A 60948-nucleotide genomic window follows, 5' to 3' on the forward strand; every position below is an offset into this window, starting at 1 on the left:
CTCCCCAGATGCCCCCCCACGCCAGACACCCAGATCTGGGCCAATAAACGGTTCAATTTTTCTTTCTGGTGCTGTTGTGTCTTTGGTGACCATTCCCTCATTAGCGCCCCTTGGCTGGGCCAGTTGAGTCAGGGAAGGGCGGCTGCCCGTCCTTTCCCAACCTTCCCTTTTCTTTCTTACTGCCCACCCCAACCCTGACAAGCTGTGAGAGCAGTGGCTTCTGGGAAAACACTGTCCTGCCACTCCCAGTGATTCATGAAGGCTGGGGCCTCCTTGCTTTTTTCCTAAGAGACAGCCTGGCTGGTGATGGGGGCCCCTCCTCCATCCCAAGTACGTTTGCTTTCCTGTGAGGGAGGTGTCAAGATCTTAAGGACATGTGGATTCAGAGAGGTTAAGCAAACTGAGGGTCACACAGCACTCATCAGGGAATTCCTGGCTGGATTGGAACCAAGCAGGCTGATTCTGGCTTCAACACTGGGCTGGAGAAAGGCACTGAAACCTGCTTTTTGATATGGAAGGGGAGGCTACAAGCCTTTCCCAGGACCAGAAGAAACCCAAAGGGTCTTGCACCTGTGGGGGTTGAGAGGCCGCTAACTGGGCTCTTCTCCATTGTCTGGAGGCAGGGAGCCCAGCAGCCCTTTTGAAGACAGGTCTAGAGTTTTGATGGGGGATTCCAGGCCCCCAAGCTAGAGCCTCACCCAGTGATACCAGCTGTCCAGGACAGCAGACAGAAGCAACCCCCATAGGAATTCCCCTCTTTATTTAGAAACCTGAACCCTAGCTGGGACTCAGGGTAGGAGGTGGTGGGGTTGCAGAAGTGCCAGAAGCCAGCCCAGAGTCAATGAGTTTTCTCCAAATATCTATGCTTCCTCCAGCTCCTCCTTTAGTCCTGGGTCAAATGCCACCTCCTCAGAGAGTCCTTCTCCCCACATCTCATTCCCTCTTTAGCCCCTTATCTGCTTACCACCTGGCAGTAAATTATATCAATTATGTGTCTGTCCCATTAAAATGTGAGCACCTTAAAGACAGGACTGTGTTATTCACCAGTGTGTCTCTAGCATCTTAAATAGTACTTAGGGGACTGGGGTATAGCTCAGCGGTAGAGCATTTGCTTAGCATGCATGAAGCCCTCGGTTTGATTCCTAGCACCACAAAATACAAAACAAAACAAAAAAAAGTACTTGGCATGTTCTGACTCTAAGACCTTTGTACGTCCCATCCTCTCTGCCTGGAGTATGTGCTTTTTTTTTTCCCCTTTTCTTTTTTAGTTGTAGATGGACACAATACCTTAATTTTATTTATTTGTTTTTATGTGGTGAGGAGGATCAAACCCAGTGCCTCACATATGCCAGGCGAGCACTCTGCCACTGAGCCACAACCCCAGCAAGCCTCATTAGTGTTTGTAGGATGAGTGGAGGCTAGGGTAGGCTAGCCCAGTGGCAGAGAGCTTGCTTAGCTTATGGGGAGCTAGATTCAATCCTCAACATTGAAAAAACAAAACAAAATTATTAGCTATGAAGAAAAGAAAATAAAGTGTCACTTTTGGGGTACAGGGTTTTTTTTGGTACTGGGGATCAAATCCAGGGGTGTTCTATCTCTGAGCTACATTCCAACCCTTTCTATTTTATCTTGAGTCAGGGTCTCACTAAATTGCCCAGGCTGGCCTTGAACTTGTGACCCACCTGCCTCAGCCTCTAGAGTCACTGGGATTACAGGTGTGTACCATCTTGCCTGGCCACAGGTGATATTTTAGATGGCAAGCCCAGAGTCATACCCCACATTGGTTGGATAGCCCTTTGGAGATAAGGCTAATCATAATAGGAAAACCGTCAGTGCTAGGAGGTGATGGAGTACTTGACATCTGCAAACTCATGAAATCCTCAAAATAGCCCTTTGGAGTAGTATTAGTGCTGGCTCTTAGATAGGTAAAGAAACTGAGGCACAGAGAGGTCAAAGTGAGGAGTGAAGTGAGACCTTTCCACTGGGATCACATCTCAATATTCTAGTCTGAAGATCTGATTTACTGATAGCTCCCAAACTTTGGAGCCTAGAATGAAACGGACCAAGTTGCAGGATGATTTCTATTTTCTTTTTTGCTAGGGAGGCTGGTAGCTATCAGGGAACATTAGAATCTCCTGAAAGAACTTGCTAAAATGCAGATCCTCAGGCTCTACAGGCAGAAATTTAGATCTAATAGGTCTTACCTGATGCCAGGAATGTGCATTTTTCACCAAGCAACCCTCATAATTGAAAAATGTCTGGTCAGGAAAAAAAAAAAGGTTTTGATTATTATTGTCATTATTGCAACTCATCTTAGACTGGAGCTTGTAGCTCTGTGGTAGAGCACTTGTCTAGCATGCATAAGGCCCTGAGTTCCAACCACAGCACTATGAGGGGAACAAAAGTGATTCATAAACCATACTCTGAGAAACATTCTAGACCCCATAATCCAGAACATGAACATAATCCACATCCATGGGTACATTTTTTCTGTTGTTGGTACTGGATTGCTTTGCCACTGAGCTACATCCCCAGCCCTTTTAATTTTTTTTTTTGGGGGGGGTACAGGGATTGAACTCAGGGGCACTTGACCACAGAGCCATATTCCTAGTCCTATTTTGTATTTGTTTATTTAGAGACAGGGTCTCACTAAGTTGCTTGGTATATCTCGCTTTTGCTGAGGCTGGCTTTGAACCTGCTATCCTCCTGCCTCAGCCTCCTGAGCCGCTGTGATTACAGCCACCTTTTTATTTTTTTATTTTGTGACAGGGTCTCAATAAGTTGCCGAGGGTCTCGCTATATTGCTGAGGCTGAACTCAGACTTTCCTATCTCAACTTTTTGAGTCACTAGCATTACAGGTGTGTGTCACCCATACCCGGAAGATCTATGGACACTTGAAATGTGGTTAACATAAAGCAGAGACTGAATTCTAAATTTTAATAGCCATGCATGGTCATTGGTTACAGTATTAGAAATCAAAATTCTAGACTCTTTCAGCATCATAACAAAGACCCACAGGAGGTACCACTATTATGAACGACATCGTAACTTCCATCTATTTCTTTTAACAATGATGTCAAGATGAGACTCAGTTGCAAATGATAAACAAAATATTAGTGACTTAAATGAGAAAGAAATTGATTTCTCTCATGTGAAAGAGCTTCAGAGGAAATAGGTCCAGGTCAAGAAGGAGGGATGGCCACTTACTAGTAGCTTAGGCTCCCATTGTCTGTCCGTTCATGTATCCATCCACCCATCCATCTAAATACTTCACGAAGTTTCCTAGGAACAAAGCATTCTTTTACATAACCTCAAAAAGCCTCAAAAGCAGGAAATCAGCAAACCTGAATCAGATTTCACCAGTTGTCTCATTATTGACCTGAACAGCAGAAAAAAATCCTAGATCACTCATTGCACTCAGTTGCCTCTTAGTCTCTTTCAACTGGGACACTTTTTGATCGTGTCTTTCATGATCTTGACATTTTTGAGAAATAGAAGTCAGGATTATGCCCTTCTTCTGATATCTCCTTACCTCTAGATAAAGACTATGAATGTCTGGCAGGAAGATCTCAGAAGAAGTGAGGCTGTATCCCTCTCCCTGCATCCTGTCAGGAGGAACCTGCTGATAGGTATCATTACCGATGCTGATTAGTCCCATCAGTGGTAATGTTAATATTGATCACTTGCAATCCTCAGCATCAGGAAAAAAAAATTTGTTTGATCACTTGGCTAAAGCAATATCCTCCAGATTTCTCTGCTTTAAATTTACTATTTTCCTTTTTACAATTATTAAGTATCTTATGGGAAGATACTTGGAAACTGTTAACTATGCTCTTTTTCATTAGGCTTTCACTTCCATCTAGTTTTGCTTGAATCAGTTATTACTCACCGGATATTCTGAAGCAAACCTGAGAGGTCAAATCTTTTCATTTGTAAATACTCTTCTTTTTATCTTTAAAAGATAGCAATACTTAAAAAACTTAACCACAGGTTTGGGTTTGTGGCTCAGTGGTAGAGCGCTCGCCTAGCACGTGTGAGGCCCTGGGTTCAATCCTCAACACCACATAAAAATAAATAAATAAAATAAAATCATTGTGTCCATCTACCACTAAAGAAAAATATTTTTAAAAAAACTTAACCACAATACCATCATTATACTTATTAAAAGTATCAATTAGAAGTTAGGTGCAGGGCTGGGGTTGTGGTTCAGTGATAGAGCACTCACCTGTGTGAGGCACTGGGTTCAGTTCTCATCAGGACATAAAAATAAATAAATAAGTAAAATGTACTGTGTCCATCTACAACTAAAAATATTAAAAGAAAAGAAGCCAAGTGCAGTGGCGAACACCTGTAATCCTAGTGACTCAGAAGGCTGAAGCAGGAGAATCACAAATTCAAGGCCAGCCTCAACAACTTAGGGAGGCCCTATCTTAAAAAAAAAAAAAAAAATGATAAAAAGGGCTGTGGGTACCAAAATAATAAAGTTCCCCATTTATCAGTTTTATTTGTGTGTGTGGGGGTATTTCTGAGGATTGAACTCAGGGGCACTTGACCACTGAGCCACATCCCAAGCCCAATTTTGTATTTTATTTAGAGATGGGATCTCACTGAGTTGCTTAGTGCCTTGCTTTTGCTGAGGCTGGCTTTGAATTTGCGATCCTTAGGCCTCAGCCTCCAGAGCCGCTGGGATTAAGGCATGCACCCCATGCCCAGCTGGTTTTATCTTTAGCATATAATACATTTGAATTAGAATCCAAATAAGATTTATTTATGCCTGTATTTACCACTGCCTCAGCAATTTCATTTCCAGAACTTGTTTGCAGAACTAAATACTCCTTTTGGTATCAAAAACACCCAAACAATGTAAACTTGAATACTCTTATCAAAAAGGTTAATAAATTATGTGTGTCACTTGGTGGAACATTACACAACTAATAAAATATGATTTTAAGGAACAAAAAAAAAAGATTTATTTATGGAATTTAATTAAGGAAAGGTGTTGTAAGGAATCTCTGAAATATTATATTTTGAATTTTTTTAGTTGTTGATGGACCTTTGTTTTATTAATTTATTTATATGTAATGCTGAGAGTCGAACCCAGTGTCTCACACATGCATAGCAAGTGCTCTATCACTGAGCCACAACCTTAGCCCCTGAAATATTGTTTAACATATAGATTTTCTTTTCCTTTCCTATTTACTTACTTTTTGTAAATCATTTGTTGAAGAAACCAGGTGATTTTCCTTGGAGAGCTTCCCACAATAACATTGATTGATGTTATTTAATGTGCTCCTTTGCCCTAAATCAGACTCAGGATGCACAAATATTTTGGGAGTCTGGGGCTTCAGTTCTTTATAAATGGTGGAGAAAATGTCTATCAGAAGGCCAGAGTCGGGTTATCTCTCCTTTTTACTGATAACTAAGACTGATCTGTGGTTTCAGATGCCATCAACCTGGTCCTCCCTTTGTCAATTCCTCGAATTCCCTAATGGTTTATCTATGGGCAACACATCGTTTTGTTAGCAGTCTTTAAAGGGTTTCTAACGCATCTCCCTAACCTCAGATCCTGGTCATTTTCCCCATTTGTCTACGAAACTGACATACTTTCCTCAAATTCAGACCGCCACTACCTATTCCTTTCCCTAAATGTCTTATCCTGGAATAGTTGCCTCTACCGGAGAGGGAAATGATACTGGTCAGATGTGATTCATTTTTAGTGGCCATTGTGGTGTAAGTGTTAACAGTGCCTACCATGAAGTTAGAAAAACTAGATTTGAATCTCAAATGCAACCCTTGACAGCTCAAGTAGACTTTGGGCAGGGCACCTGACAACTCTCACCTGGTTTCATCATCTGTAAAAATGGGCATGTTAATAATCCCCACCTCCAATGCAAAATGATACAGCCACTTTGGAAGTTGGTTTAGCAGCTTTGTACAAAGGCAAACAAACTCACACAAGACCCAGCAACCTGACTCCAGGTATCCACCTCCCCAAGAGAAATGAAAACACATGTCTTCCAGAGACTGTATGTGAACATTCATAGCAGCATTTTTAATGGCCTGAAAGGGGAAACAACCCAAATGTCCATCAATTGGTGAATGGATAAACAAGTTACAGTACATCCCTACAGTGGAATAACATTCAGCAATAAAAAGGGACAGAATACTGACACACACAATAACCTCCTTGTAATGAAACTTCCTAACATTATTTTAAAATGTCCACAAGCAGGCAGCTTGTGAAAAAAAATACAGGTTCCTGGGTCCTACCAGGGCCTGGAGAGTCTGATTCCAGGGCCCAGGACTCTTCCTGGTTACATTGCCCTGTTCCTAATGTGAACCATCCATGACTTATAATTTTCCCAAAGGCTGTTTTGGGGCTGATTTTAGGCTTAGGCATCTAAGAGGTGTCCAGAAGGCAAATGGTTAGGACAAGGCTCGGGTGCTTTATATAATGTCATTTCTACATGGTTAAATCAGTGGTTGTCACTCAGGGTGATTCTCCCCTGACAGGAGACATCTGACCATTTATGGAGGCGTTTGGTGGTTCTGCCTGGCTGGAGGCAGGTCAGCAAGGAGGGTGCTGCTATGGCACCTTGTGAGCAGGGATCAGAGATGTTGCTCATTGTCTTACATGCATAGGACACAGCCTATGTGACAAAGGATAATTCAGCCCCTTAATTAAGGGAAGGTGTTGTTAAGGAATCTCTGAAATATTGTTTAACATATAGGTCTCCTTTTCCTTTACTATTTATTTATTTTTCTATTTATTATTTATTCCACAGTGCCCAGATTGTGGAATCCTGGGCTAAAGGAATTGTGTGTGTGTGTGTGCCTTTCTGTTTTTTTTTTTAGTTGTAGTTGACACAATACCTTTATTTTATTTATTTTTATTGGTGCTGAGGACCGAACCCAGCGCCTCACATGTGCTAGGCGAGCGCTCTACCGCTGAGCCACGACCCCAGTCCCATGTGTGACTTTCTCATTCCCTCTATTTGCTCAGATGAGTTGTGGCTGGGAAACTTCTAGAAACATCCCCAATACTCTGACTGGAGAGCTTAACTCCCTCTCTTTTCCAGGTAGTTTTAATAACTTGGCAATTGCCTTCGGAGAATCAATTGTGGTTAATTGATGGTCATTTTGGGGACGGAAGCTCCTCAGGTGAAACTCGTCAGGTTTATTGGTGTGGGCAGGCCCAGCCCTTATTTCCACCCCTGTCGCCAGGCGAGGGAGACTTTCTTGGGGTTCGAGAGCGGACGCTGTGTATTCACATTATTCTCCAGAAGGTAGGCACCTCTCGGCTCTGACCACTGTTCTTCTCCAGTGCTGTGAAGGGCAGAGGCTCTGGGATCCAGGCTGGCCAGAGAGGCCTGAGCAGAGCTAAAGGAGGGGGACACGGTGTAAGTGGCCTGGAGGGGAGAAAGCCGTGGCCAGAGTGGGAGAAGTGGGTGGGAACTGTGGAGAGAAGAACTGGCGCCTCCTATAACCAGAACCGTCAGTAGGTATGTCCCGGCTGGCTTCTCTGATGCACCACCACGTTTGAGATGCGTTTGTAGTTCTAAATGGGATTGGCAGGTCCTGGTTCTCCAAACTATGTGGCAGGATTTGGCAAAATCTACCCGTAAGGCTAGTGGGCCGAATGTAACCACAGCCAGTTTTCATGCAGACTCTGGGTGTCTTTTCTATTTTTAAAGGGTTGAGGTGGAAGGAAAAAAAAGAAAAAGAACCTTTTGTGACACGCGAGAATGCTGTGGAAATTGATTTTCAGTGGCTATGCATGGTCTTACCGGCTCACCACAATGCTGACTCACTGATGTATTGTCCGTGACTGCTTTGAGGCCACAAGGGCAGAGTTGGTAGTTGTGGCAGACTGTAGAGCCCACAAATCCTAAAAAAAAAACTTACTATGTGACCCTTTATAGAAAAAGCTTCTGACCCCCCTAGGTTTAGTATTCTCTATCTGTCCCTTGTGGCTGATGCTGTCTTCAGTTTGGGGCTATTGAGAATAAACTCAACCATTTTGTTCTTGTCATTGGATTGCTGGGTCCTGGGGCAAGAATACATCTAGCCTTAGCAGGTGTTCCCAAACCAGTTTCCAAAGTGGCTGTACCATTTTTGGACTCGCCCCAACAGCATCAAAGAGTTCTGCTCTCTCTCGCTAACACTTGAACATTGTCTTTCATTTCAGCCGTCCTGGGGTGTGTGTGTGTAAGATATGGTATTGAGGTTTTATTTTACATTTCCCTGATGACTAATGAACTTGAGCAGCTTTCCAGATGAGCCTTGTCCACTTGGATATCCTCTTTTGTAAAGTGCCTGTTCAGATGCTTTTGTTCACTTCATAAAAAAGGGATTGTCTCTTACTAATTTGAAGGCGCTCCATGTGTGATAGATTGGCGTTTTTGTCAGGCTTTGCTAGTGAAGCCTGTGAAGGGCTGCGTTTCCCCTAAGGACTGGGAAGTCTTTCAGGTGTGCTCAGTGAGGTAGGAAGGAAGTGTCCTAATCAGATTTGGCTTCTAATAAGTTTCTCCTGAACACTTGGGGAGGGGGCAGAGGGGCAACCTGGGCTGGAATCTAGGAGAAAGCTGCGGGAGCTTTGAGCCAGGAGGGGCAGATAGGTTAAGAGACTCGAGGGTTCTTTGAGGCAAAGCTTGCAGGGGGTGGCAGCTGGCCTCCTGTGATCCCCCAACAGTCATCAATCAGTTTGCTCAAGGGGCCTCACAAGGAGGAGGCAGCTGGGTCCAGCACTCTCCAGAGGCCATGGGTTTTCCTGGATTTGATTCCTGGCTTGGGCAAGTCACTCAAGTCTGGAGAGTTTCTGAGGACCATGGGGTTGAGACTGGTGAAGTGTCCCTGTTGAGTCACTGAGTGCTACAGCTGCCGCTAAGGGCCTCTGTGGGGGCCTGGCGCTGAGCACGCGCTCAGTTGCTGTGACAATTTCCCTGGCATCTGCGGTGACTCAGCTTTGGCCTTCTGACTGGGGCTTGGGACACGTGGCTATTCCTCCACCAGCCTTGCCAAATTTGGGCAGCCTGGCCCCTGCCCAGGCTGATATGTGGGCCTCTGCGGAGCGTAGCCCTTCAGGTGGAGCTGGAATATGACTGGGAAGCAGGGGCTTGGGCCTGGGAAGCCTTTCGTGGGTGCTGTGGTTAGTGAGGACTTCAGAGTTGTAGAGATGAGGCAGACAGAATACCCACAAGCTGGTCCCGGTTTTTTCTGGTGGTTTCAGTAGCTTCTCTCAAAGGAGGCCTGTCTTCTAGGCTGTGGGTGGGGGGTCTCTCTGTTGGTCCAACTACTCATTCCAGGAGATTCTGGAAAGCCCTCAGTATCTTCTCCCACCACCCCCATGGCTTTGTGTGGCATTTCTACCGGACAAATGATGGAGAGAGCCAACAAGGTAGGCCCTGGAGATGGAGTAGATTTGCAGCCTGGTCTAGTTTGGGCCTCAGTTTCCCCTTGTGAAATGGAAGTTACAACGTTGTAGGACAGAAAACTGCTTCATTACACTCCCGTATAGTCTTGTCTCTTTCGGGTACCTTCCATGCCCTATATATTAATTCAACTGATAACTGCATTTCTTCGGAGAATGTAGTCTATGTAGGATTCCACACATGAGGCCTGAGAGCCAAAATCTGACCCACCCCATACTGGGGATTGAACTGGATTTGAACCCAGGAGTACTCTATTCCTGAGCTTTAAGCCTTTTTTTTTTAATTTTGAGATGGGGCCTTGCTAAGTTGCTAAGGCTGTTCTTGGACTATCACAGCAGACTTGAGCAATTTGATCAGGGAATGTGTGACTCACAAAACCAAAAATATTATCTGGTCTTTTACAGAAAGGTTTCCAACCTCTGCTCTAGAGGGATAGATAGTATTTACCATGGTCAGATTTTTTTTATTATGAAGAAACGGTGTAATAAGATGGCGTGAGGAGAGGGCAAACTATTGCTTACAGGAGGTCTGGAGAAAGCCTTTAAGCACAAGCAAACTGTGAGCTGTGCAAATTTTCCAGAAGAATGGTCTGGGCAGAAATTACAGTAAAAACAAAGGCCCTGGGGCACATGAGCCTGAAAGGATAAAAATGGGTCAGTTAAGTTGGTGATCAACGAGGTGGAGTAGAATCGGATGAATCTAGGCTGGGTGCTGAAGATGGAATAATTTTTTGTTTTTCTTAGCTACAGTGTGGAGGGGAAAGAACTCTGTGCAGCAGATAGAATTTGAGTTGTAGAAAAATTTGGATTGTAGTTCCAAAGAACAGCCAAGAGGTTGTATTCAACTTGTAGGGAGCCTGTGGGCAAACTTTGTCTGAGCCTTGGTCCCATCCATAAAATGACCAGACTCATTCCTTCCTAGCAAGGTTGACACAAGTATTATAAAGAATCTGCCTGTGTGGAAGTCCCCAGTAAATACAGCTGCTGTGGCCAGGGATGTAGCTTGGTGGTAGAGCACTTGCCTAGCAGTGCAAGGCCCTGGGTCTGATTCCCCGGCTCTAGAAAAACAAAAGCCCAGCTCCGCTCCCTTGTATTGTCTCCTTTTGCCCTAGAGCGCCTCTTTCCCCAAGGTACATGAGGCCCACGTGCTAGGTGCTGACAGTTCTATGAGCCCCAGTTGCACTCTGTTGAAACTTTCTTGTGACTGTTACCCTGTTTCTGACTTTGTCAAGTTTCCCAGTCCTGTCTCTTTTGGCCATCTGTGGGATGGCCAAGTGGCCAACACTGGGGTCACCATTTTGTATTCAGGCTCTGGACTAAAGACATCTGGTTGCTGATTGAATCTATGATCTTGTATAAACAAGTAGCTTTGGAGTCAAGAGTCCATGTAACTAATCTCCTAGGCCATAGGAAATGCAGTCCTAATACATAATCATAAAACCCTAATCATAAAACCCAAAATCTAGGGGGCTGTGTGTGAGGCTTCTACTTAATTCCCAGCAAGTACACATAAGTAAAAATCCCTAAACCCGATTCCAAAATCCAAAACTTTGAGTATGAATATGTTGTCACTAATGGAAAATTCCATGCCATGAAACTTTCTTGCCCCAAATTGTAACTTGTATAAAATTATATTCTGGGGGCTGGGGTTGTGGCTCAGTGGTAGATTGCTCACATAGCATGTGCAAGGCCCTGGGTTTGATCCTCAGCACCACATATAAATAATTAAAGGTATTGTGTCCAGCTACTTCTAAAAAATAAATATTAAAAAATAGGGGCTGGGGTTATGGCTCAGTGGTAGAGCACTTGCCTAGCATGTGTGAGGCACTGGGTTTGATTCTCAGCACTGCATATAAATAAATGAATAAACTAAAGGTACATCAACATTAGAAAAAAAGCTAAAAAAATATTAAAAAATTATATTCAGGATGTGTATGAGACTTATATATGAAACATAATTTCATGTTTAGACTTTCATCCCCTCCCTAAGATATTGTTGTATATATGCAAATATCCCCAACTTAAAAAAAAAAAAAAAACTTTGAAATCCAAGATACTTCTGGTCCCAAGCATTTCAGGGGAGGGAAAATAAACCTGTGCTTCTCTTTAGGGTTGTTAAGCACCAAATTAAATAACTCTAAAGAGCTATTTAGGACCATTTATAAGTTCTATTAGATGTTAAATTAATATGTATTTATTTTGGGCCAGGCATAGTAGTGCATGCCTGTAATTCCAGCTACCTGGGCTGAGGCAGAAGTATTGCAAGTTTGAGGCCAGCCTCAACGACCCAGTGACACACTCAATAATTTAGCAAGACCCTGTCTCAAAATAAATAAGGGCTGGGGATGTGGCTGGTGCTCCTGGGTTTAATCCCCAGTAGCACAATAAAAGAAAGTTGTTAATTTTATATTTATCAATTCTAAAATTAACATAAAACATTAAAATTACTTTAACCAAAATATTAAAATTAAAAACATTAAGATTTTTCAGTGTTCCAGCAACCTGCCATATGTGATTGATGCATAACAAGGTTGGACATTTTGGGATACCAAATACTTTGGTACAAAAATATAAAAATATGTCCAAGTTAACATACCATACTAGAACTTTGTCAGAGATAAAATACCACATTAAAAAAAATCTTAATAAAAAAACCTTAATAGTGTTTTTCGTACTAGGGATTGAAGCAGGGATGCTTTATCACTGAACTACATCCCCAGCTCTTACTTTTTATTTTGGGACATAGCCTCATTAAGTTGCTAAGGCTAGTCTCAAATTTAAAATCCTCCTGTCTTGGCCTCCTCTTGTGATTATAGATGTGCACCACTGTACCTGGCCTAAGTTTTTGTGGTACTGGGGATTGAACCCATTGCTTGGCTATTACTAGGTAAGTGCTCTGCCACTGAGCTATATCCCCATCCCTAGTTTCTTCTTTTTTTATTGCAATAAAAAGCCACCTAAAATCAATCTTTTTTTTTTTTTTTTTTTGTGTGTGTGTGTGTGTGTTACTAGGGATTGAACCCAGGGCATTTACACATGCTAGGCAAGTGCTCTATCAAAGAGCTACATCCCAACTCCAAAATTTACCTTTTCTTCAGAGACTTTAGGATCTTGCTTCAGGCTGGCCCTGAGCTCAAGTGATCCTCTGCTTCAGTCTCCCTAATGCTGGGACTACAGGCTCAGTGTTGTACCTTAGCTACCATCTTCACCATTTTTAAGGGTACAGTTCAGTAGTGTTAAGTATATGCATATTGTGCAACAGATTTCTGGAAACTTTTCATTTCATGAAACTGAAACTCTACATGTATTGAACAATTCCCCTTTTTCCACTCCTTTTCATCCTTGGTAGTTGCCATTCTGCTTTCTGTTTCTAAGATTTTGACCTTAGATACCTCACAGAAATGGAATCCTGTATCTATTTTTTCATGACTGTCTTATTTCACTTGTTCTCCAGGTTCAGTCATGTTGAAGCCTGAGATGGGAATACTTTTTTTTTTTAATATTCTTTAGTTGTAGGTGGACACAATACTTTAATTTTTATGTGGTGCTGAGGATCGAACTCGGTGCCTCACACATGCTAGATGAGCACTTTTCCTTTGAGCCACAACCCCAGCCTGAGATGGGATTTATTTTTTAAGGCTGAATAATATTTCACTGTGTATGTGCCACATTTTCTTTTTCTTTTTTTTTTTTTTTTTTTGTTGTTGCTGGGGATTGAACTCAGGGCCTTGGGCTTGCGAGACAAGCACTCTAACAACTGATCTATACCCCCAGCCCCTATATGACACATTTTTCTTTACCCACTCATCTGTAGATGGACATTTTGATTTCACCTCTTAGCTATTGTGCTTCAATGAAGATGGTTGTGCAAATACCACAAGATCCTGTTTTTTAATTCTGTGAATACATGCCTGGAAGCTAAAACACACAATCCATAGGCTTGTACCCTGTGATGGTGCCAGGCAGAAGTGGGACTGTGGGATCACAAAATTCTATTTTTAACTTTGAGGAAATTTCACTGTTTTCTATAGTGGCTGAACCATTTTTCTCCCATTTCAGTTGCTTGTTTCTGTTCCACTGTTGGTTGATTCATTTGCTGTGCAGATGTTTTCAAGTTTGTAGACTCACTTGTGTATTTTAGCTTTTGTTATATTCAAATATTATCAAATTCAATATCGTGAAGCTTTCCCTCATGGTTTCCTCTCTAGTTCCATGTTTTCTTATATAGCCTATGGTTTCAGGTCTTATATTTAGTTTTTTAATCCATTTTGAGAGGTTGGGATCTAACTTTTTTCTTTTCTTTTCTTTTTTGTGGTGCTGGGGATTGAACCCAGGGCCTTGTGCATGGAGGCAAGCACTCTACCATGAACTATAGCTCCAGCCCTAACTTCTTTCTTTTGTAAAAGTTTTCCCAGAACTAGATATTCAACAACCCATCTTCTTCTTATGATTTGGTGCTGTATCAAATAGACAGGCCGTGGAGGTGGTCCCTCGCCTCCCTACAGTGTGAGATCCTTGGTGTTGGCTACAAATTCTGGGTATACTCAAGATTTTCTGGAGTAGGTGCTATTAGCCTGATTTATAAAGAGAACCCTGAGGCCGAGAGTCCCAGTGTTCAGCCCAAGGTCATACTGTGAACAAATGGAGGTTGGATTGGAACTGAGGGCTGTAACTCAAGAGCTCAAATGCGGGCTTTTAACTCCCCGGAACTGCTGGAGGCTCCACTGCCCTCATGCCCGCATGCCCGCATGCCCGCATGCCCTCAGGCCCGCAAGAATGAATGAATGACTGTCTCAGGCACTGCGCCCCCTAGACTGCAAATGTTAGAGGAGCTTGGACGAATCCACTGCTCTGGGGGGGGTGCATGCCCGCCTCACGCATGCGCAGCCTCGGAGCACAGCCCGCTCCACTCTGTCTGCCCGCACATGGTACGTCCTTCCTTCCCCCGTGCCCGAGCAAGGGTGGTACGCGCTGCCTCCGCTCGCTGCCCCTCCCCGTCGGTTTCCGCGCGAAAAGCTGGGGCTGTCTGCTCTGCTGCCGCGTCTGCTGCAGTCTCCGAGATGCCGGCCCGCACTGCCCCAGCCCGGGTGCCCGCGCTGGCCATCCCGGCCATCTCCCTGCCCGACGATGTCCGCAGGCGGTACGTATTGTGGGGGACAGTCGGCCCGGGGAGGGGGAGAGGCAAAGCATTAGGGTGGGGGGTCGCTTTCCCTCCAGGTGGCCCGAAGCCGCTGCTGACAGCCGGGCACGCATGCGTAGGGATGAGGCGGCGCGCGGCTGTTGGCGCGGGCAGGGTGGCACTTCCGGTTGCGCGCTCCCCTTGCTGTTTGGCGCCAAAATGGGCCGAGGTCCCTCTAAACTCCTTGGTGACTAAAAACTTGGATTTTTAAAATTTTTTCCTGATCCCCAAATAGAACAAGCTTTGGGTTCGTCTAGGCGGCTCCCCTACCTGAGCAGCTAAGGGCCGCGCTCTCGCCGCCAGCCTAGTCGCTCAGGAAGTGGGCAGCCCAGGGCCTCCAGACACCCCTCAGTCCTGGTACTCCGGCCTCCACTTCCGGTACCCGGCTGGCTCCCCTCGGGTGCTTGGGGACCCTTGGGCATCCCCTTTGATGCTTCCTCCTCTCCCTGAGCTGTGCATCCTGATGGAGGCTTCCAGAGATGGACGTTACTGCTCGGGGTCCCGGGCGCTGCCGGCTCAGGCCCGCGAGCTCGGTCTTCCACCCGGGCTCCGTCCCTCACCTGGGACTACAAGGTCCTTGCCCCGCGGGGGAACTTGTGTTTCAGAAGGAGCACTTAGAATGCTTGTCAGGCCTGGGCAGCATGCAAGCTGGTCTCTGATAGTAAATCTGCGCCCATAAGCCTTGGGCCTCAAGGAAGCCTTCACAGCGAGGACTGGTCAGTGTCCAGTGTGCACCTAGGAATAAGTGGGGGATGACGGCTGATGGAGGGGACACCCCCCCCCCCCAGCAGTGCTTGCCCTCCTAGGGCTTCTGTGCACAGGGGTTGGCGGGAAGATGGCCTGGTCTCTTGCTGAAGGACATCCATTCATTCCTGAAAAACTTGTTCCAAATGAGGTGTGCATTAGTCACGGGAACCCTGGCTGGATCTGGACACTTCATCTAGATTTGTGAACTTAATTTCACCATCTTTTATTTCCACCGGCTTGTACCCTGTGATGGTGCCAGGCGAGTTTTGATTTGGGCTTTGGAGAATGAAGTAGGAAGGGGGCTATTTGATTCATACTATTCCCTTTAACAATTTTCTTTTTTTTTTTTTGGTATGGGGGATTGAGGCCAGAGGTACTTTCCCATTGAGCCACTTCCCAGCCCTTTATTTTGAGACAGGGTCTCACTAAGTTACTTAGAGCCTCCCAGTTGCTTGAGACTGATCTGAAACTTGAGATCCTCGTGCCTCAACGTCCCAAATTGCTAGGATTACAGGCATGGGCTCCCACACCCAGCCTGATTCACCCTATTTTTTGGTACTAGGGATTGAAGCCAGGGGCACTTAACCACTGAGCCACATCCTCAGTGCCCACCCCCCCTTTTCAAATTTTTTTTTTTTAATTTTAGAGAAAGGGTCTGGCTAAATTGCTGAGGCTGGCTTTGAATTCAGAATCCTCTAGCTCAGCCTACTGGGTCGCTGGGATTACAGGCGTGCACCAGCGTGCCTGGCTTCACACTTTTTTTTAATATATATTTTAGTTGTTGGTGGACTTTATTTTATTTATTTATATGCAGTGCTGAGAATTGAGGCAAGTGCCCTACCACTGAGTCACAACCCCAGCCTTTCACAATACTTCTGAACCCACAGTTAGAAAGTTTACATCTTATTGAATCTGTATTCCCCCACATGCCCCCTACCCACAAAATAGAACTTGATTTCAAATGGAATAATCAGAGTACCTGGCTTCATGATTTTAACAGTTCAGAAGTTTGCACCCCCCCTTCTTGTTATAGTCTCAAGTACCAAAAATAGTCATCTTTCAGGGCAAGCCACATTTTCTTCAGCCTGGTTGTTCTTACCCAGTTGACGCTGCCATCATTTGCTCCATAAGCGTGATCTCCCCTTTGTCTTCTGGTGTTTTTTTGGTTTGCTTTTTTTTTTTTTGGCGTGGTTCTATGGGTGGAACTCGGGGCCTTTTGCTTGCTAGGTAAGTGCTCTACCACTGATCTATATTCCTAGCTTTCAGTTATGTCTTCTACAAAGTAGAAACTGTGATCCTGTTAAAAGACCAGTTGGAGCCAGTAGTTTCCCTGCTCCATACACTTCCTGGCACACTTGGCCAGAATTCCCATTGACCTCCCCACCTCATCTTGTGCTTTTCTCATAAACCGCACATGCCTTCCCTGGTGACTCTCAGGTCCATACCGAGCAACCAGCGGAAGGCTGGATGCCACCCACCCCTTCCCCAAATTGATTTCTGTCCATCCCCTCCCCCACCGTCGTACCCAAGGGTCCCTCACTAAGCATGTGCTCTACCACTGATCTGCACCCCACAGCCTTATCCATTCGTTCTTAACCCTTCCCCTTAAAAATAGTCTGGCTTCCCTGCAATAAGTAACCTTGAATTCATTTTAAAAATAACCATTAGCTTGTTGTCTAGAGATTGAACCCAGGGCCTTGCGTGGCGTGCTAGGACAGAACTCTACTTCTGATATGCACCCCTGGCCTAGAAGGGTGTTGATCTCGGTTCACTCAGCTTGTTGCCTTTGCTACTTGAGTTGCATTATTTCAAGTAGCGTTAGACTATGTTTGCCTTGTTCATTGTATCTGCAGCTTGGTGCACATACACATGAGACTCTTTAAGAGTTTGCAGTCAGATTTTCCCTGTAAGGAAGCCTAGATTTACGATTCTAGCAGCAGCCTCTGCATGGCTGATTATCTTTTTTTTTTTTTTTTCCCATGCTGGGGATTGAGCTCTGCCTCATGCATGCTGAATAAGCATTGTGCCATTGAGCTACACACCCAGCCCTGCTGATTAGCCTTTGTAATTACTACAGCTTTCTTATCTGCTAGTCATTCTGTGATTAGATTAAACTGGGTTTTGAACCTTACCTCTTAATTTCATGGCCGCTACTGAGCAGATGTTGAATAGAGCAAAAATGACTTCTTTTCTAGTTCTTCCCTACAGTAGGATTTTAGGGATGCAAACTACAGGGGTTCAAATCCTGTACCATCCCTTACCATCTTTGTGGCAAAGCCATCTAACCTCTTGGTGCTGGTGCCCCATCTATAAAATGGGGATGGGGCTGCCCCTTTATGGTGTTACAGATTTAGTACAAGGTGTAGGTGCGTTGAAGCGCCTGCCTGGAGGTCTTTATCGCTTGTTACCGTGTGTTCAACCTTGTATTTCACTTCTATCAGGGAAGCATAATTTATATTGTATATACAGATTTGATACCCTGGCAGATGTTAGTGTGGCCATGTAGTCTGCAGGAGATAAGGGATACAGAGATAGGTTTACTTCTTATTCCAACCTTATTTGTTGGCTGGCTTCTTTTGGAATCATCTGGGCTCTTTTTTTTTTTTTTTTTTAAGTGGTGCTGGGGGTGGAATCCAGGGCCCCACATGTTAGCTAGGCAAGTGCTGTATCACTGAGCTACATTTCCAGCCCTGGGCTTGTTCTCTTTTGCTTCTTTAGCTTTTGTGCCAGGTGTCTAGTTCTATTTTATTTTTCTTTTTGCTTTGCTGGGGATTAAACCAATGACTTTACACCTGAGTGGCAGGTTACTACTACTGAGCTATATCTTCAGCCCTTCTTCTTATTTTTTTTTTAACTTTATTTTTTGGTACTTAGGGATTGAACTCGGGACACTCAACCACTGAGCCACATCCCCAGTCCTCTTTTCTATTTTATTTAGTGACAGGGTCTCGCTGAGGCTGGCTTTGAACCCATGATCCTCTGTCTCCGCCTCCTGAGCCACTGGGATTACAGGCATGCACCACTGTGCCTGGCCTCTGCAGCCTTTTTTAAATTTTGAGAAGGTCTTGCTGAGTTGTCCAGGGTGGCCTCAAACTTTATCTTCCTGCCCCAGCCTCTAGAGTTGCTGGGTTTATAGGCAAGTGCCACCACACTTGGTTCCAGTCCTATTCTTAAAGACCTTTTTTTTTTTTCCCTAGGCATTGAACCCAGGGAGCTTTGTCACTAAGCCACATCCCTAGTCTTTTTTTAAATCTTGAGTCAAGCTCTCCCTAAGTTCTTAGGGACTTGCTAAGTTGCTGAGGCTGGCCTTGAACTTGTGATCCTCCTGCCTCAGCCTCCCAGGTCGCTGGGATTACAGATGTGCACCACCACTCCTAGAGATTCTTTTAAGAGATGTGGTGGCTTTGTCTTCCTTTATCTCTCAATATCTTGCTTCTCAATTCTTAATTTTTTTTTAAATATTTATTTTTTAGCATTTGGCAGACACAACATCTTTGTATGTGGTGCTGAGGATCGAACCCGGGCCGCACACATGCCAGGCGAGTGCGCTACCGCTTGAGCCACATCTCCAGCCCCGCTTCTCAATTCTTAACTTTGGATTTCTTGAGGTGTATACCACCAGGGACCCTCTCTTCCCTGACTTCCATTTTCTTCCTTCCATTCCAGTCCTACAACTACTTTTAGCAGTTGGGGTACCAGCTGGAGATGCCAATTTTAATGCCTATCTTGAGTGCCAGTTCTAATTTCTAGTTGCTGAATAATCGTCTCCTTAGCTGCTGTGGGGCTGGGCTGGAGCTGTGGTAGAGGGCTCGCCTAGCATCTGAGGTCCTGCATCTGGTCTTTCACACTGCAGGCAACAACAAATACATAGCCGCTGTTCACTACTAAAAGTTATAGCCTGTGTACTCTCCTTTCTCTCCACCAAGAAGTTTAGAATTTGGTAGTTTTTAGTTGCTGCCATAACAAATTGACAGACTCAGTGGTTTAAACATCAAATGTTATCGTAGGTTGTGCAGGCCTGAAACCGGTCTCACTGGATGAAAAATCACCGTGTCCGCAGGCTGCATTCCTTTTTGGAAGCTCTGGGGGAGAATGTTTCCTGCTGTCCCGGGCGTTGGCTGAATTCAGTTCCTTGCAGTTGTAGAACTCAGACCTCCATTTTCTTGTTGACTCTGAGCTGAAGGCTGTTCCCAGCCTTTGAAAGGCTGTCTCATCTTTTGGCTCATGGTCTCCTTTATCTTTAAAGCCAGCAACTGCAGGTTGCATCCTCACATCTCTCTGACCCTTCTTCCATAGTCACATTTCTTTTGAAATGCAGCTGGAAGGTTCTGTGCTGCTAAGGGCTAGATTAGAGATTAGATCAGGCCCACAGATCATGCAGGATAATCTCTTCATCTCAAGGGCTGTTGAACAATCACATCTGCAGGGTCCTTTTTGCCACATAAAAGAATATTTATGGATTCCGTAGGTTGGGGTATGAATATCTTTGGGGTATTTACTGTTTGCCTTCTGCAAATACCATTGGCTAGTTCCCTCCTGCCTGTGGAGTTCTCTTTTTTTTTTTTTTTTTAATATTTATTTTTTAGTTCTCGGCGGACACAACATCTTTGTTTGTATGTGGTGCTGAGGATCGAACCCGGGCCGCACGCACACCAGGCCAGCGTGCTACCGCTTGAGCCACATCCCCAGCCCTGTGGCGTTCTTAAGCAGGGTTGAGTCTTAGAACTTCTCTTACATAGTCCACTCCTATTGCCTAACCCATGTTTCTCACCAACATATCTGGCTTAGATGTTAGAGTAATTTAACATTTTGTAATTTTGCCTTCTCCAGGTTTTGGGGTGCTAGTGATCAAACCCAGAGATATTCTACCACTCGCTACATCCCCACCCTTTTTATTGAGACAGGGCCTCCCTAAGTTCCCTAGACTGTCATCAAACTTGTGATCCTCCTGTCTCACTCCCTTGAGTAGCTGGGATTACAGGCATTCCCCACCTGTACCTGGTTATAGTGTGCCTCTGCCAGATCAGTTTTTCTAAAGCATGACTCTGGTATCATGGTTTCTCCCTCCCCTGTGATTCCTCTGGTTTGTTGACTAGGGAACAGAACTCATGATTTTTAGCCTGACATCCCTGACCTCCTTCAGGTTGTCACCAGCCTTCATTCTCTGGTCTTGCCTTTCTGACCTGGTATGCTTGTCTGTTTCTTGGGTGTCTCCTGAGTGACATTCAGTACCCTGGTGCTCCAGCTTGTGCAGCTCCCTCTGCCCAGGTCATAAAGAGCTCTTGGTTGCCCTGAGTCCCTCCTTGGTGGCCTGACTGCCCTTTCTCTGGAAAGTGCTCAGATGTTGACTGTGGGGTATTGCCTTACTTCATATTGGTTCTATATTTCTTATGACTGATCTCTGAGGAATACAATTGGGAATGAATCATGAGATCTCAGGTGGGCAGAGAGCTAAGGTTATATAGGGTTGAGTCCTCTGCTAAGTCTTGCTCCATTTCTAATCCTCCTAGTTATAACTGTCAAGTGGGCATGGGATGGCATAAATGTCACTAGGGGAGGGACCAACTCAAGCAAAGGCCTGGTGGCAGGGAGGAAAGCCGTACCCAGCAGCCAGCTTCCTTCCCACTAGCTCCTGGGATCCTGCTGTGGTTCACTTTGGGGACAGGAAGGATAAATGCAGTCTTCAGATGCCTTAAAACATCTTGCCCTGTGAAGATGTGTTGCTCTTTGCCAGGCTAAATATCCCAGTGTATAGCAAGATTGAAAGAATTCAGACCTGCAGGTCTGTTTAATGCCCAGGTGCAAGAGATGGCTGAAAAGGGCACCTTGGTGGGCTGTACAGTCACTTGAGCCATGTCCCTAATGCCTGGGATAATACCTAATACCTGGCACTGTTCAGCTAGTCAGGGTAGAAGCTGTGTCCTGCCACTTTGGAAACAGTGACCAGAGCCGGGAGTGAAGCTTAGTGTACTTAGAGTACTACTTCGCATGCATGAGTCCCTGGATTTGATCCCTAGCACTGCCCCAAACAAAACAAGAAACCAAGTGACCGAGAAGGCAAAAGTAATGCTGCTGCAGTAGCGTGTGTGCCTCTGGCTGGTGATGCCCAGTTCTACAGCTGTCCTTATCGCGGGCTCTCCCTGGACTGTTACTATGGGAATAGGAAGACATTTTTGCCTGCAAGGGGCTTCACGTGCTTTTGGAATTCTCCTACTTCTTCCTGCAGTGCTGGGGGTGGAGCCCAGGGCCTTGTGCATACTAGGCAAGTGCTCTACCACTGAGCTACACCCCAGCTCTTGCTCCTGAAGGTCTTTATTCCAAAGGTTCCCAAGCCCAAGTTATAGTCCATATAACATACAGTGTATATCACCACTGTGCCCACAGTGAGCCAACTGTCTTTTTCCTGACCACCCAGCAAGTCAAAAAGTCCCTGCTTGGTGGTACCCATCCAGCCACCCAGCCTGGAATTGGTGCCTGGTATACAGTTGGGCCTACAGACATGAGTGGCACTTGAAGAAAGTGAGTGCACTGCTCCCACAGCAGCCAGTGTGTGGCAGTGGTCAGGCCAGACACATCACTCGAATTCCTGGCTTTGCTGTTTGTTCTAGGCCTCTGCGGAGGCCAGCCAGGGAGAGCTATTTCTGCCCCTTGGCTAGTGATAACTGAGCACCTAGTCTTTGTGGCGCTGGGTGGGAGAATCCAGAGATGGCAGAGGCCTGGTGCCGCCACAGGGTGCCCTCCATGGACAGTCACCCACCCAACTGGTTAGACCTGTTCTTACCTCACTCTCTGCAGTCAGCACTGGCTGAGGACAACAGCCTTTCCACTCATCTCCCTCTCCTTGGTGTCTTCATTCCTTCAGTTTCTCCTTCCCCTACAGCAATGGCAAGCCACTGTCATCAATAATCAGATTTTCCACCAAAACTTGATAGTTCTGCTCTTCTGAACAACGGGAATAAATACGGATGAGGTGCATGTGTTCTGAAGGATGAGCTTTTTGGGGAGCCAGCCCGCTCTCCTAACTTGGCCTCCGGTTCCCGTGGGCAGGGTGGGGCACTCCGCTGCTCAGATGCCTTGACCTCCAATTTAATTAGCTCCTCAATGAGAATGTTGCCACCTTTTCTGGTCTATGGAACATTCGCTGCTTGTTCCGTTCCTTAGTGTGACCCTAGTCCACTCATTGTAGCACTGGCCACTCTGTGGCACTCCCTTAAGGGCTCTGGAGAAAGATCAGACCAGCTGTCTTCTAATTTACGAAGGAACCTGGCTGCCAATACCGTGTGTGCGCACTGGGGATTGAACCCAGAGGCACTCTGCCACTGAGCCACATCCCCAGCCTTTGTTGAGACAGGGTGTTACTCCATTCCTAGAGCCTTGCTAAGTTGCTGAGGCTGGTCTCATGCCTGGCCTGATACCTTTTTAAGTAACATCTGTTCTGTTCTAGAGTTCCCGTGTTGTCCTCATTATCTCCAGAAAACCAACCTCAAAAAGGCAGCTTTGCTCAGTTCACAAATGACTTCTTGTGTAGGCATCGTGGAAGCACACACTACACATCGTGGGGGACCGGGGAGAGCCACCTTATTTGTGTCCTATCATCATTTTAAGCTTAATTCCAAAATTCATTAAAACTGTGGTATTCTTACAGCTAAATGAAGTTTTTACATGAGTGTTTCATTCTCCCTTATTTTATTCCACCAGGCTCAAAGACTTGGAAAGAGACAGTTTAACGGAAAAGGTAATCTCCAGAGTGCGGGGGTTTTTTTGTTTTGTTTGTTTTTTAGATAGTCTTACTAGGTTGCCCAGACTGTTGAATTCCTGGGCTCAAATGACTTTAAGTCATCTAGAGATGACAAATGTCATGTTAATGCTCTGCTATGTACATAGTTGTTGTGCTGTATTGTTTAGGGAATAAAGATAAGAAAATCTTTTTTTTTGGGAGGGGGGAGTTGGTACTAGAGATTGAACCCAGGGAGCTTATTCACTAATATCTCCAGTTCACTTTTTTTTTTCTTTACACATTTTTTATTGGTACATTAGTTTTATAGAATGGTGGATTTGTTACATATTTGTACATGCACACAATATAACAATATTTGGCCACTAACAACACTCCCTAGCACTTTCCCTCTCCTTTCTTCTACCACCCCCTTTTTTTTGAGACAGGGTCTTGTACTGAGGCTGATCTCATACTTGTAATCTTCCTGCCTTAGCATCCTGACTTGCTGGGATTACAGGCATGTGCCACTCCATCGAACCCAGATGAAATTCTTTTAAGAATATTTTCCATCTGAGGATGGTTGAATACTTAGATGCAGAACCTGTGAATATGGAAAACTGACCGTTTTTTTTTTTTTAGTGTGTTGGCTGAGACAGTGCTGCCTGCCATTCAGTCATTGTGATGTGACCAGGTGGTTCAGTTACTTGTGTATTAGCCCATTAGTTAATATCTTGGGAGTTTGGGGACTGATGAACATATATTCTTCCTTTAGGAGTGTGTGAAGGAGAAATTGAATCTCTTGCATGAATTTCTGCAAACAGAAATAAAGAATCAGTTATGTGATTTGGAAACCAAATTACATAAAGAAGAATTATCTGAGGTAAGTCAGTTCCCAGCCTCTTGGCTACCAGAAGAAACATCTCCTCCCTGTAACTTGTGTGTCACCAAGGAGTCAGAGAAACCCCCACTCCTTGTTGCCTGATGATTGTAAAGGAAACGCATGTGTTTGTTCCCTTGTTCTTATTGCCATTTGTTTACATTCACTGCTACTTAAATTATCCTTTCCTGCTGTAGGAGGGCTACCTGGCTAAAGTCAAATCCCTTTTAAATAAAGATTTGTCCTTGGAGAACGGAGCTCACACTGTCAGTCGAGAAACGAACGGCCATCTAGAAAACGGGAGCCAAGTAAGCCGTGCAGACAGGAGAGTGAAAATGTCAGAACCAAATACCCCCAAATCCGGTTCCAAACCTCGTGGACCCAGAAGAAGCAAGTCTGATAGCGAGACTAAGGGTAAGAACCCTTGGCTCATTTCCAACCTTGGAGGAGGTTATGATACACACGAGGGCACAGATGCACCCCTGGGCAGCGTCTTCTTTTCTTTTTTCGTGTTGGGGGTGGAACCCAGGGCCTCCTACATGCTAAGTGCACTCTTTACCACTGAGCTACTCCCCAATACTTCTGGGTTTGTGTGTGTGTGTGTGTGTGTGTATACTTCCTAACTTAGACTTGGGTAGATGTTTCCTGAGTTTCAACGATTCCGGGCTTTTCCAACTTTATAATGTCCATACTCGCTGAAAAACATATTTTGAATTATTTTTGGTACTAGGGATTAAACCTAGATGCCTTTTACATGGAGCTGCATCCTCAGTCCTTTTTTTTATTTTGAAGTGGTCTCTAAGTTACTGAGGCTAGCCTTGAATTTGCAGTCCTCCCACTGGTTATTGACTAGAATCTAAAACCTCAGGATACTTAAGCCTCAATACCTGACTTTCTGCAATAGCTAGGGCCATGCGTGGACTTATCTTTTCATAGCGGCTTTTTCTTGTTTCTTTTTTTCCTCAAACAGCTGAAGCTTCATCTAGTCCCATGGTTACGAGGAGAACGACCAGGCAGACCACCATCACATCTCATTTTACAAAGGGGTCAGTATATAATGAATGGATTGCTACTTTTTCTTGGTGCACGGCTTTTGGTAAAACATGAATGGAATAGTTTATAATTTATCAGTGCCAACTTTTATGTTGCATAGATTTTTTCCCCCCCGTTTTTTTGCACTGTGCTGAGATAGAATCGAGGGCCTGGTATATGCTAGGCAAGTGCTCTCTTCCTGAGCTACACCCCCTGCATAGGTTTTCATCTTGTAGTTTTTGTTGACATTCATAAACAGCATTTTTAAAGATATTTTTTAGTTATTGATGCACCTTTTATTTATGTGGTGCTGAGAATCAAACCCAGTGCCTCACACATGCTAGGCAAGGACTCTACCACTGAGCCACAAAAAACCAAAACAAAACAAAAAAACCCCAGCCCCAATAACAGCTTTTTTATGGGGGGTGGGTACTGGGAATTGAACTCGGGGGCACTCGACCACTGAGCCACATCCCCAACAGTTTTTGTATTTTATTTAGAGACAGGGTCTCACTGAGTTGCTTAGCACCTTGCCACTGCTGAGGCTGGATTTGAACCTGTGATCCTCCTGCCTCATATTCCTGAGCTGCTGGGATTACAGGCATGTGCCACCACGCCTGGCATGAACATTTCTGAAGAATTCATCTACTTTTGTTTTTACAGAAAACTTAAATATACACAAAATTAGAGTATAGTACAGTGAACCCCTGAATACTCATTCATCCAGTTACAAGTGGCTATTGTTTCATCACCTAACTGTATCACTTTGAAACAAATCCCAAACATGTCATCCAACATAAAAACAATATACCATTTCATGCCTTTTACAATTTTTTTTTTTTTCCTCTGTTGAGGATTAAGCTCGGGGCCTGTAGGGATGCTAGGCAACTATGCTACCGCTGAGCTATATACCTAGCATAACTTTTTTTTTTTTTTTTTTTTTTTAACTGAAGACTTAAACCAGGGATGTTTTACCACTGAGATCCACCCCAGCCCTTTTTATTTTGAGATGGGGGTCTCACTAAGTTGCTGAGGCTGACCTTGAACTTGGAATCCTTCTGTCTCGGCCTCCTAAACTGCTGGGATTATGGTGTATATTGCCATGCCCAGCTACTTTTTATTCTTTGAGGCTGATTTCTTTTTTTTTCTTTTTCATATTTTTAGTTTTAGATGGACACAATATACTTATTTTTATTTATGTGGTGCTGAGGATCGAACCCAGCTCTACCACTGAGCTACAGCCCCAGCCTCGAGGCTGATTTCTTTATAGATGGTACTATGTATCAGGTGTGTGATTCTCTCTTTGTGACATTAGCAGCCATTGTTCAGTATTTAGATGCATGATTTCTTAGGACATGCAAAATGGAATTATCCTAAATCTGTCAAAGAAATATTAAATTTAAGCCTCTTTCAACATCCTGCCAATAAGGGTCTCTCCTGGGAGGAAAGAAGGCATCTAGGTCCTGCATTAGGCTGAGTCCTTTTGGGAAGGAGGGCCACAAGTTATTCTGGGCCCACTGGAGGCAAGGGTCTCTCTGAACTAACAGTTGCCTGATTCTGTGTGACAGCCCTGCTAAACGGAAACCTGAGGAAGAACCTGAAAGAACAAATTCAGATGACTCTGAGGAAGACAAAGACCAGGTAACGCAGGCAATACACAAAAATTAGAGTTCAGAATCGATATATGCTTAGATAACCTAGCATGTGGTTCATACTGTCAAGCTGGGGTTCTCCAGAGAAGCAACTAGCTGTGTGTGTGTGTGTGTGTGTGTGTGTGTGTGTGTTGATACATATGATATATAAACATATAAAATGTCAGAAAGCTATGTGATTCTTTGGCTCAAAGATGGTTGGAAGCTGGGACCAGGGTTGTGGCTCGGTGGTAGTGATTGCCTTGCATGAGTGAAGCAGGGTTTGAAACTTGGCACCACATAAAAATAAATTAAAGATTGTGTCCATCTACACACAAACATACACAAAAAATGATAGTGGAAACTGAAAGGACAGGCTGGCGTCTGCAGGATAGGCTGGCAGGCTGGAGGACCCAGGAAGAATTGATGTTGCAGTTTGAGTCTAAACGCATCTGGAGGCAAAAACTTAATTTTGGTGTTGGTCGAACTGAGGACCTCACACATGCTAGGCAAGTACTTTACCACTGAATTACATCCCATCCCCAGAATTTTATGTGTACTCCTTTTTTTTTTTTTTTTCTTCTCCAAGGAACCAATTTATTCTAGAACTAAATAGGATAGATTAAATAAACTTTCTCAATAAACATCTTGTGGACAGCCTCCAGTGTCACATTAGTCCCTTCCAGATGTATAAATGGTGTAATATGATTAAAGAGTCAGGTTTGAAAATAACAGTTTTTCCATTTCCTGTACTTTAGGACAAATCTCAAAACACATTATATTCCAGGCCTATAAGTGTTCAATTAAACTTATCTTCTAAAAATAACTTAGATTCAGAGAAGCATTTGCTTTATACATGTTCAAAACCAAAATTCATCCAATTTCTCCAGTGTTCCATGAAGGGAAAACTGGTTCAACCAAACAGATGTAGCAAAAATTATTTCCTATTGTGGCTTTTCTGTGGAAAAATCCATTGGTGTTTTCATCTTGCTTTCAACGTAATGGTATCAATATCCTTTTCTTCCTCTGAATCTTGATCTGGCATCCAACATTGATCTTTTACACTCAAAAAATGAATACTTCAAAGCTTTGCAGTATCCTTCCTTCAAACACTGCCGAGGAGATTTTCCTTCCTGGAGCACACAGTCCGAGTGCAGCAGACAGGCGCCCAGGTCCTCCTTCACGCCCGTGCACGCGCCGCCCTCCGGCTTGTCCTCGTAATAGCGGGGCATGACGGCGCCTCCCGCCCGCGGCGGCGCGACCCTCTCGGTGCTCAACCCCTACCACTGGCTCTTATGTGTACTCCTAATCAGATGTTTCATATATAAATGTTCCTTGTGATAGTACACGGATGTTCCATATACCCTATGTTCCACTTTTCACCAATGATAACACCTCAGACTGTTAGGTACAAATGGCAACAAACCTTCAGGAAATTAACATTGGTACAGGGTACAGACTATTCAGATGGTATCAGTTTTCATGCTTGTATGGACACATATGTATCATTACATGCAGCTTTATCACAGGCATATATATAGTTTTGGAGTTTATGGGATTCAACCCAGAGTCTATGCACACATGGCAAGTGCTGTACTGCTGGCATATACTCCAAATCCTTTAGTTGTCAAATAGCATTCAGATTTGTTTTTATTGTAACTTTTCTTTGATGCTGAAGATGGAACCTAGGGCTTCATGCTAGCAAACACTATGCCATTACTGCATTCCCAGCCTCCTCATCACTATATTTTTATCCCTTTTTAAATTAAATGAACAGTTAACCTAGAGATGGAAAATCTCATGACCTTAGAGAAATAGTACATTAGTGCATCCACCTGAGAAAGGAACTAATGTCCTAGCTGTGCAGTCAGTTGCTTCCTGATATGAATCCCAAACTTCCACTTTGTTTTATCCCAGTACTGAAGAATTGCTGACCTGAGAGAATCTGACTCCTATAGCATCCCTAGGCAGTCTCTAGGAATCAGACATGTATTGGCCTAACTCCTGACCTTGACTTGGTTTGGGGAGCTATGGGGCATTGAAATAAGACTGACAGTTTCCCAGATAGCCCCCAAACCTAGACATCCCTCTTTTCCCACCCTTTTTTATCTTTTGTTTTGCAGCATTAGGAATGGAACCCAGCGCGTGCTAGGCAAGCACTCCACCACTGAGCCACCCGGCTCCACCCTGCTTTTAACTACATCACATGTGTTTATTTGATAATTTGACTCATGATTTTGGTGTTGATATTCCTTTGAATCCCATATTCTTGTCTTTTTGTTCTTCCTCCTTCCCTCCACACAGGAAGAGAAGAGACGTTTACAGGAAGAGAAGCGACGTAGAGTTACAGCCACTGAATCGTAAGAATAATTATTATACCTTTCTTTTTGTTTGTGTTGTTTCACCTCAATTATGGAAATTACTTTCCCAGAAAGTTTGAAAAGTGGACTTTATAGTGAGTTTACCTAGCAACCATAGACCTGTTAAGGATGCTAAATTTGGGGTCAGATAAGTAACCATTTGATTTAAAATTCTCTATTGAAAAGAATGAATTAAGAAAAATACCAGTTTTCCTCCTCAGAGCTGGATTTAAAGGTAATACTAAATAATACATGTAAAATGAATAGTACCCTTCGGGGCTCCTGAGATGACCATTGCTTTTGGGTTAGGAAAGGAGATTTTATGAAATAACTTCAGGGAAATGAACCTGTACAAGTCCCAGTTGCTGTATTTTATTTTGTAACAGAGTTGCTGAACCTAGTGCAACAGAACCGGAAACAGTGACACCAGGAACACATGCTGACACTGAAGAGGAAGAGAGAGAAGGAGAAGGAGTAATACCTTGTTACCTCCTTTTTTTTTTTTTTTTAATTCTACTGTGATCTCAAGTCCCCCCTGGTTCCAGGCATGAGGGCAGGGAGTGGGCAATGTACGGGTACACAGTGAGTGTCATGAATAATCTAATAGCCTTAATTTGGTCAAGACACTCCCCAACTGTCCATAAGGAAGGTATGTCATATAAGTTGTGATGGTAAGACCTAGGGGGCCAGCTGGACCTTGGTTACTTGGTCACAGAGCTTGTCTGTCCCCTTACTTGCCTGCCTTCAGTCTTTGTGAAGACAGTTTAAACATGGGAGGTCCTTACATTCTATAGCATCATCCTGATACAAAGTTGCCGCCTTGGACTAGAGATGTAACTCAGAGGCTGATGCCTTCCTAGCATGGGTGAGGCTCTGGGTTCATCTATAGTACTACCAAAAAGAAAAAAAATTCTTAATTTTCTTTTGAGATGGTGTTTCTTTGTTGACTTGGCTGGTCTCAAACTCCTGAGCTCAAATGATCCTCCTATCAGCCTCCCAAGTAACTGGGACTCTTGGCTTAAACTACAGTGTTACAGGATCTAGTCTGTAAAAATTTCCTTATTGTCCTGCCATTTGCCCTATTAAAAAGAAGGGGCAAGAAAAATTGTCTTAAAGGCAGATAGTTTTTTACTCCTACCAAATAGATGATAGGACCAGTTTAGGTAGACTGTTTCTATAGAACATAAAGATCAGGACCACGTGGAAAAATTACTCTTTTTATTCCCCCTTAGGAAGAGAGACTCAGAAGTCAAACCAAAGAACCGTAAGTATAGTTAACTTGCCTTTGTGCTTTGACACCTAACTGCTAACGTGAGGGTTTCAGTGCGATGACTAGAGTGCTGAACGCTGGTGCAGGACTCCAGCCTGTGAAGTTCAGATCACTGCAGGGAAGGCTAAAGTCACCTGGGATGTTTTCTGACCCTGGCCTGCCCTCAGGGTGGTCCTAAACAGGCTGTCATGTGGTGCCAGAGGCCTCAGAGGCTGTGTTGATTATCTTGCTCTGATAGTGCTTGACAACCCTCCCGGAAGCTCAGCTGCTTAAAACAGCACTCATCCAGCTCAACAGCTGTTAGGTGGCTGAGGTTTACAGGGACTGATAGGGCTGACCCAGCCTCCCCATGCATAGGCCAACCTGGGCACACTCTCATGACAGGGGTAGAGCATGATGGCACAGTGAGAAGTGTAGCACTTTCTCAAGTTTCTGATGTCCCATATGAAGGACCTGAGTCCAGAGGTGGGTTGAGTACCCCATCCAAGTGCAGGTCCCTGGTGGAGAGAGACTCTGATCCCTCACATAGCCAGTTTACTATAGTTGCTGGTGCAGACCATACTCAGCCTAGCTCCAAAGGCTAGATGCCCACCTTCTTCCACCACAGGCAGAGCTCCCGTGGGGTCCAGGTAGTAGAGGCCCCCTGTCTGTTGTTCACTGCCATCTCTGATCAATATTCTGTGCAGGGCTGGGCTGGAGCTCTGTGGTGGAGGCTCTGGGTTCAGTTCCTACACCAAAAAACTCATGAAGCGGTATTTCTGAAGATCTTAAGTTCCAAAGTAACTGGTGCATTTTGGATTTCCCGCAGTGCAGATAAGAGGTGGCTTGTGCCCTGAATCTAAGAAGGAGACCACTGTAAGCCTTTCGTGGGGCTGCCTGAAGTAGCCCTAGCTGCCCAGCTGACTGACACATCTTTTGTTTTATGTGACAGAACACCTATACCGAAACTGGAGGAGGAGCTGGATGGAGAAGCCAGACCAGGGACTCACAATGAAGCGGAAGGAGATAAGCGAGTAAAGGCAAAATTTTTTTCTTTTTTAAATAATAATTTTTGTGGTAGATGGGCACAATACCTTTATTTATGTGATGCTGAGGATTGAACCCAGGGTCTCGCAAGTGCTAGGCGAGTGTTCTACCACTGAGCCACAACCTCAGCCCAAGGCAAAATCTTTATTATCTATTCTCATGTTCCTGTTTGATTGGTGGAAACAGTACAGGGCATGGCTCTGGGATTTAAACCCAGCCCCACATACTGTGGGATGACTCTGGGCAACTTAATCTGTCAGATCAGTGTCACATGTCTGCACTGATACATAGTGAGCATTGCTGTTCTGTCTGTGCACCATGTTGGAGAGCCTGTGTTTCTAGACTAAGACTGGTGTGCAACCTGCTTCTCTTGAGGCCTTTTCCACCCAAAAGTCTTGATCTGTGCTCAGCTCAGTTCGGCAAGTTCTCCTTTACCAGCCTGCCTGTTAAATCCTTCTGAGCCTAGTTCTCTTCTTGCTCCCCAGCCAGCCTCCCTGCCTCCTACTCGGCCAAAGAAGCATTTTTAAAACCTAGAACAAGCTGGGTGTGGTGGCACATGCCTGAAACCTAGCCCCTACAGAGGCTGAGGCAGAAGGATTGCAGATTCTAGGCCAGCCTGGGCAACTTGGTGAGATCCTGTCTCAAAGTAAAAAAATAAATAAAAAAGGGAGGGGGTGCTGGGGATGTATCTCGGTGGTGGAGTGACCTAGGGTTCAATGCCTAGAATCAGACACACACACACCAAAAAAAAAAAAAAAAAAACCACAAAAATAGTTGTTCCCTAGTTTTTTCCTAGGATTGGTGCCAGGACCCTCTGATACCAAAGTCTGCTTAAGTCCTTTACACAAAATGACATATTTGCAAACTATACACATCCTCCCGTATGCTTTAAATCATTTTTAGATTATGTATGCTGCCTAATACAACATAAATGCTATGTAAATAGTTGTTATACTGTACTTTTTTTTTTTTTTTTTTTGGTACCAAGGATTGAACTCGGGGCACTAGACCAATTTAGAGACAGGGTCTCACTGAGTTGATTAGCGCCTCACTAAGATGCTAAGGCTGGCTTTGAACTTGCGATCCTCCTGTCTCAGCCTCCCGAGTTGCTGAGATTACAGGCATGCGTGACTGTGCCCGACTGGCTGTTACACTATATTTAGGAAATGACAAGAACAGTGTATTCATGTTAAGGATAGGAAAATCCTGAGCATCTTCCGTCCCCAGTTGGATGGATCAGATGATAAGCAGGGCCCCTAGTTCTTGGGGCTTGACCTCTGAAAGTGTAGGTGACAGTACTATCGTCTACCTGAGCTTTAAGCAAGAGGGACAGGCTGTGTGCTGGGGGCTGCAGGCCTCTGCTCCTCTAATAGGGAATCACAAACTTGGGTAGTCCCAGGGCTACCCATGTGGTTTTTCTGCCTGTTGAGATCTAGAGTGAAGCCCAAAGTCACAGCCTTACTGGGTCATGAGCTGGTTGGCAATGGTTCCCTGTTTTTGTCCCATGGCACATGAGCCGTAGGTATGGCCGCCAGTGGGCTGTGATGTCTCACTGCCTCTCTCCTTTCCTGTCCAGATATGGGTTGCATTTCCATCAGTGCTTGCCTGAAATCCCTTCAGAAGGGAGAGGCAATAGAAGTATAAACACTCTATCCTCAGTTGGACTTTTTGCCCCTTGGTAGAAAGGGATGTCAGGATCAAACATGTGGCTTTTTAAACTTTTAGTTGTAGAAGGACACTACACCTTTATCTTATGTTTTATGTGGTGCTGAGGATCGAACCCAGTGCCTCACACTTGGTAGGCAAGTGCTGCTCCACTGAGCCACAACCCCAGCCCCCTAGTAAGGTATTTTATTATACATAGCCTCACAAAATACTAGATTGTCCATGTAAGTTAATAACAGAGTTGGGAAATTCTGCTTTTTTTTGTTAGCAGTAGGGATTGAATCCAAGGCAGTTTACCACTGAGCTACATCCCCAGCCTTTTTTATTGTTTTGAGACAGGGTCTTGCTAAGTTGCCCAGGCCGGCCTTGAATTTGTGATCCGCTTGCCTCTGCCTCCTGCATTGCCAGAATTAGTAGTGTTCCATTGCACTGGCCTGGAATTTCTGCCTTTTCTCAATCTTTTCTTTTCTGAAACTCTATTCCTTTTTTTTTTTTTTTTTTTTTCTTATATCCCAATGTCTGTAAAAGTCTTAACCACTTACCAGAGGACTGGTGGGACTTTAGCCTTTCTGGACAACATCAGCACAATGTCCACAAATTCCCCTTTACACTCAACTCTCCTAGGACAAAAGTTGGCAGGGTGTGGCTAGCAGGCCAAATCCAGCCCACTGCCTGTTTTTGTAAACTTTCTTAGAATGCAGCCACATCTCTTTATTCATACTTTCTGCAGCTGCTCTTGTGGTACAGTGGCAGGAAGGATAGTCGTGACACAAACCCCATAGCTTACAAAACTGAAAATACCTGGCCCTTAACAGAAGCAGGTCACCAACCCCTGGTCTAGGCAATTTGTTTGCAGGGGTATGTGTTGGGTGTTATAGAAGATTCTTTAGTACCTGCCTATTGGTAGGTTGGGGAAACTGGGGAGTAAATATTTGAAGCTTCATCTTGACCCTGTAGTCCTGCCCGTGCTGTTCCTGTTCTCTGGCTCTGTAGTGCAGAAGGCTTTAGCCTGTTTTCTGGTATCGAATTTCATCTTGCTATCTGTCTCAAACTAATTTTTTCCTTCTTTATTTCTCTCTCCCCTTTCCTTGTTAGGATGAAAGGAGGTCTAGAAGTCAATCCAAAGACCTGTAAGTAACTAAAATGCTTGTTTGTCATCTCAGTTATTAAAACCTCTGTTCTAGAACCTGGGATGATACAGGAGTCATGGGGAATGGTTGGTGTTGGAAAGAAAGTGCCAATGCGCAGGGCTGGGTGCCAAGTCATCCTGTGCCCACCCTTTCCTGAACCTGGCACAGTTGTGTCTCAACTTCCAGCACTTTCTTCAGGGCTCACGTCTGTGGGGGCTTCTGTGGGCCTTGTTTTAGGGTGACAAGTTAGCAGTCTGCTTCAGAGCCCCATGAACATTTTGCTTTTCAATAGGGAGGCCTTATTTTGTCATTCGGCACAAGTTGACAAGTTTTTCTGAGCTAATATTTGATACATATTTGTCCACCCAACAGAGCTGCCAAACGGAGACCTGACGAAAAAGAACCTGAACGAGTAACTCCACAAATCTCTGAGAGAGATGAGGATGAAAAGGTAAAGGTCATGCTTTCAATCTCATTGTATTTCATAAAGTCCATTGACTAAATGTTTAAAAAATGGGATTTTATTTAGGTATTGGGGGTGAAGCACTCACCCAGCATGTACCAGATCCTGGATATAATTCCTAGCACTATGCAAAAAAATTTTTAACTTGCATTTATTATGAAAATATTCAAACATACCCAGTAGACCAAAGGTAGTAAATCTCTACATACTCATTCTCAGTCTTCAGCAGATAGCAGCTAAGGCCACGCAAGTTTATTTTCACCCAAACCTTGTCCTACGTGATGTTGCATAAGTTAGACATAGTACAAGAGAAATCTCAAAGGAAGAGCTCATTTTAAACATGACCATAGGGTGTTATCATACATCAGGTAATATATCTAGTCTGTGTTCGCATTTCCCTGGTTGTCTCTTATTTTTAGAGTTTGAATCATATGCCCAAAGATCTAGACAATGTACAATCATGTATTGCTTAATGACAGGGATATATTTTGGGAAATGATTCCTTACATGATTTTGTCATGGTGTGAACATGAGTGTACATACACAAACTAAGATGGCTATGACACATCAGCAGGTGACAGACGGTGGTCTCATGGGTCCATCAGTCAAGATGTTATACAATACAGGATTGTATTTGGTTGAGATTTGTCCTAAACCTCTAGTTTTCCTGATCTGCAAATTTCTTAACTAAGAAATTTTTCTTATCTGTAGTGTCCTGGGTTCTAGATTTTACCAGTTTTTATCTTCTTCAGCCCTATCTCCTTCAGGCTGCTTGGCTAGATGCAGGTTGTTACTTTAGAGAACTTATTAGGAGGTGGTGCTATATGCTTCTTGCAGTATCACCTTGGTAAGCACAGTGGTCTCTCAAGGATGAGATTGGTCCTGGGCTCAGATGGCATCAGCCTGATCCGTCCATTATAAAGACCCTTCACCTTTTCATCTTTTTTTTTTCCCCCTATTGTTGAGGATCAAACGCAGTCCTCAGTGGGTGTGCTTGGTTTTTTTTTTTTAGTTGTTGATGGACCTTTATTTTTATGTGGTGCTGAGGATCAAACCCAGTGCTCACATGCTAGGCAAGTGTTCTACCACTGAGCCACAAACCCAGCCCTGTCTTCACTGTTTCGAACTGTTATTGCAACCGTGATTTTTGCCAAAAGTTGCAAAGTGGCAGTAATCTAAGTCCTTTGCTTGCCTTATTTTTGGCAGCACTGGGGATTAAACCCAGAACCTTGCACATGCTAGGCAGGAGTTCTACCTCTTAGCTACATAGCTGGCCCTTTCAACAATTTTATCTTTAGGCTCTCTTGCTACATTATTACCCAGGCTGGACTTGAACTTGTGATTCTCTTGCCTCAGCTTCCTGAGTTGCTGGGATCAAAGGTGTGTGCTACTACACCTGGCTTACCTGAACCCACTCTAAAAATTTCCCTATGATGAGTTTGCTCAGGCTGCCATAACACATTGTGCAGCTCACATGACTGACTTTGGGCTGGGTCTGTGGCTCAGAAGTAGAGCACTCACCTAGCATGCATGAGGCACTGGGTTTGATCCTCAGCACCACATAAAAATAGATTGTGTCCACCTATAACTAAAAAAATGAATGTTTTTTTAAAAAAAAAAAAACCTGACATATATTTGCTCCATGTTTGGAGGCTAGAAGTAAAAAGTTAAGGTGGAGGTATCAGGGATAGTCTCTAGTGAGGCTTCTCTGGTTCATACAGCTGCCACCTCACTGTGTTCATGTGGATTTCCTCTGGACTGGCACCTAAAGAGCGGGCTCTGGTGTCCCTTTCCCTTTATAAGGACATCACTCATACCTTTAACCTCAGTTGCCTCCTTAAAAGCCATGTCTCTGGCCAGGCATGGTTGTGCCCACCTGTAATCCCAGCAGCTCAAAGGCCAAGGCAAGAGGATTGTGAGTTCAAAGCCAGCCTCAGCAATAGTAAGGCTCTAAGCAACTCGGTGAAATCCTGTGTCTAAACAAAATAAGGCTGGGGATATGGCTCAGTGGTCGAGTACCCCTGAGTTCAATCCCTGCTGCCCCCCAAAAAACCTGAATATAGTTGGCACCCCATTGGGTTTTAACTTGTTTCATCCCATAGTTCCAGAAGTAGAACACCTAGAAAAATGTAAGTTATGCAACAAATAGTCTAGTTATGCTAACTTTGAAATGTTTTAAAGGACTGTTTTTTACTATTTTGAGTAATAGGTGACTGATAAGAGCATATGAATGTAATACTCTTTACTTCACATATGGAAAAAATTCAGGGTATATAAGCTCTAGATTATGACTTTTAAATCTATTTTAATATACTTGTGTCAATTTTACTGAATTATTCACAGAATTAATAACTTGAGGCTGAATGGGTTAGCGTTAGAATTTGGAGGGGACACAGTTCAGCTACTTTCCTAGATACCACTTGTACAAGAAAGCTAGGGTTTATTTGTCTTAAATTGGCTCCTTGGGACTCCTAAGGAAGTCTTTGGTTATAAGACTTTTGTAAGATTTGGGCACTGGGATGAGTCGGGTCTTATCTCCTGTTCCTCTCATTACTTTCTTCCCCATTGCATAAGTTTTTTGATAATTATATATGGAATTCTCAACTTGGAAGCCCCATCCAGATATAGAATTCTTTCTTTATTCTGCTTTTGTCTCTTGTATTTAGGAGGAAAAAAGACGAAAAACTACACCCAAAGAACCGTAAGAATTTTTTCGTTTATATGAAGCAGATCATAATGTTAAGACAGTTCTTCTAGAAGGAAGTAGCTTTGAGTTGCTGGAGCAACCTTAGCCATTGAGTTGGGTTGGGGACCAGGATACTCCAGTTCTGCAGGCTGGAACAGGATTCCTCTAGGCAGTAAAGAACCACTTGTGACCTGGTGCCTCCTCAGTTACTATGGCAGCTGGTGTCTGTGGTTGGGGGGTGGATTAGGCTTCAGTCTGACAGGGTGGATTTTGATATATTCTGAATTGATTAAAGTGCAATCAGTTTTGTGCTTTATTCCCAGAGCTGAGAAAAAAATGACTCGGAACAAAACCCTTTTGAACCCCAAGGTAAACATACACGTGGGAATGAGGCAGGTGCTGTGGTGCCGTGAGGGTTGCTCCCTCTGCCTCTGAGGCCATTTCTGTTCCTGTTCCCACAGGTTCAGCCACCCAAGTGCAATGAATGCGGGCAGTTCCTGGATGATGTTGACCTCAAGTATGAGCAGCACCCCTCTGATGCGGTAAGTTCCAGCACTTTTGTCACCCTTTTCTCTCACACCTCCTGTGTGCTTCTGCTTATTCGTCCCATGTCCCTCAGCTGGAAGAGCCCCAGATGTTGACAAATGAGAAACTGTCCATCTTTGATGAAAATGGATCTGGCTTTGGGAGTTACGAAGATCTTCCCCAACACAAACTGACATACTTCAGGTAACTGATGTGCTTGCATGTGGGTGTTTGCTTCATTATATTAAGTCATGTCTCTGAAATCATTCAAGTTCTTGCTATCCTGGAGAAGTCCTTAACACCTAACCTGCAACGTTTCTCAAGCTGCTAACCATTTGTGGGTAAGAGCACAAAGCTGGTGGAGGTATAGTAGACCTTGCCCAGGTATATCAGTTTTGTATTTTGATTCTTAACATCTCTACATATTAAGTCTGCAGTCTGTATCCATCTTGAAGGTCAGCTCTGTGCTGGGTGCTGATCTAGGTCCTATTAAGTCCTAGCCTTCATGAGACAATATAAGTGACACCTGCTGGGTATAGGTTGAACATTCCCTATCTGAAACACTTGGTCAGAAGTGTTAGATTTCTATTTTATTTATTTATTTATTTAGAATATTTACATGTACATGAGATTTCTTGGATGGGGCCCAAACTTAAACATGACATTCACTTGTTTCACATGTTTTATATGGCAGGCATTTCAGTGCATCTGCTTTACACAGGGTCAGGGGTGCACATTTCCACTTGTGTCGTGTTGATGCTCAGTGTTTTGGGATTTTGGATTAGTGATGTTCTCTCAAACTGTATCAACTATGACAAATTTCAAAGCCTGTTGAACACAGGTGGGAGAAAGATCCTCTGTTTAGAGGGTGATACCTTGAGTAAGCTCCTTGGTCACAAGAGAACTCTGGGGAGAGCTGGGGTGGAGGTGGCGTGCCTAAGGGCTCGGATGGGCCTGTGCTGGCTGTGGAGGGTGTTAGTCTGGTATGGCCTACATGGCAATGGGGCCCAGGCCTTGGAGCCTATTTCTGGTGGTGGGGAGCCCCTCAGGAGTACCCATTAGAAGTCCTAGGTGGACATAGCTCCTGGAACCACACCCCTTCCCAGGATGGGATTCTCCTGCTGGCTTGGACAAGATTCATTTACGTGCAGCCTCACTCCACATGCCTTCTGTGGTTGACATGCCTCCTCCCCTTCTCCTTCCCAACCACTGTGATCCTGATCCACATCAAGAGGCTGTCTGGCTTCCAGCAAGCCTCAGGGCCAGGCCCAAAGTAGGGCACCAGATCTCTGGTGGGCTTGAGTGAAGCCTGCTGGGGCAGACACAGCGTAGGGTTGGGCCTGAGGGCCTCCTTATGATGTTGACCTCAAGTATGAGCAGCACCCCCCTGATGCGGTGAGTTCCAACACTGTTGTCATCCTTTTCTCTCGCACCTCATGTGCTTCTGCTTATTGGTCCCATGTCCCTCAGCTGGAGGAGCCCCAGATGTTGACAGTTTAGACGGACAGTTTGTCATCTAGGGTAGGGGCTAGTGCAGGCTTGAATGCCCTGCTGTCTGCTGCAGTCAGGGGTTTCTGTCAACCTGTTCTTGTTGGGGTGGTACTGAGGACATGCTTCCCTGGAACCAGACTGCCTGGGTTGTTAAGGGACTCTGCATGTGATGGAAACAAGTAACAGGCAGGGTCCAGCCTGTGAGTCTGGGTTTTATCCCTGCCTGGAGACGAAGTCCTCTCCAATGTTGCCTCTATGGAGAGAGACCCTGTCAGGCCAGGCACTGATCTTTCCCTCCTGTGGCCCTCCTTTGATACATTCTGTCCATGTCTTTCCACTGGATCTTAAGTCCTGAGGGAGGGATTGTGGAGTCTGTCCATGGTACCTGGCATGGGGGCCAGGCTCAATTCTGGGTGTTTAGTTTTTTATTACTTAAAAAGTTCTGACTGGGGCTGGGAATGTGGCTCAAGCGGTAGTTCTGACTGGGGCGTAGCTCAGTGGTAGAGCCCTGGCATATGCAAGGCGGGGCCAGTCTCTAGGACTGCAGAAATATTGGGAGAGGCTGAGGTGGAGCTCGGTGGTATAGGATCCAGCATGCCAAGCGGATGCTCTGTTTAAGTCCCAGCACTGCAAATAAAGTTTTGAAGTTTGTCCTCTTCTGATTCCTCACTTACGGAATAACTTGCCCCTAAATGTCAAGGGGTGTCTGAGCAGAAATGTGGATGCCCATTTTATGGTTGAGATTGAACCCCCCAACAAGAGGCACAAGGCATTCCCTACATGACACATTCTCCCTTTTCATCTGTTCTATAACCTGCTTTAAGTTGTGGAATTTTTGTTTTTGGTAGCAGGAATTGAACCTGGGTGTACTATATTGCTGAGCTATATCCCCAGTATTTTTTATTATTTTGAGATAGGGTGTCTCTAAGTTGCTGAGGCTGGCTTTGTACTTGTGATCCTCCTGCCTCAGTCTCCCAGGAGGCTGGGATTACATGCCTGACCATCATGCCCAGCTTAATTTTCTTGGTGAAGTGATTCACATAACCCAAATTGACTATATATAGTACAAAACATCCTGAATAGGTAAATCTATAGGAATAAAGTAAATTGCAATTTCTAAGGATTTGAGGGAATAGAGAGCGACAGCTTAATGGGTACAAGGTTTTATTTTGGGTAATGGAAATGTTTTAGAGCTAGATGGGTCATTGTGCAGTGTGGCGAGTGAGTAGTCTGTTCTAGAAGCCAGTGTTTCTCCCACTGTCAGTCTTTTTTTTTTTTTTTTTTTGTACTAGGGATGGAACCCAGGGAACTTCACCACTGAGCTACATCCCCAGTCCTTTATTCATTTTGAGCCAAGCCTCATGAAATTGCTGAGGGTGGACTTAAACTTGCAATTGTCCTCCTTCACCCTCTTGAGTTGCTGGAATTAGAGGCATGCATACCATACCCAGTTTCCCACTGTCTCACCTCAGCGTCACTTTGACATGGGTCAGGGGATTGGATAGATGCCATGGGTGATAGAACATGGTACTAATCTTATGTTCTGGCAGCCAAAAAGATAACCAAGTCTAGTACTTGTCCATTGCCTTATGCCCGATTCTAATCGTAAGTGATGACCTGCCTTCCCTGGTCATCTGTTGAGCCTCCCTTTATTGCCCATAGTGTGTACTGTAAGCGAGGTCACCTGTGCCCGATTGACACTGGCCTCATCGAGAAGAATGTGGAACTTCTCTTTTCTGGTACAGCAAAACCAATCTATGAAGATAATCCGTCTCTTGAAGGTAGGTGTTATGATTCAGGGTTGTGTTTGGGTGTGATGGTTTAAAACCAAATGCGAAACACTTCAAAGCAATAGTCCACTGAACTGCTGCCCCTTACAGTTAGTTTGGATCTCTGCCAGTGAAAGCAAAGTCACCTTGATGAGGACTGTGCTCCCAGCTAATAAGAAACATCAACTGAGCTGGGCCCTTAGAGCTTCACATAGTTTTCTTGGGTCCTATGAGTCAGTGTGCTTATTTAGTTTCCTATTGGAAAACTTCTTCCTCTCACAGGTGGTGTTAATGGCAAGAATCTTGGCCCCATTAATGAATGGTGGATCACTGGCTTTGATGGAGGTGAAAAGGCACTCATCGGCTTCAGCACCTGTAAGTGTCGGACCAATCTCAGGATGTTCTGAATCTGAAGCGGCCTTGGCTCTTGCCCTTCCTGGGGGTTGATTGGACTCTAGTAGAAAGTCTTGGCAGGCTTGGAGAGCCCTGCTCAACCATGGCTCGTTTATCTGCATCATGTTATCTCTGGCCTCTCATGTTAATCTCTGGCCTTGGAACTGGCCCTCTAGTTTTTGGGTTTTTTTGGTACCGGAGATTGAACCCGGGATCACTCGACCACTGAGCCATATCTCCAGCCCTATTTTGTATTTCATTTAGAGACAGGGTCTCACTGAGTTGCTTAGGGCCTTGCTAAGTTGCTGAGGCTGGCTTTGAACTCTTGATCCTCCTGCCTCAGCCTCCCAAGCCACTGGGATTACAGACATGCACCACTGCATCTGGCTTGCCCCTCTAGTTTTAAAGGCAGGTCTTATTCTTTTTTTCCGTAGTGGGGATTGAAACCAGAGGGGCTCTACTCCAAGTCACATCCTTAGCCCTTTGTTTTAAGACAGGTTCGTGCTAAGTTGCATAGGACCTTGGCCTCCCGGGTTGCTGGGATTACAGGCATTGTCACTGTGCCTGACTACAAGTCTTACTCTGGCAACTCAAATCCAAACCACACTCCAGAAACCAGGAACAAGCTCACCGAACTCCATCTTAGCTCATCTTCATTCTCTAGCTGGCCCAGACAAGCCTCTTTAGGATGAGCTGATGTGTTATACGTTTTTATTTGGATGTGGAATGACTTTTACACTGTATTACTGCCCTTTTCCCAGTGTAAGTGCCATCAGGTTTAAACTGCTCTTTTAAAATGTCACATTCCAGGTATGATGGCACACACCTATAGTTTGAGCTACATGGGAGACTGAAGCAGGAAGGGTCAGTTGCCCAAGCTTGGGCAACATTGCTAGGTTCCCATCTCTTGAAAACCAAATGAAATAAAAAGAACATCTTTGCAAAGAAATAAGTGTTTGAGATGGAGGTGCTGATAATTACCTCAATTTGATCATTCCGTTTTGTTTTTAACAAAATCATGTGTTCCTGCCAGCATTTGCCGAATACATTCTAATGGAACCCAGCCCAGAGTATGCCCCAATATTTGGGCTGATGCAGGAGAAAATCTACATCAGCAAGATAGTAGTGGAATTCCTCCAGGGCAATCCTGATGCGACCTATGAAGACCTGATCAACAAGATTGAGGTAAGAGGATTGTGGTCTGCATCATCTGGGTTCAGTCCAGTTCGTACCCACTGTGGTCGTTGCTTGAACACTCACATCCACTTCCAGAATCGGCAGAAGCTGCCTGTTGGTTTTATGAGGATACCAGGGCTGGGGCTAGAGTGCTGACCTAGTGTGTGCAGGGACCTGGCTTCCATCCCCTGCACCACAAAAAAAGTCGGAAACATCTGCCTTTCTTATCTTTTTCCAAGACCACGGTTCCCCCTTCTACAATCAACTTGAATCGGTTCACAGAGGATTCTCTCCTTCGACACGCCCAGTTTGTGGTGAGCCAGGTAGAGAGTTATGATGATGCCAAGGACAGTGACGAGCAGCCCATCTTCCTGACCCCCTGTATGAGAGACCTCATCAAGTTGGCAGGGGTCACCCTGGGACAAAGGTAAGGGTGTAGCGGGAATTGAAGTGAGAAGCTGAGACCGGGACAGTTTCCTGTGTCCAGTGTCCCGGTCACATAAAATGGTAGACGCTTCTCCCTTAGGCGAGCTGAAAGACGTCAGACCATCAGGCATCCTGCCAAGGAGAAGGATAAAGGACCCACAAAAGCCACCACCACCAAACTAGTCTACCAGATCTTTGACACTTTCTTCGCAGAGCAGATCGAAAAGGATGACAGGGAGGACAAAGAGAACGCCTTTAAACGCCGACGGTGTGGCGTCTGCGAGGTAATCCACCTGAGCTGCATTCTGGTCCCCCTGAGCTGGCCCAGGTCCCAGCCACATCCCTGTGCAGCTCCTGTCTTTGTGCCTCAAGACTTACTGCTCAAATGTGACCCCTACAGAAGAATTGTGGGGAAAGAGTGGTCTGGGGGAGAACCTGCATGTTGCATAGAACAGTCTGAAGCATGACAGTAAGCCACTGTCACTGGAGAGCCTGGCCTCCTGGGGGCCTTCGGTCTTCCTGCACTTCCTCATGCGAGTCTATAGGCTCCCTGTGGTCACTGAGATAGCAGCTACCACCCATAGACGAGAGAGAGAGAGGCCATTCCCAGGAGCCACCTGTCTCAAACTTCCTGCCAAAGTAGGTGCTTGATTCAACTTAATTGGAGGTCATAAGAGACCTCTTTTTTTTTTTTGAGAGAGAGAGAATTTTTTAATATTTTTAGTTTTCGGTGGACATAACATCTTTTTTTGTATGTGGTGCTGAGGATCAAATGTGGGCCGCACTCATGCCAGGCAAGCACGCTACCACTTGAGCCACATCCCCAGCCCCCGTAAGAGACCTCTTTGATTTTTTTTTTTTTTTTTTTTTTTTTACATATGTAGTTGTGTCTCTGTATTCATGGGTTCCACATCTTGTAGTGAACTAATCGCTGATCAAAAGTATTCAGAAAGATTGCATCTGAGCTGAATGCAAACGGGCTTTTCCCTAAGCGATTATGGTGACAATTCTGTACATACTACTTCCATTGTGTTAGGGATTCTACACCTAGAGATGATTTAAAGTGGGAGGATGCACATTTATTCCAAGTAAATACCCATTTTGTATAAAGGACTTGAGCATCTTTTTGTTTTTGACTATTTAGGGCAAGTCCCAGATTCTGCAGATACCAAGAGACAACTGTATTTACTGTAGAGAAATTAACCCCCAAATTCTATGGCCCAGAGAGCACATATTTTGGAATGTTTTATAGTTTCTTTGAGGCAGCTACTGCACCTCTGCCTTTAAAGAGCTGCCACTTATGCTTCACGCTGGCTCACAGCTCTGCCTGTCTTCCTCAGCAGCAGCCCTTGGCAGGGGTTTGCACATCTTCACCATTCTTGTTGCATGCATGATTCCAATGATTATTACTTTTGAAGTCTTGTAATATAACTGCAATTGTATGCAACTGATATGTGTTAACAGAGATAGTTAACTCATCATAACTGTTTTCAACGGACTCCTCCATGACATTAATGTTGTAATGCTGCAGCAACATCCTGGAGCAAAAATTCTTGAGTTTCTCTTAGAAGCAGAGTTGCTGGATACAGGTGTGCATACAGCTATCTCTAACTGTGGGGTATTGGTTCCAAGACACCCCTTGAACACAAATCCTTGTTTTAGTCTCCTATATGATGGCATAGTATATGCACATAGACTCCAAATATCCTTTGTACACTTTATTTTTAACTTAGTTGTAGATGGACACAATACTTTTTTTTTTAACTTGGTGCTGAGGATTGAACACAGTGCCTCAACATGTGCAAGGCAAGCACCACTGAGCTACAAACCCAGTCCCTCTTTGTGGGGACTTTAAATCAACTCTAGATCACTTATAGTATCAGATATCATGTAAGCACTATGGAAATGCACTGCTGGGAATGGTACACAGGCTTGTTCAACAAGCCTTTCCTGCTGTGCTATGTGCCTGGCCCTTTTGAGATGGCATCTCCCTAGGTTACTGAGGCTGGGTTTGAACTTGCCATCCTCCTGCCTCAGCCTCCTGAGCAGTTGGGATTACATACATGTACCGCTATGCCCACCTGGAAATGTTTTTTTATATTGTATTGTTTAGGGAGTAATGGCAAGAAAAGGTCCCTATAGTGTGCTGTTTTTTTTTTTTTTGTTTTTGTTTTTTCAAATATTTTAATCTGTGGCTGCTTGGACCATGATGTGGAACTCACAGATGTAGAGAGCCCACTGCAGTTCATTTATGAATATCCCAACTTATTCCTCAGTGATGGTCAGCTTCTCAGTATTACAAATGATATCCTTGAGCAAGGCTCCTGTGAGTGTCGTCTTGGAGGTAGAGTGGCCAGGGTGTGGTGTGCACTTACCTGGAAATTGTTCTCCAAGGTGGTTTTAGCAATTTGTCTTCTGAGTGGTGCCTTTCCCATGCCACCTGTCTGGCTGCTTAATAATCCTTGCTAATCTGGAATGCTATCTTGTTTTTAACTTTTGTCATTCCTCCTATAATGTTAAATGTGTTTTTTAAAACAAACTCACCAGAAATGATTGGTTCCTTATCGCCAGTTGATTTGCCTTTTTTTTTTTTTTTTTTTTTTGCGGGGGTGGAGTACTTGACCACTGAGCCACACCCTCAGCCCTTTTATGTATTAAAGATGGGGTCTCACTGAGTTGCTTAGCACCTCACTGTTGCTGAGGCTAGTTTTGGACTCACAATCCTCCTGCCTCAGCCTCCCAAGCCTCTGGGATCACAGGTGTGCGCCATGGCGCCTGGCTTCATTTGCTTTTTTTCTTTTTTTTAATTATAGGTGGACACAATAACTTTTATGTGGTGCTGAGGATCGAACCCACTGCCTCACGCATGCCAGGAGAGTGCTCTGCCTCTGAGCTCCAGCCCCAGCTCTTCATTTGCCTTTTTAATGATATTTTTCAGGTTTGCCAACAGCCTGAGTGTGGAAAGTGCAAAGCCTGTAAGGACATGGTTAAATTTGGTGGCAGTGGACGGAGCAAGCAAGCTTGTCTAAAGAGGAGGTAGGTTGGGCCACCTGTTCTCATGGCAGCTGGTGCAGGTGTGCTGTGCAGAAGGGCCTGCCTGGTGTAGAGCAGGCAGGAGTCCTGTGTCTAGGGTCATCCCAGACTGGTCCCTGCTCCCAGACTACAACAGCCTCTGTTAGTTTGACTCCTCATAGAGAGGTCCTTACAACAAGTGACTTTGCAGGTGTCCCAATATGGCAATGAAGGAGGCAGATGATGATGAAGAAGTTGACGACGACATCCCAGAGGTGCCATCACCCAAAAAAATGCATCAAGGGAAGAAAAAGAAACAGAACAAAGATCGGATCTCTTGGGTTGGGGAGGCCGTCAAGGTAATCCTCAGATCAGACTCTCCTTTGAGTTACCGCGGGCTCCTGAGGAACAAGTGGTCTGATAATTTCCCTCGTGGTAGCCTGGACCCTGGGGCCAAGAACCTGTGTGCTACATAAGGAGCTGCAGTGGCCTAGCTCCAGAGGGGCTTTGTCTCCACCCTCTACCCTCCACCTCGTGGTGCTAGGAATTCAACCCAGGGCTTCATGTGTTTTAGGCAAGTGTTCTATGAGCTGTACCCCCAGTCCAAGCTCGTGATTTTTGAATGAAATTGTGAGGAGTTTTTTTTTGTTGTTGTTGTTTGTTTGTTTGTTTTTTGTAGTTGTATATGGACAGCATACCTTTATTTTGTTTATTTTTACTTGGTGCTAAGGATTGAACCCAGTGCTTCACATGTGCAAGGCCACTGAGCTACAGCCCCAACCCATGAGTTGGAATTTTAACTTTTTTTTTTTTTTTTTTTGGTGTTGGTGCTGGGGATTGAGTATGTTTTAGTTTTTTTGTTGTTGTTGTACTAGGGATTCAACCCAGGAGCATTAACCACTGAATTACATCCCCAGCCCTTTTTTGTACTTTATTTAGAGACAGGGTCTCTCTGAGTAACTTAGTGCCTCACTAAGTTGCTGAGGCTGGCTTTGAACTCAAAATCCTCCTGACAGCCTTGTGAGCCACTAAGATTAGGAGATTGAATCCAGGGCCTTTGCATGCTTGGTGAGCACTCTACCAACTGCAACTGAGCTGTATCCCTAGCCTATGTTTTTAACTTTTTTTGAGGGGTGTTGGGGATTGAACCAAGCACATGCTAAGCATGTGCTCTGTCACTGAGCCACATCCCCTGCACCGAGTCATGTTTTGGTCTAAGATTTCCAGAGGAACACAGAGGTGAGGCCTAGCAAGGACCCTGGAGATGACCCTTATTTGAACTTCATCTTGTTCCAGACTGATGGGAAGAAGAGTTACTATCGTCAGGTGTGCATTGACGCGGAAACTCTGGAGGTGGGGGACTGTGTCTCTGTCATTCCAGATGACTCCTCAAAACCTCTGTATCTAGCAAGGTGTGTATCCTTCTGCTTGTCTTTAGCATACTCACAAACAAGTAGGAGGTACCTGTTGAGCCAGAGTAAAACCCAAAGCCCCCAGTTCCCGGAGGGGACTCCGTTAAGCTTCTGATTGTAGATCAGATCTTTCTCCATATCCTGTCTTCTGACTCCAGGGTCACGGCACTGTGGGAGGACAACGGCAATGGGCAGATGTTCCACGCTCACTGGTTTTGTGCTGGGACAGACACGGTCCTTGGGGCCACATCAGACCCCCTGGAGCTGTTCCTGGTGGATGAGTGTGAGGACATGCAGCTTTCCTACATCCACAGCAAAGTCAAGGTCATTCATAAAGCTCCCTCGGAAAACTGGGCAATGGAGGTGAGTGCCCCTGCCCCTGCACCCCTTTCTTTCTGTGGAGGTTGTTGCTGACACACATTCCTATCCCCAAAGGGAGGTATGGATCCAGAGTCCATGCTGCCAGGGGACCATGATGATGGAAAGACCTATTTCTACCAGTTCTGGTACGATCAAGACTATGCAAGATTTGAGTCCCCTCCCAAGACCCAGCCAACAGAGGACAACAAGTTCAAGTGAGTGTTAGGAGTGGCTTTGGTGGTTCCCTCCCCATGGCCTTGTCCTGCTACTTGAGGACAATATCTGCCCCCCTACTCCATGCCAGTCCCTCTAGTATCCCAGGTGCTCCTGTATGGTGGGCTTGCTCCCTCTCCATTGGGTTCCTTGCTGACCAAACCTTTCTGACAACCAGAAAGGTTTGACATTTATGGTGACCTGCAGCTAGCTACCTTAGAGTTTTTCCTCCCAGGAGCCCGATGTGTCCTCCTACTCATGCGTTGCTCAGTGTGGTACAAAGTTGTATGACTTGGGTATTTTCTCCTGTAAACAAGATCTTTTATACCATTTTATACTAACTAGTGGGTAGCTATCTAGGGATTTTTTTTTTTTTTTTTTTTTTTTCTGTTTCTGGAGATAAGGGCGCCCTGTGTTCAACCACTGAGCTACATTTCCATACTTATTTTGAGACAGGGTCTTGCTGAGTTGCTGAGGCTGGCCTCAAACTTGGCTATTTCGCTTCAGCCTCCCAAGTTGCTAGGATTAAGGGTGTGTGCCACCACACTTGGCCGGGTATTTAAAAAAAAAAAAAAAAAAAGTAGTGCCCTGGGCTTTTCTTCTAATTTTTCTCGCACATGAACAAAAAGCTGCTGCTGTGCCTCAACTGTTGACTATCTTGGGCAGTTTGCTTTTATATCTATCCAGAATTGCCACAACAGAGCACTCTGTAAAATATTGGTTATTTCCCGTTGTGGTCATGTTGTCTGAGAACCACGTGGCTCTCAGATCACAAGAGGATCATGCTGCTTGTGGCTAACCCAGGGAGGGATCAAATTTAAAAATCTGAAGTGCAGTTTCTATTGAACATACATTGCTTCACCATCGCAAAGCTGAATCGTCTCGAGTTGGACCATTCATATACTGCAGTACAGGTGATGGGGCAAAGGCAAGAAGAGCTTGCTTAGAGCTTTCTGCGTTCTCATCAGTTTGCTGGCTTTTTGGCTTGTTTCAAATTTTGTATGTGGTGCTGGAGATGGAACCCAGGGCTTTGCATTTGGGAAGCATGTGCCCTGCCACCCGGCTATACCTCCAGTTTCCTTTGGGGGTGGTTTGTTTTTTTTTGGTTTTTTTTTTTTTTTTTTTGGTTTTTTTTTGTACTAGGCATTGAACCCAGGGGTGTTCTACCATTGAGCTCCATTCCCCAGCCCTTTTATTTCTTATTGATAGGGTCTCATTAAATTGCTTAGAGCCTCCTTAAGTTGCTGAGACTGGCCTCAAACTTGAGATCCTCCTTCATCAGACTCCCAAGTCATAGGGATTACAGACACACACCACCCACCTGGCCCCTTGATATTTATTTTTAAGGCTGTCTTCAGCTCTTTATTCTTAAATAAGTCCTTAATGTTGGACTAAGTGTGATGGTGCATGTTCATAATCCCATCTACTCGGGATGCTGAGGCAGGAAGATCCCAAATTCAAGAAACAAATAAAATGAAAGGGCTGAGAACGTAGCTTAGTGATAGAGCACTTGCCTAACATGTGAGGCCCAGTATCAAAAAAATTGTTGGATTTTTCTCACCCTTTCAGCCTTTATGGGGAGAGCAGGATGAGGCACCTCTGGTTTGAGCGCCTCACTGAGCCACTTTTACATGCTTACTTGGGTGGTGTTTACCATATTCCAGTTTCTGTATTGATGGCCCAAAAGTGGGATTGCCTTGTCATTTTCTCAAGGTGTCTCTCTAGGCCCTGATCCCAAATAAATACCTTCAAAGTGTGACCATAAGTATGAGAAAGCAGTTCCTTTAGACGTCCCCATCTGTGATTCCCCACGTGGTTACCAGTCTCTGGATTAGACTGGGGGTGGTGGCTGCATAATCTCTGCCAGTCAGTCCACGGCCACATTTCTGCCTTCACTGCAGGTTCTGTGCAAGCTGTGCCCGACTGGCCGAAATGAGGCAGAAAGAAATTCCCAGGGCTCTGGAGCAGCTCGTCGACCTGGACAGCAAAATTCTCTACAGCTCTGCCACCAAGAATGGCATCCTGTATAGGGTGGGCGACGGCGTGTACCTGCTTCCTGACGCCTTCACATTCAAGTGAGTGAGTACCCATCTTTGCCAGGCATGGATCCCTCATAGCTTCCCCCCCATCCCTCAGTACTAGACACTGCCCCACTACTCCCATTAGCATCTGTGGTCACCACTGTCCATTAGAAGGGTTGCAGTTCCCCTGAGCAGTTAGTTGAGTTTCCATTACTATAATAAAATGCCCAAGGTGACCTCCGTGTTTCACTCTACAGTCATCAGATTTTTTTAATATCTTCTAGTTGTCAATTTTAAGGACTTATTTAAGAATAATGTTGGACTAGGTGTGATGGTGCATGTACATAATCCCATCTACTCAGGAGGCTGAGGCAGGAAGATCACAAATGCACTCACCTGGGGTCCCTCTCCAGCTCTGACTATCCCTGAGGCCTCTTCTTGGTTGCCACTTTACTGTTTGTTTAGACGCGATCTGAGAATCATACCCAGTGCCTCACACATGCTAGCCAATTGCTCTACCCTGAGCTACAATTCCAGCATTCATTGCAAATTTTATGCCAAATATTCTTACAAGAAAGTGGGGTACAGCTGTTATGTGAAGATTTTAACATTGTCACTATGACTTAAGTCGTTCATTACTAAACTGTCCTTAGAGCAAGATTAGGATGCAGCGTGTCTGAATATACTTTAATGTGGTGGCAACAACTGTGATGAAATACGGTAACTCACACAGAGAAGATGTGTTTTGCCTCAGCTGTGGAGGGTTCTAGTACAAGACCCAGAGAGCCCATTGCTTTGGATCTCTGAGGGTGCTGGATGGCCATCAGTGGTAGGGAGCACATGGTGAAACCAACTTCTCTCCATGGGCAGGAAGCAGAAAAGGAAAAGAGAAAGAAGCTGGGTCTCATAATTCCCTTCAAGGGCAAAGCCCAGTGACCTAAGGATCTCTAAAGAGTGCCCCCAGGGACCAAGCCTTTGACATAGAAGCCTCTGGGGGACCTTAACGTTTGAATTACCAGAGTGAAGCTGTGACTTTGTAAGAGGCTGAGAGTGCTGCACTCACCTGGGGTCCTCTCCAGCTCTGACCAGCCCTAAGGCCTCTTCTTGTTTGCCACTGCATGATGGCAGAGTGCACCTCTCCTGCAGGGTCTCTGGGGATTGAGTTTGGGGCTTTGCCCAGGGCCTGGTTTATGGTACTGGTGTGGTGTGCATGAGTTCCTTGCTTCAGAAGATCTCTCATCTGTAGGAGGGTTGAGACTCTCCAGGGAAGAAGTCAAAGCCATAGGTAATTCCCACATGTGATCCTTTCCTTGTCTCAAGAGTCGCATGATTGGAATTAAAACCAACACTTTCTGAACTTAGTTCAATTCCCGGATTTCTAGTTTCATTTCCCTAGAATTCTACTGGAAACCTGCTCCCCAGCCTTAGTTCAGTCACTGAGCTAAGGGATACAGGAAGCAGGGTGCCTCCAGCTTTGGTGTCTTTCGGCTGTGTCACCCCTCAGGCACTGGTTGTCCTGGGGTGGAGGGGTGGCCTCCCTGTTGTGCTTTCTGCCCAGTGCTCCTGACGCATCAGATAGGCCAAGCACAGCACTGAGGCTCCCTGGGAGCCCAGCAGACAGAGGGACCTAGTGGGGAAGGCGAGGCAGCTGCTGTCCAGAGCAATAGCAGCTGGCTTTACCATGGGTGTTGGACCAAACTGGAGTTGACCAGGTCCTGTGCCTTCCCTGGGCCTCCAACACTGCTCCTAGGTCACGTGTTTCAGTTGGGATGGCATAGGTCATGCCATAGTGACCATTCACAAATCGGCACACCACAACACTTTCTCTGACTCTTAGGAGGTGGGGATGTTTGTCCCAAGGGGCTTGGCTGTTGGATCACTCGGTCCCTGGGCTGTCAGAGCCATCTCCTTGAAGTTGCTAGTCTCTTCCCAAGAAGCACGCTGGACATGCCCACGGTAGCTGAGTGTTCCTGTGTCACTTCTGCTCGTGCTCATTAATTGGAGCTTATCACTTACCAAGAAGTACAAAATACCCCATGCCTAGGAGGCAGGAGGGGAGTTAGCAATTTTTGTGTAGTGGATAAAACTGAACGAGAGTCTGTCTTGATGCAGACCCGAGGGCACCTTACTGCAGTAGCCGAGAAGCTGTGGACCTGAAATGGTGGTGGTTCCTGCTTAGTCCTGCCAAGCTGATCACTGCTTGGCTTAAACACTCATTTGTCCCTGATTGTTGATTCTCTGCAGCATCAAGCTGTCCAGCCCTGTGAAACGCCCAAAGAAGGAGCCTGTGGATGAGGATCTATACCCAGAGCACTACCGAAAGTACTCTGACTACATCAAAGGCAGCAACCTGGATGCCCCCGAGCCCTACCGGATCGGCCGGATAAAAGAGATCTTCTGTGCCAAGAAAACCAATGGCAAGCCCAATGAGTCAGACATCAAGATCAGGCTGAACAAGTTCTACAGGTCAGTGGAGGTCTTTGCCTCTACAAGAGGCTGCAGGCTCTTCTAGAAGATGCTACCTGGAGCCAGGTCGTGCTTGACATAGTACAGTCAAACCATGTTAGAATTGGGTAGAAGCTGGGCATGCTGGCACACACCTTAATCCCATCTACTTGAGAGGCTGAGGCAGGAAGATTTTAAGTTCAAGGCCAGCTTGGGCAACATAGTAAGATCCCCCCCGACACACCCCTCAAAAAAAAAAAAAAATCCTCAGGCTTTGTGTATAAGGTGCGGTGAGACAGTTTCTTCCCTTGTCCTGGGGATTGAACCTAAGGGCATCTGGGTTGCACTGAGCTGCATCCTCTTCCCTTTGAGACAACTTGGCCAAATTGCTAGCTGTAACTTGAGATCCTCCTGCCTCAGACTCCTGAAAGCTAAAATTACAGGCATGCACCTCCATGCCCAGTGAGACGAATGAATTTGTTTAGTCTTAGGTACCAGTCCCAAGATTCCATTACATATGGAAACTATTTTAAAACCTTAAAAAAAAAAAAATCCAAAACATTTCTGGTCTCAGGTGTTTAAGATGAGGGATTTTCATCTGATTCATTGTAAGTTTGCAGCAAAAGAATCCCTCACAAAGCACCTTCTGTTCACAGGCCCGAGAACACCCACAAGTCCACCTCGGCGAGCTACCATGCGGACATCAACCTGCTCTACTGGAGTGACGAGGAGGCTGTAGTAGACTTCCAGGCCGTGCAGGGCCGCTGCACCGTGGAGTACGGGGAGGACCTGCCGGAGTGCCTGCAGGAGTACTCGGAGGGCGGCCCCGACCGCTTCTACTTCTTGGAGGTGGTAGCCAGGCTCACAGGAGGGGCATCAGAGTCAGACTTAGGAGAAAGCAGTGTGTTCAGGAAGGCAGTTGATTGTGAGGTTATACGTAAAAAGTACTGGCAGTAGGGTTTTGACTTTTGAAAGGAACCAGGTAGTTGGGTGCCATGAGTCCTATTCATCAGGAGCTTTTGGGTGTTACTTGCAAAGCTTTATTCTCCACAGCACTATCTGTAACACTGGTCTGTGAGCCAAGCCTGCTAGGTGGCCTTCAGTAGCCCAACCAGTGCCTTTGTGGGTTGGAAAAAGGTGCCTCTTTCCCAGGAGACACAGTGCTGTCCCTCACCTGGTCCCCAGGTGCCTGTGCCCAGGCCAGACCCACATTACCTTACAGACAGTTGTGGTCGTGGACAGGATCCAGGAGCCTGATAAAGCTACTTGCTTTTACATCATTGAAGCTTGACTTTTCCATGTTGGGTTAAAGTTTCTAAAATAAAAATCAGACTGCTCATACTGGTGGCTAATTAGCTGTGGGTCTGTTTAGGGGAGACATTAAGTGACTCTTTGCCAGACTGACTTACGTATCCTATCAGGGAAGGGATTAAGTCATTTCCTTCTGACTGTTGTGGTTCTCTCCTTTTCAGGCCTATAATGCAAAGACCAAAAGCTTTGAAGATCCTCCAAATCATGCCCGTAGTCCTGGGAATAAAGGAAAAGGGAAGGGGAAAGGTATGTCATTGTCTGCAGGGTTTATTTCTCTCTTCAGTACTAAAAATGAAACCCCAATGCCTCGTGCATGCAGGGCACGCACTCTGCCCCTAAGCTGCACCAACTGTAGGTTTCGCTTACGGACTTGGAACCACTGCCTTTCCCTCACACTGTGCTGTTAACGACTCAAAATGAGGCTCTTTGATGAAGTGTTGAGCCTGGTAGGACTCTGTCAGTTGGCTTTAATTTGTGGCATGTTCCCCCTAGGGAAAGGCAAGACGAAGTCTCAGGCCTCTGAGCCGAGTGAACCAGAGACGGCAATAAAACTGCCCAAGCTGCGGACCCTGGATGTGTTTTCTGGCTGTGGGGGGTTGTCAGAAGGGTTCCACCAAGCAGGTAAGGATTCTGGATGGTTTTTTTTTTTTCTGAACTAGTCAGACTGGATCCAGCAGCTTTAGCCTGAAGCCCTGCTGGCCCTGGTCACCATCCTGGCTCTGGCCTCTTATGGGAGGCTTCAGAGCATGCCTTTTGTCCTTGTGTGCACCAGGCGTCTCCGAGACTCTGTGGGCCATTGAAATGTGGGATCCCGCGGCGCAGGCTTTCCGGCTGAACAACCCCCGCTCCACGGTGTTCACAGAGGACTGCAATGTCCTGCTTAAGCTGGTTATGGCCGGGGAGAAGACCAACAGCCGTGGTCAGAGGCTGCCCCAGAAGGGCGATGTGGAGATGCTGTGTGGCGGGCCCCCCTGCCAAGGCTTTAGCGGCATGAACCGCTTCAACTCTCGTACCTACTCAAAGTTCAAAAACTCCTTAGTGGTCTCCTTCCTCAGGTAAGTGAGATGGAAGTCTTTGTCACCTACTCCCTGAGGACAAAGACATTACCCGGACGGGAGTGCCAGATGTGCCCCACGCTAAGCTGTGCACCCAGGAAATCCCTAGGCAGTGCTGGAGCCAGCACATTAAGAAGCACAGCTTCAATAAGACTCCCGAGCCGCTTCGGGAAGGATGGCGCTCTCCCCAGTCCCTGTATGGGTGATTCCCGTGGTCTCTCCTGCCCCCCACAGCTACTGTGACTACTACCGGCCCCGGTTCTTCCTTTTGGAGAACGTCAGGAACTTCGTCTCCTTCAAGCGCTCTATGGTGCTGAAGCTCACCCTCCGCTGCCTCGTCTGCATGGGCTACCAGTGTACCTTTGGCGTGCTGCAGGTGGGCTCCTGGACACAAGCCGGGTGGGCAGTGGTCCCTGGGTTACTGTTCCTGTCTGAAAAGAGGGTACATAGGCTCACTGTCCAATCCACAGATGGCAGCATGGTCCCCTGCAGTGATGGCTAGGGTTAGGGAGGTGGACACCTGTGCCTGCACTCCCCTGGATGGCATTCTCAGGACTTGGATATAAAAATGGCCAGCCCCCAGCAAGGCCACCTTTTGGTATCCCTTGAGAGCTGCATCCTCTCGGTGCCTAGGGAGGGTGCGAGCCAGCATGGAGTGCCGGAATATGCTGCTTCACCTTTTCTTCAAGGAGATGTGAGAACAGTAGAGCCCTGAACCAGCTGAGTTCCCCTTAGCATGTGCTTTTCCTTCTATACGTGTGTGTGTACGTGTGTGTGTGTGTGTGTGTGTGTGTGTGTGTGTAGAACCTTCAGGGGACAGAGGGTCACCCTCCAGGAAGCTCCCAATGGCCTTTCAGGAGGGATAGGAATAGTCAGGGGCCAGGGCTTAGCTGAAAATTGTCTGCTCCATGGACCTCTGCTCAGACAGAGTGTAACTAAAAATGAAGCAGCTGTCAAAGTGGGAGGACACTGGGCCCCAGTTCCCATGAGTAAGTGAGCACCAGGGGGAACAGTGAAGCCTGGTCAGCAGTCTGTCCCTGTGACCATCACCATCAGGTAAGTGGCAAAGCGCTCACCTATTCTTGAGGTTCCGTGCAGTTTTCCAAAGAGTTGGCTGAAGTCACCAGCTCCTTCTCATCCTCTCCAGTGGCCACTGTGTGGGATGTTCCTCTTACTAGAAAGGAACCCACAGGGTCAATTGGGAATCCTATAGGCGAATTTTGTCCTATGTCCTCTGAAAGTTAGGTGCTGTGGGCCCCAGTCCTGAGTCCACATGGTCAGATGCCCCACTGACCACACGCATGTCTGACCCTACTCACAGGCTGGTCAGTATGGTGTGGCCCAGACCCGGAGGCGGGCCATCATCCTGGCTGCGGCCCCTGGAGAGAAACTCCCCCTGTTCCCAGAGCCTCTGCACGTGTTTGCACCCCGTGCCTGCCAGCTGAGTGTTGCGGTGGATGATAAGAAGTTTGTCAGCAACATCACCAGGTAGGGGGCGCCTCTCACCCCTGTGCTACACAGAGCTGGCGGCCATCATGAGCTTATGGGCTTCACCTGTAGAGGTTGGCTGCTGGGTCTGTCAAGAGGCCTGAGCCAAGGAGCAGACGGTAGTATATGGATGGCCTGCCATGAGGTTGCTCTGTGCCACCTCCAGTCTTAGGTTTGTCCCCTTGTGTAGCAGATAGCCACATGCCTAGCTTCAGTCACAAGCAAAGCCCCTTGCAGAGGCCACACCACAGCTGTTCTCTGCTTCAACCAGCTAAAGAAGGCTGCCCTTGTGCCAGACAGCAATAACCTGAGCTGGGCAGTCTGCTCTGGAGAGGGCAGTACTAATAGCCAGGGGTGGCAGCTATGACGAGGGGACAGCAGTGTGTGATCCCAACAGTATCGACTCTGCTCTGCTGCAGGTTGAGCTCAGGTCCGTTCCGAACCATCACGGTGCGGGACACGATGTCGGACCTCCCTGAGATCCGGAACGGGGCCTCGGCGCAGGAGATCTCCTATAACGGGGAGCCTCAGTCCTGGTTCCAGAGGCAGCTTCGGGGCTCGCACTACCAGCCCATCCTCAGGGACCACATCTGTAAGGTAGTGGCTTTTCAGGATGGTGCCTCATCGGCCACAGCCTGGCTCCCCCGCATCCGGGACAGTCACTTTCCAGGAGCCAGCTTGTGGGCTGAGCTCTGGCCAGGCAGCGCAGACTACTCCTAGGCCCTCTCCTCCTCTTGGGGTCCTCGCAGCCAATGCATAGCCACTGCCTCTCCACTCTTGGCCCCTAATCCAAGCTTGTATCATCCACTCAATGTCATGCTTGCCCCTGTCCCTTCACTTACTCTTTCCCTAGCCCTCCCCAAACACTATTCCGCATCTCTTACGGCCCTAGTGTCGTGTGGTCATCCCTGAGCTGGGGATAGGTTAACTTTTTGGCCCCTCCCCATGACATGAGCCCCTAAGATTCCCAGTCACACTGGTGTTCCCAGTGCCCAGAGCGATGCCCAGCCACACTGTATACTCAGGTTCCCCTTACGCCAGGCGACATCCAGGGCTCCTTATGCACTTTCAGGACATGAGCGCATTGGTGGCCGCCCGTATGCGTCACATTCCCCTGGCCCCGGGCTCAGACTGGCGCGATCTGCCCAACATTGAGGTGCAACTCACTGATGGCACCCTGGCCAAGAAACTGCGCTACACCTACCACGACAAGAAGAACGGCCGCAGCAGCTCCGGTGCCCTCCGTGGAGTCTGCTCCTGTGTGGAAGGTTAGGACCCAAAGATCATGGCTCCCCTGCAGTTGGGGCTGGGGAGGGGACTGCTGCTGGACTTCCCCAGAAGCCCATACTTGGCGAGGGCCTCCAGCTTAAGGAGGCAATGACCAAGTCGGAATCCCCAAAAAATTAGTTTCCAGGAGTGTTAAGTCAAAGTGGCTGTGGGGCTGGGGCTGGGGCTTGGTGGCAGAGCGCTTGCCTAGCATGTGTGAGGCACTGGGTTTGATCCGGCCACCACATAAAAATAAATAAATAAAGGTATTGTATCCATCTACAACTAAAAAAAAAAAATTTAAAGTGGCTCTGCCCACCAAGTGGGACTGCCAGCTGCTCAGTGGGTGAGTGCTATGCATAGTGGGGGCTGGCTGTGTACCCAAAGCTTCTCTGCGCCCCCTCGGGCCTCCCTCCTGCTCCTGCCCCTCCCTCCTGCCGCTGTATCCTTATTGCAGTCTTCTCTTCCAGCAGGCAAAGCCTGTGACCCCTCCGCCAGACAGTTTAACACCCTCATCCCCTGGTGCCTGCCCCACACCGGAAACAGGCACAACCACTGGGCCGGCCTGTACGGACGGCTTGAGTGGGATGGCTTCTTTAGCACAACTGTCACCAACCCCGAGCCTATGGGCAAGCAGGTGGGTCCTGGGCAGGGACATCCAGCCAGGCCTTGCACTGGGAGGGGTGGGGCGCATGTCGGGATCTAGCCTGCCTCCCACACCCTGTACTGGTGGAGGTGGGTGTGCTGGCCCTGAATGGACACCCCCTCCCCCATTGGTGAGCCAGCCCTGGACTTGCCCCCTTTCCCACCATGTACCCTGCCTGTCTGCCCCCAGGGACGTGTGCTTCACCCCGAGCAGCACCGCGTGGTGAGTGTGCGGGAGTGTGCCCGCTCCCAGGGCTTCCCCGACACCTACCGGCTGTTTGGCAACATCCTGGACAGGCACCGACAGGTCAGTGAACAGCCTGGTCGCACATCACTGCTGCAACCCCACCTAGATGAAAAGGAACCTCTGTCCAGAGTGAGCCCTGTACAGCCTCGAAGGACAGACTGAGCACCAGAGCTTGTCAGCCACATGTTCTCAGCACTCGGTGCCCAGGGGGACCATGGAACCAAGTCACCCTGTTGCTGGCACTGAGAGCTTACGAATTGGGCTGTGTCGCTAAGTTTCATGTGATCTGTAGCTCTGAGGCTGAGATTCAGCCCAAAGGAAAGTTCAGAGACCCCAACGGAACAGGTTAAACACGCAGTGGCAAACTTACCATTACTGAGGATTCAAATGGACCGGATTCTTAGGGTGGTAGTGTGACTTTTAAATGTATTGCCATCAATGTAATGACTCATGAATCCAGCAGAGCTGAGGTGACATACCTGCAATCTCAGTGACTTGGGAGATGATCACAAGTTCAAGGATCTAAGCAATATAGTGAGACCCTGTCTCAAAATGAAAAAAAAAAAAAAAAGGCGGGGGTGGGGCAGGGCTGTAGCTTAGTAGTAAAGCGCCCCTAGGTTTAATCCCCAGTACCAAAGTCTCCCATTAAGGCCTGGGATCCTAGCAAAAGCCACCTTCTACCCCAGATCTGCTTCCCAGAAGCAAAGGCTCTTGACTGGGAGCACAGCTTGTCTTGGCAGCTTCCCTTTCTCTAGCTTTGAGTCTTCTAAAGCCCTTTAAAGGGCTGGGCTCAGTGACACAGGCCTGTAATCCCTGGGGCTGGGGAACCTGAAGCAGGAGGATCACAAGTTCAAAGCCAGCCTCAGCAAAAGCAAGGTGCTAAGCAACTCAGTGAGACCCTGTCTCTAAATAAAATACAAAGTAGGGCTGGGGATATGGTTGAGTGCCTCGAGTTCAATCCCTGGTACTTAAAAAACAGATTCTTTAAAGGTCTTTTTTGTTTTGTTTTTTTGTTTTTAATGACACATGGGTGTTGGGGGGATGGGCCAAATGGAAGGCCAAGGGCCATTGTGATAGAAAGGCCTTGAGGGCCCATGTGGGACATGGGCAGGAGACCAGCCCCAGCCCTCAGGGTCCCATTCCCCACATCATGCCTTGTTCTGAGTAGAGGCTGTTCCAGGGCATTGGTCCAGCTCTGCCAAGCAAGCAGCACCCTTCTTCCTTCCTGCAGGTGGGTAACGCTGTGCCACCTCCCCTGGCCAAAGCCATTGGCTTGGAGATCAAGCTCTGTATGTTGGCCAAAGCTCGAGAGAGTGCCTCAGGTATGTGGGGTTGGGGCTGGTGGATGGGTTTCCTCCTGAGCCTGCCTTCCCTCTGGCTGTTCCTGAGGGCAGCTGGATACAGCTCTGCTCCAGGATTCATGAGATTCTCCAGCACTATCCACCCAGCAGAGGGGTGCTGTGAAGACTGGTGATCTCACATCCAGGGCTTAGAACAGGAGCTGACATGGTAGGCATACTGCCAGGGCCCTCCCTCCTAGGCTAACCCAAGCAGTGGAGCAGACTCTAGGGAGCATGACCTCCAAATTTTCCTTTGTAACTGACAGGTCTTCATTGGGTCCACCATTAGCATCCGGGGTATTAATTCTTCCCAACTTGATGTTTTTTGTGTGTGTGTATGGGGCTGGGGTGGAACCCAGGCTTCAAGCATGCTGGGCAAGTGTGCTACCATGAAGCTGCACCCTCAGCCCTAAGTATATTCTTATGCTTGCCTATGGCTTAGTGTGACACTATTCCCAAGGTAATTCTTCCTTTTGTTTCCCTTCAGCTAAAGCAAAGGAAGAGGTGGCTGCTAAGGACTAGCTTCACCCTCCATCACTCTTGTTTCTGGCACCAGGAATCCCCAACATGCACTGATGTTGTATTTTTAACATGTTTAAATCTGTCAGTTCAGATGTGTTGTACACAGTGTTTGTGGCCTTGGCTGACATGAAGCTGTTCTGTGAGGTTTGCTGAACTAATGACTTAGTGATCAAACTGTGCAGTTCTTTGTGCATTCTGGATTTTAAAAGTTTTTTATTATGCATTATATCAAATTACCACTGTACAAGTGGAAATTAAGACTTTATGTAGTTTTTATATGTTGTAATATTTCTTCAAATAAATCTCTCCTATAAATCACCTGGGGTGGTGACTGATGCGGGGCTCTGGCTGCCTTTTGGCCCAGGTTGGACAGGAAAAGGCTCCTCAGCACTGAAGGTGACACCATGTCTCCAAGTGTTCTGGGGGTGGAGTTGACTGTGTCTCACTTCTGGCCAATGAGATGAAAAAGGAACTTGCTAATATGACTTTCATAAAAGGCTTCTAAGAGATCTGACTTTCTCCTTGGCCCTTCTGCCCTTCTTCGGTCTGGAGCAGACTGATGCCTGTTGATTCCCCAGCCACTTTGTGACCATGAAGACACAAAACCCCATGCAGTG

The 60948-nt window shown here is 46.1% G+C and overlaps 3 protein-coding genes across 3 annotated transcripts in view; 2 read left to right on the forward strand and 1 right to left on the reverse strand.

Annotated features, from left to right (window-relative positions):
* The window catches only part of S1pr2 (sphingosine-1-phosphate receptor 2), a 7212-nt gene extending 7151 nt beyond the window's left edge, over positions 1-61 (forward strand). The window contains exon 2 of the mRNA XM_076871438.2: positions 1-61. This exon is cut by the window's left edge and continues 2337 nt beyond it. The gene's annotated coding sequence lies outside the window, so the exon portion shown is untranslated.
* Positions 62-14429: 14368 nt separating this feature from the next.
* Dnmt1 (DNA methyltransferase 1) lies at positions 14430-60580 on the forward strand. Its single transcript, XM_076849088.2, has 40 exons — positions 14430-14571; positions 23056-23092; positions 23847-23954; positions 24149-24365; positions 24922-24997; positions 26552-26624; positions 28919-28974; positions 29361-29448; positions 30207-30238; positions 31176-31257; positions 34031-34065; positions 34438-34516; positions 37195-37229; positions 37538-37583; positions 37676-37756; positions 37834-37943; positions 40893-41011; positions 41282-41374; positions 42426-42577; positions 42808-42995; positions 43095-43278; positions 45933-46030; positions 46218-46365; positions 47303-47418; positions 47577-47781; positions 47854-47993; positions 49893-50066; positions 52257-52478; positions 53114-53306; positions 53930-54014; positions 54261-54389; positions 54541-54823; positions 55058-55199; positions 56145-56311; positions 56731-56908; positions 57384-57579; positions 58048-58214; positions 58413-58529; positions 59701-59791; positions 60297-60580. The coding sequence occupies exons 1-40, from the start codon at positions 14492-14494 to the stop codon at positions 60329-60331; spliced, it is 4857 nt and encodes a 1618-aa protein (XP_076705203.1). The 5' UTR covers positions 14430-14491; the 3' UTR covers positions 60332-60580.
* Positions 27199-27900, reverse strand: LOC143394432 (cytochrome c oxidase assembly factor 5). Its single transcript, XM_076849078.2, has one exon. The coding sequence runs from the start codon at positions 27844-27846 to the stop codon at positions 27622-27624; it is 225 nt and encodes a 74-aa protein (XP_076705193.1). The 5' UTR covers positions 27847-27900; the 3' UTR covers positions 27199-27621.
* Positions 60581-60948: the final 368 nt, after the last annotated feature.

Source organism: Callospermophilus lateralis, chromosome 1, assembly GCF_048772815.1.
Source record: "Callospermophilus lateralis isolate mCalLat2 chromosome 1, mCalLat2.hap1, whole genome shotgun sequence".
Taxonomy (NCBI): Eukaryota; Metazoa; Chordata; class Mammalia; order Rodentia; family Sciuridae; genus Callospermophilus; species Callospermophilus lateralis.

Bases quoted from the DNA above. Each gene is read 5' to 3' on its own strand.
- Dnmt1 (XM_076849088.2), top strand. From the start codon at position 14,492: ATGCCGGCCCGCACTGCCCCAGCCCGGGTGCCCGCGCTGGCCATCCCG. The intron at 14,572-23,055 runs GTACGTATTGTG...TTATTCCACCAG, and splicing joins CCCGACGATGTCCGCAGGCG to GCTCAAAGACTTGGAAAGAG. The intron at 57,580-58,047 runs GTTAGGACCCAA...CTTCTCTTCCAG, and splicing joins AGTCTGCTCCTGTGTGGAAG to CAGGCAAAGCCTGTGACCCC.
- LOC143394432 (XM_076849078.2), bottom strand. From the start codon at position 27,846: ATGCCCCGCTATTACGAGGACAAGCCGGAGGGCGGCGCGTGCACGGGC.